The sequence below is a fragment of the Pygocentrus nattereri genome, chromosome 11 (assembly GCF_015220715.1).
Source record: "Pygocentrus nattereri isolate fPygNat1 chromosome 11, fPygNat1.pri, whole genome shotgun sequence".
NCBI classification, from domain to species: domain Eukaryota; kingdom Metazoa; phylum Chordata; class Actinopteri; order Characiformes; family Serrasalmidae; genus Pygocentrus; species Pygocentrus nattereri.
In genome coordinates, this window is record NC_051221.1 from 37,410,132 (window position 1) to 37,481,656 (window position 71,525).

The window sequence follows — 71,525 nt, forward strand, 5'->3', positions numbered from 1 at the left end:
GCCCTACAATGGACTGGTGATCTGTCCAAGGAGTTTCCTGCATCCTGCCCAATGACCACTGGGATAGGCTCCAGATACCCCTGCGACCCAGAAGGATAAGTGCTTTAGAAGGTGTATGTGTGTTTGTCACAGACTTTGTGAAGTATTGCCTCTGTGTTGTCCAGTGCATACCAAGTGGTATGCACAGAAAAACTCTTTGCAACCTCATACATACTAACAGAACAGTGACGGAAGCTAATATTTTCCAACAACAGTGACTGAACGTGTCATGCCATGTGATTAACGTTGCAACCAGATGTTTTGGAGGACTACTGAGTTGACTACAGTGCTTTTGAATGTGAATTACAGTGACTAGCTAGCTAGCTAAATAATTATTAGTACATGCAAATCTGACCATTTAATTAAAACAAATGATTCACTGAACATTAGCCTACTTATAATCTCAAACAGTAGGTGAAGTTCGGCTGAAACTACTGGTTGGGGACAGTTTTATTTAATTTTCTTTTCATGAAGCCTAATTTTGATATTTGTTTATGTACATAAGGTTTATGTACCAAAAACATACCTTAATTCATTTTTACATGACCATTGGCCAACCACTAACCTTAGAAGTAGAATAGGCCTTTATATATGTAAATAAACTGTTCTGATTGGCTGTCCTGTATCGTGCCTCATTTAAAAAGCAGTCCAGGCTGAAACACTCCTTATAACTTTAGCGTGAATGGGCGGAGCCAAACTGCTCTAGGCTGAATAGACCGATATAGGTGAATGTGTTTTTTTCGTGACATCAAAGAAACAGTGAATTCAAAGCATTTTACTTTGTGTATGCACTGTTTGGCCAGAGGAGTGAAATTATATTTTCAAGCTTTAACAACATCTATATAATACATCAAATGCTTTTAAAAAAGAGATGAAAGTTCTGTTTTCCAGTTTCTATATGATCATTTCGAAAGGCCTCAAACTTTTGACAAGCAGTCTCTGCCTGCACTCTATCCGTGTCTGCGCAATCTCTCTCGTCAGCATCCTGAATATCTATTTGAGATTACTTAAATAAAATATACGGCCTTCGCTTGCGCAGATCATCGCTTGCTGACTGACATATCTGACTCCTCCAGTGCTGGCTTTAATACCCCGCTGGCTGATGATCCTCTGGGCCGCTCCTCTTGGGACGGAGGCGTAAGTGGCTGTTTAAATAAACCCTTTCATTTATCCTGAAGGCAGCAGGGTTTGAATCTAATGTGTTCGTTTGTGGCAGTGTATACTCATTACTCGTTAGGATGCAATATGAAACACCACAGTAGTTCTGACACAGCTTCAGCCTGCAAAACCAGATCCTACTGTTCATCACAGAGCTCATTATGGGCAGGAAGAAACCCCAGTGTCTGTATCGCCCTCTCTCTCCATCCTTTGCTCTGGGATTTTCCACTCTGTCATTCAGCATGCTGTGTGTGACTGTATTTCTGATCAGTATTCCCCTCTCCCTCTGGGTTCCCTGTGTGGCTTCCCTGTAAGGTGGACAGAAATATCTCCTCTCCAGAGAGACAGAACTATCCTCCTGTGACAAGCCCCACTTCTATCCATATGGAATGGACAGCGTTCTTGTTGAGCTGGACGTGCTTGGTTGTTCTTCTTTTAAGGTCTGTTACATCCAGAGCCAAAGCAATGTCTTAATCCAACAGCAAACCCCACCTGAGCAGCATATTGTATCTGCCTGCCTTCTTCCTCTCAGTGCTCACTGTTAACACATCAAATAACAAAGCAATCCCACAGGCTCAAGGCTTTGTTATGTAACAAGTGAGTGATGGGAAGTAACCATGAACTGACACATAAGTTGTGTTTTGCATTCTAAAATGTGTCTAAGGCTGCGTTCCATTCCATAGGGTCCCTGAGCAGTACCGCTACATTCCCTGCACACTTGAGCACTGGAACTACAGTTCATGAATACCTTTAACTGGAACGTCCTGCAGCATCATAATCAAACACAGAGCTAAAAGAGACCAGCAATGACTGATGGGTACATTTTCCTACAGTTTTCTGTAAAGTGATAAATGGTTCCCTTCCCAGTGGAACATTTTAATTCCCTGTGGCTTAGGATCCCTGCTTTGTAGGGATCTTATATCAGTAGCATCTTTTATCTCATATCTCCTTTCTTAGATGCTGACTTGTGTTGTTCTCAGCCTGCAATTTTTCAAAGTATGACTGCAATGAACATTTATCACTCAAATAGTAATAACGCAGCAGTAATTTTACAATAACTCTGACTGACTAATGCCCATAGAGTCAAGTTAAGTGTAGACTGTCATGATTCATTATCCAGATTGATGTGTCTGGGTGTGGGTGGGTTGTGCATAGCAGGAGTTATATTGATTTGAGACGTCTAGATTCTGGAGCTACAGGAACATCCTTCAACTGAGCGAGTAGTGAGTGAAGTCACACTACCTTACACAAAATATAAACTTTATTTCAGACTGAACAGCTGTTCTTTGGTAATTGCATTAAGCTTTGCACATAGCCTTAATAAGTCACACAGTTGTTGTCAGTCAAGTTGCCCATGTAGCAATGCTGGACAAAATGGGAAGGTTCAAGTAAAAGAGCCAACAAAGTTTCTTCTAAAAAGAAAACACAAATGAAGCAGCGAGAGAGGAAAACAGAAATGGTTTTAAAGGAGGTTTAAAGGGAAAAAAGATTGATTTGGAGGCACCCACTTAAAAATGATGGTCCTTCAAGGGTTCTTTAGTAAAGAAAATGGTTCTACATAGAACCGTACACACTTAAAGAACCCTGTGCATGATTAAAGGGTCCTTTGCATCATGAAAGGGTTCTTCAGATTGATGGAGCATGTGCCGTAGATGGTTCCACACAGAACCCCTTCAAGGTTCTTTATAGCACCAAAAAGAGTTCTGCTATTGTTACTATGTCAAGCTTGTTATAATAGAAGAACGCTTTTCAGAAAGGTTCTATATAGAACGTATACATTTTACAACAATCCGAAGAGCCATTTCATGATGCAAAGAGCCCTTTAATCATGCAAAGGGTGAATATCTGTCATTTTTAAGTGTGAAGAGAAGTCAAGGGCACCCCATGTTGTGCTAATCTCTACTTTTGTTTAAAGATGCTTAAAGACAAAGGTACTATCAGTGGACCCCCCTATATTGTACATAGTTGCATAAGTAAGAACTATAAAGCACATATGAAGAATGAAGTCATTATGAAGTCTTGCCCAGTACATATTAAAAAAAGATGCAAAATTTTTAAAAATGCTTTAGTGTTGATTTAAAGAACCACCCGCTCAAAAGTTCTTTATAAAAGCAGTGGTGGTTCTTTTACAGCAGGAAACCTAATTTTCAGCGGTTAAGGTTTGTAAATCTTTATAATGGAAGAGATATTCTGATTCATGAACACTTCTACAGATGCACGGAAAGTTTTAACAATTTTATTGTTCTATATAATGAAAGAGTCATTTATGAGCACTTTGGTCATACACAATACAGGTGTCCACACATAACAAGACATTTTTCAAGTATTTTTTCCAGAAAATGTCACAGAAACGTGTCGACATGACACCATGGCCCTGATTCATGTCTGTAAGCTATAAACAGGCCATACTAGTTGTTCTTTGCTTTTTGTAGTACTACTGGAATAAGACCACCGAAGGTAGCTGTGACAGGATGTGGCATGTGCAGTCAGTCAGAAGAAAGCGCCACAGGCCTCCTAATGCATTGTGGGATGCTGAACAGCGGTGGTGCAGCTAAAGCCATGTCTTTTTTTGTGAGCAGGAGACGTTTTTGTTCCTCAATGTGAATTGTTGTTCACTAAGCCCGGATGCTGCTGCTTTTGTGTTAAAACCCACGAGGGGAGGAAATCCATTAGTGACGAAAGAACTGTGGGAGAACAGCAGATTGATAATAGTGTCTGCTGTGTCTCCTTAAACTACTTAGCCACATTTGCTTACTTATAGATTTATTATACTATATACTTATAGATTATAGATTTATTTAAACCCTCTTTGAATTAGTTTTGCTTGAGGAAGTCGTGTAGTTTGTGTTCCAGCAGCATCTGTGGTTTTAATTCAGAAGCTGCTGTATTTATGAAGTTTGACAGTATTCATTCCTGAGTGAAATATGCTGAACTTGGAGTTTAGGAATAGCAGTCCTGTTAAAATAATGTAATAACAATGTTCTGTAATGTAATAGAAAAACCTGCCAATACAGTGCAGCTCTGTGTAATACTGATATGTATGTCTGGGCTTTGACATTTCAATGCAGGCTGTCTGTGGTACTTCATACAGATATCTTATACAGCCAAATCCATTTCAAATTACATTATGGTTCATCCAATATGAATAATGTTTCATTTGGGCTGCCTTGGCTCATGTTGAATAAATGTCATTCAGCTTTGTTTTTAAAGCACCTGAAGTCTTGACAACCCTGGCAATGGGTGATTAACCGGTCCCAGAGGAGGCAACCTCTGTGAGACAGGGTCAGTGGAGGCAGGCCTCTTGGCTCTCGTTGGCTGTGGGAACATCTGCTTGCTCTCTGCTGCCACATGAAATGAGACTTTAAATAGCATTCGACCCATCCTGGGTGAGATCACATCACTGGCACACAACCATGAGAACCACCACAGCTGGAGGTGGGAGAGCTCAGTGAAAAACTGCACTGATTATGGTTTGTGATTTGATTGTGATTTATAGTCTCTTTAACTGAAGTGTTCCATCCATTACATAAAATGTAAAGATTTTATTTTGGACCATTTCTATTGATCCCATGTAAAGCTGGATGTATATAAAGCTGTATATATAATACATATGTTATATACAGTATATAAAGTCTTATGCAAAGGTTCGATCACTCCTGGTCAAATGACATGTTCTGTAGGTTTTCTAAGTGATAATACTAAGTTAACACATCCATCACAGAGAAAACTTTTCATGTTGATTTTAGTTCTAAATTTCCTTTTTATAATATGTTAAATTGAGCAAATAAGCATTTATTGGGCAATAAAAAAGTGCATAAGTGTGTGTGTATATATATATATATATATATATATATATATATATACATATATATATATAAGAACAACATTTACAGTCTACAGACACATTCATAGCCAGAATACATATTTTTATTAGGCAGAGAAAATACACTTCAGAGAAAAGAAAAAAAACCACTAAAAATAAACTCTTTCGTACATCAATTTTCCTTCCTCCAAAGCATACAAAGAACCGCAATACGTCAGAGGCGGACACAAAAGCAGAGCGAATCTAAGCGTGAATGACCTCCGATGAGAGATCCAAAGCGGCACTGCAAGTGACAGAGGCCAGATGATTTAGCAGATTGAGCATTGTGTGCTGTCCTCTCGGTTACTCAAACATTCAAAATGGATCAAGGGCAAGTGCTGTGTGGGCAGCACGCGAGAGACGCAGGCGGCCTTTCAGTTTGACATGTTCTCTCCATTGCAGTGGTGTGGAGATGCAAAAAACCAAATCAGCCAATGTGAAATCTTAGTGTTAGTCACAGTAGATCTGAACCACAAGAAGCTGCACCAGGCAGATTTCTGACTGAAACTAAGACAGAGCAGGTGCTCAGGAGTAAATGGAAACCCAGCGAGGCCTTGTTTCAGAGATAAACCTCTGGTGCTATGTTCTCACTTCTAAAGGTGAGGTGAGCAAAGGCAGGAAGGGCTGGAATTTGGTAGCATTGAATAGGAATTTGGCTTGAGAAGTGGTGAACCAGCTTTATTCCTACCTGCATGTGCTGAACACAAACGGTTAGAAAACACATAAACGTCCAGAAGATGCTAGCAACACATTTCAAACATCAAATCAAAATGCCCCTCTTAGATGCACATTAATTCATCAATGATTTAAAAAAACAGGGATATACATCTACAAAATCTGGCATCTGGAATGTTTTGATCCGTCTGATATACATATGGAGTCGGAACAGAAGCCCAGTCTAGCATTAGGTGCCAATGATGGTCTTCTCTGCATTTTCCTGTCGGTAGAAGACTTGAAGACAGAGCTTTACTTTCAGCTTTACTCACAATTTTGTTCAGTGTTTTGACATTTTCCCTCAAATTATGATTAAGCCGTTCACCAAGGGGGGCCAATTAAAGGTTTTTACTTTGGTGGTAGCTTGAAAGCATGAACTCCTTTGCACAAGCTTCATAGGTCAGACATTAAACACATTTCTAATTCTGAGGCTCTTTATAGAGCTATTTAACTATATTGTAATTTAATACACCAAATCACAAAGATTTGTGTGCAATTTTGATTTATTTAAGATTTAAGTACTAATGTACTGTGTTGGCTGTATCATTAGGATTACATTTGGTCTGATTATAAGAAATAAAACAATTTCAAACATATTAGACAGGACAACACATAACCTGTCCCTTATAGCATCACATTTGTTCCACTTCTTCAGTAAAGGAGAAAAGAAAGATTTGCAAAATTATGTAAATGACACAGAAAACAACACAAGAAGATGGGTGGAGGAGAAAAGGGGGAGGAAAAAGAGCGGAGGCTGAGTGGAAAGGACAGAAAGTTGTTCTGGCCAAGTGACAACACTGAGTGATGCTGTAGTCCAAACACACTCAGAGGCAGATTCCCTCCCACAAATACTTCCTTTTTACTTCCACTTACCCCCCAGTTGGCTGGGGGTTTGGTCATGATAAAGAGGAAGGTCAAAGGTCACAGGTTCTTGTTGTCATCATGGTGATGGCACTGGCTGCAGGTAGGTGTCTCCAAGAAGGGAAGCTCCTCCCCGGTGCTGTGGAGGCGGAGCACTCTAGCATTCAGGTCAATGCAACACTGTGGACAACAAAGAGCAGCGTCTTACTTCATATGGTTCTTATTAATGTGTTATTTCCCTTAAAAAAGGTTGGCATTATCCCTATGTATTTTCAGCTTACATTAACAGAGGGTAGAGCAGCCTAAAGCCGTCCTCTGGAGAACATTGTGTTACTTCAGTGAAATAATGATTCAAGTAGGAGAAAAATAGCAAACAAAAACAACCTAGGAATAGGATTGTAAAGTATCAGGTCCAAAAAATGTGAGATCGAGTGGAACTGCAGTTGAAATTTTCAGCCCTTATAGCATCTATGAGCATCTATGAGAAACTGTTGAAATACATTTCCAAGGTGCTTCTCTGACACAGTTTCCCAGCCCTGGTCCAGAGGTGTAGTGTATGTGTTACCGGTTGGCCTAGTGGTAGAAGCAGTGGGCCTGCCTCAAAATGGCTGTGGGTTCAATTCCTGAGACTGAATAATGAAGCAGTTACACCGACGGAAACTCCTGTCCTGCCTGTATTTGTATTTTTGCTGCTCTTGCTAGCTGATTAAACACTACAATGTGTAGGCCAGAAGGGGCTCTAGGACCAAACACTTGTCTAAAATACAGCAATAAGGCCCAGAAGTGATCAAACTGAGCAACAGAAAATCAGTCACTGAGCTAAAATATGTCCTTTTTTTCTGCATAAATCTAAAACTAAAACATAAAACAAAAAATCCAACCATCAATCCATTTTTCTGTGCATGGATTTGACTGAGTGTTATGTAAATTGTAGCCATACTTAATTACAGTATGGTTCCAACAAATTTTGAATGCTGCTGTTGCGTGAGGAAAACTCCGCTCTCCTACTCTTTTACATGCTATAGACATATGCTATAATACTGTAAGTATAAATGTGAGTGACAAAGTGTCAGAAGTGTATATACTTTCTAGCACTCTTCGAGTTTCAGAGCCTCTTCTATGCAAGGAACTGTTTCCTCTGAGACGAGTGACAATTGTAATACTAATGCTTGTTCTCCAATCAGCCCCATCCCCCACTCCCCTTTTTTAAGAACATGTCTATTTTTGGGCTACTTTGAACACTTTGTAACCGTGCTGAAAATAAAAAGAAATTCCCAATTGAATCATTCAGACAGAGGCACATAATGGGACAAAAATTGTAGCTGATGTCCCTCAGGCCCTACTACCATCAGCACTGTCTTGAAAATGAGACAAGAAGTTTCTGCCTTAGTGATTTCAGTGTGGTATGTATGTAATGTAGTACGTAGTAATGATCAAGCTTAAAGCAAAGTAAATGTAATTTACACACATGTGTATATCTCTCTATTAAAAATAAACAAAAATATCAGCAATTCATGCTTCAAGGGGGCTGTTGCTACTGATTTTAGCTACATGGCATACTTTTGTACTTATCTATAGATAACAGTGTTATTCAGTGTCCTGAAGTCTATGAGATCACTTGACATGGTTTGGGGAAAGTTTCTGATGACTTAGTCCATGGTCCTAGCCCCGAAAAAGACGGAATGCCCACTCCAGGTAAGGGGAAAGGACTTGCCCCCGGTGGAGAAGTTTAAGTTACTCAAGGTCTTGCTCACGAGTGATGGGAAGAGGGATGGTGAGATTGGCTGCAGGCTGGGACAGGTGGCAGCAGCAATGCAGTCACTGTACTGGACTGTGGTGGCAACAAGGGAGCTGAGCCATAAGGCTCTGTTTACCAGTCGGTCTACGTCCCGATCCTGTAGCTGTAGGTAATGACTGAAAGAATGAGATCGCGGATACAAGCTGCAGAAATAAGCTTTCTTCGCAGGGTGGCGTGCTACACTCTATTTGATAGGGAGAGGAGCTCGGTCATCTGGGAGGAGCTTGGAGTCGAGCCATTACTCCTCCAAATTGAGAGGAGCCAATTGAGGTGTTTTGGACATCTGATCAGAATGACCCCTGGACATCTCTCAGGGGTTTACCAGGCACAGCCTACTGGGACGAGACCCTGAGGATGCCCTAGGACCCACTGAAGAGACTATATCTCCAAGTTGGCCTGGGAGTGGCTCATGGTCCCCTGGAACGAGCTGGAGGAAGTTGCAGGGGATAGGGTTTTCTGGGATTCTCTGTTCTCCCAACTGCTACCGCGATGTTGATAATGATGATGATGATGACTTAGGTATGACATTTGAACAATAATAGTTGATGGGTCCATCACTTCTTAGCTACATTAGCCCCATAGCAAGAAGCAAACTTTAAACAGCTAACATGTTTTCAGTGGCTACATTGTATGCATATATTGTATAAATTTGTTTTTTGGCCAAAATATTACATTAACATTCCTCCCCAAGCAGTGCTCAGATCTGTGTAAGCGAGAAATGTGCACTGTGCTTACTTATCAGAGGACATAATCAGTCAATCTGTGGGTTTTGCAGAGGAAACATCAGGATTAAAGTTTGCTTCAGTTAAGAACTGAATTACTCTACCTTATCTTAGTTTTTCCATTGGCCAAGACCCCAGACAGGCAAACCAGACTTTAGAGTGGTGCTTTGATGTCTATAATCAAATCACAGTTTGGGTGGATTAAGCCTGATGGGTAACTGAGTGTGGAGGCTAGTTTTCCATTATGCAATTGAAGAGCAATGTAGATACCACAGTGTTTGAAAACCAAAGCCTTCAAAGGCTACCCACTTTTAGCCTGTGGCTCATAATGCTCATGGGAGATGTGGCTACTGAACACCAGAAAAGAGCAGAGAAAACGACAAAAGACTTACTTTGAGTTCCAGCAGGGTGTGTAGGCCCAGGCGTAGCTCAAACGTCTCATCATCTGTGAACGGAGAATGAAAGAGACTGAGAGACAGAGCATATTCAACCCTTACAGGAGTATCCTCAGCCTCTGTCTTATTAGTGGGCTGCACAGCAGTGCTGGATCCTAAATGAGTTCATTAGCTGGGTCTGTATTGCATCTGTATGCAAAGCACATCGCTGTGGCTACACGTGCCCCCATGTTAGGGGCTAATAGCTCCCTCCACAGCCTGATACACTTTGTCTTGGCTGCTTCGTGCCTGGAGGAAAATGTCAGCAGCGGGCTCAGACCACTCACAGCCCTCATGGGCTCTCTGGAGCTTATGTAACAGAAGATTTCATCCAAAGACCATCCATGAAGATATGCAATACATAGACTGAGCAGATACTGCACAGCCTGAGAAGCAGTCATGTAAGACATGATGTAGCACATTTCTTGGGAACCCCTTTCCATTTACTACAGTTCTGCCTGTTCTAGAATAGTGGTCTGCTCAACAGGCCCAACCTTAATCTTGTCCTTGTCTGGTGAGCAAAGAGCTTTTTATGATTAATTGCTTATAATCTATAAGTTTTATTTGGTTCAGAGTTCCACAGATGTTTCTAAATTTCTGCATAAATCAGCCTTTCAGAGTGGGATGATGTAAAATGGATTACTGTAGAGAAACCCACCATCTCAGACTTCTTTACAGTGGTGGTGATAGGAACCAGGGGTCATGGTGTCTATAATGCACATGTAGCCATTTTATTTACTATTCAGAATGATCAGTAAACCTACAAATGTCTTCTTAGTTTTATTGATAATAATAAAATACAGGTTATTCTGAACCAAAAGGTTTCTTTGAGTACTATTTTGCCTTACAAAGCCCTGCATTTACCTCTCTGCCCAAAATCTTACCTCAGAACTATGGTAAACAATGTTCCAGGCTTCAGGCATCGCATTTGTAACAATTGTGTTTAATCGTTTTCTGTAAGGGAGTTTTTAGAGACATTAAATGCTTTAGCTGTCTAGTTCCTATCACCACCACTGTGAGCAACATTCTACAGAACGAGGCATTTCACATCAAACCACTCTGAATGCCTTTGTTTAGATTTTAACCATCTACTTAAACAGAAGTTCTGAACAATTGGTGGAATTCCCCTTCAGTATTTCATGTTTAGTGTTTGTATTGTTCTGACAGTATGTCTTAGATTTTTATTGCCATGCATTTTCAGAGTCATTACCACATTTTTATGAGCTTTTTTTTTTTTTTTACTAATATTTGCAACTAGTAGTTGTCACTATAACTAACTAGGCTAACTTAGCTACTGTTTTCTGGCTAATTCTAAAGATTCAGCCTCAAGAATCTCAAGTACACAAATACTGTTACATCATTATGGCAAATCCAGTTACAGTTTTGGTTCCATACTTAATGCATTAACTGAATGGTTGCTAATTTTATCTAAAAAGGTAACAAAAAATATATAAATTAATTCATCAGATTCTGCAAACATTACGAACACATTACAAGTACTTAAATCTGTATATGTCGTTACTACTGTTCAGGAATGCTATACTGATTTCCCGTTTATCCATTAACCTTTACAGAAGACAGTCAGAAGTACTGGTGCAGATTTTAAAACAGACTCTGTCTTGATGGGGTGCTGAAGTCTTACCTATGACCTGAGCAGAACACTGCATCCTTTCTTTACCAAACTGCAGCGGCAAATATGTCACGGTATTAACCATGGAATCACTGAGAGGCTTAGTCTCTGGACTGGCTTTCAGTCTACAACACAAATACAAACACAAATGCAATTAACAAACAACAGAGATGAAATACTGGTGTATTGCATCAGAGCCTTAAGATCTTAACTTTAACTCTGTGTGTATACTTACAGCCCTACAATTATCCTCATAAGTACCCACAAAAGACTAAAGGCATTTTTTCCACCAGTCTTTGTAGTACGTGACAGTATATGATCCCACATTTTGGAATCATGTCCACTGCCAAGTGACCATACCCTACCATATCACACCTTAGCACCCACACAGAATTTGAAAGGGTAAGCGTTTAGAATTGAGCTAGAAATAGCAGGAATGGACTGGCCATCAGGAGGACTGGAACAAATGTGCGTGGGCCACTGAGAGATTGAGAATCTGACCTACCCACTCCCACAAACTGACATCACACAGGTTGTAGATGTGCCAGAGGTGTCATGTTGCCCTCCTCCACCCAACTTTACTGTTGACACTATGCATTCTTTTAGGTAGTGTTCTCCTGGCATCCACTAAACCCAGATTCATCCACCAGACTGCCAGGTACAGAAGCGTGATATATCACTCCAAAGTGCTCCAAAGTCCGGTGGGGAGCACCATATAAAATTAACGAAGGCTGCTCAGGACAAAAAGCATGAATCAAGAAAATTCTTATCTAGACACGATAGCAGCTCAATGCATTCTTATTGTGTAGCTATGCACCAATTACACAAATGTCGCCACCTCCAGAGCAAAAATGGTAACAACTGGGAAAGTTAAACTGTGAAAAGTAGCTTGAAAAGAACTCCAAGAAGCATAAGGGGAGATGAGGGAACTTGCTTAAAAACAGAAAGCTATCTAAACAAGTGAAAATAAGTGTGTGCAATTAGTTTGGACATCAGAGCGAGGAACCACAGTGTCAAAGTGCAGAAGGGATGAGCTAGTCAGTTTATGCTTGTACACTCAGGCTGCACCAATGTTAATGTACGATCACACACTGGCTTATTAACTAGCTAGTTGACCCAGCAGTGAGTGCAGTTCTCAGCCAAGCTACAGTATTTTTGATATGTCCATGTTTATGTATTTTAAAGAGATAAACTGTGTTTTTTGTTGTTCGAAAAGATGCATCCCCTTACTGCAACTAAGATAGCAAGCTTAGTCTTGACCAAGGGGATGGGAGGGTCAGGTTGAGGAAGAGGTCTCTGTGGTTGTGGTTGTAGTAAACTGGTCCAGGCCAGCCGTGGTGCAGATCACTGATTGATCAAATGCAAACATTATAGTATCATCACACATCGTCTCTTGAGTCAGATAACCACTACTTTAAAAAAAATCACTAGTTAGCCAGACTCACCGTCTGTGACTCTCACATAAATCACTCGCAATCATCTGACCACCACACAACCTCCAGAGAACCCTACATGCTTTCAAATTTACCATTACACAGTGTTACAGTATCGGTTGAGTTAGTGTAAGTTGAGTTAATGTCCTCCCAAGTATTCTAACAAGAGGGTATGTTTGTGTAGTTCTGACTCACCCCAGTCTTCTGCAGCATGTGCTGGAGATGTGGTTGTACTGACAGCCTGTGTTGATGGACACCTTCACCTCAGCATCACCGCACTACAACACAAACTCCCACAGATCACAAACAGCCATCTTGCACTCTCACACAATGCTAATCACACCCATATAAGAAGTGGAGGCTTCACACATAAAACAAGAGTGGCAATTAATAATAGTAATTACGGACTTTGCTGTTGTATAGACCCTGACCTGCTAACTGATTCCTGCACATCTGAAAGTATAATACTTACTGCCCTCTAACACCTACAAGCACAGTAAACAAAATAAACACACTTGGGACTAACAGAACATACCAGAAGGATGCCATTAGGTAATTGCAGATGTTGTTTTAATAAAAGTGGATTCTGGCTGTCTGTATTCATTAACACTTTATTTGAAGACTAGCCACTTCAAGACTAGGACTTCATAACACATGCACAGGCATTGGCTGACTCTTAAAAAACAATACTTGAATATTTAAGAACAGCTAATTACAGTATCCAGAAGATGACATGAGGTCTTTGATGAAGTAAATAACTTAACCTAGTAAATAAATAAATAAACTAAAGGGACTGATGTTTGATCTGTTTATAACACTGTTATGAAGAACGTCTAAGACAGTGGACTAGTTAAGAACACCATATACTATAGCAGTTCTATAATAAGGTAAGAGTATGTTTGGAAATTATCGTGGGCATTTGTGGCCGACTAGAACAGGTGTTCTTAATTAGAGCTTTACATCAAATATTCAAATATCACTGGGTAAAGATGCTTCATAACAGTGTTATAAAAAGCCACTGCATCATGACAAACCATGACATAAAGTTTAGAAATAAGATCAAAGCATGTAGAGGTGAATGAAAGGGTTGTGTTAAATCGCAAATGGTTCAAACTACATTATCTTATCTTCACTGTGACATATGTTTTAATCTGGCACAGTGAGGAGCAGAAACCACCACCCTGGTCCTTTATAATATATTGATTCAGCCAGTACCTGATACAGTGTGTAGGTCATTATTTGACAACCCCTAACTAATGGTGCACAGTTATAATGGGCTGTACAGGAAGACCCCTGGCTACAGAAGGCACTCTCAATGACCATTACATTGCTGAGACTTTATTTTTAGTCTCACCCTTTGGCCTCATGTTCCAGCAGGCCCAATAGGATTTAACTGACCATGTTTCCTATATGATGATTCAACGGTTTTTAGCTTTGTTTGTTGTGAATATGTGACAGAATGGTTAGACATTGGTAGAATCTGCAAGATTGCCATCTTTTAACTGAATCTTAACTAAACAGTTAAGATTCAGAGGCATTCAGACAGTACTGCTGACCGGACGCAAGTGTGTCCAGTCAGCAGTACTGTCTGAAATCCTCTAGAGAACTTCAGGAGAACTATGGGAGAATTATTTATTGCTTCTTGTGGTAAGAGTAAACAACAGTTGTGTGAGAGGATTTGAGATAAGGCCACCTTGCTTGAGCTCTACCGCACAATGTGGCAGCAAAGCTCTACTAGTTTAGACACACTGTCTGTCCATGCTATTTCTGGGCAGTGTCTTTGACACTAACAGACTATATGTTAACCCCTTAGATGGCCAGGGCCCACCGGCAGGCCCAAAGTTTTATTACTCCCTTCTGTAACCTAAAAACAGCTTAGCCAGTTTCCACTGAAGTCCCTGTAGTTACTGACTAATAAGCCTTGTATATAATAATCCTGGGATTTTAAAGGTTTAAATGCCCATAACATGTAACATCACAGAAATATGGAAACGTAACAATTCAGATCTTTATTGCTGGCATGCTTGAATGCCTGTGTGCTGATTTTTGTTGATTTGTGAAGAGAAATCTGAACCTGTGTGAGAAACACTTTAGTCAGAGAATTCCATTATAGCCTACACAAAGCATTTACGTGAATACTGCCATTTCAGCTAAAATCGCAAAGTGTACGGCATTATATAGCAATGTTTAGATGTAGAAATGTATTAACTAGCTTAAGTTCAATGATTAGGTTTAACCTATAAATTTCCGCAAAATAAAAAACACGGCTGTAATTTTGAGTTCATTTCTATTTAATATAGGCATCATGCATGCAAGTATTGGTTGGAAATGTGTTTCTTTTTCTGTGGTATTAATGTTGATGAATCCAAGCTAGCTCTCAAACCTTTTACAACTTCATGAGCTGGACTCAAGGCCTATCGTCAGATTAACCAGTAATGTAATTAGGAATTGACAGTGAAATCAACCAGTCACATTTTGTGGGACCAATTTCCTCAGGACCAATTTCTTCATGTCACTCTATACCTACATACATCACTGATTGTGAGTTTTAGGTGTAGCTAGGTGTAGTCCAAGTCCATTTCAGCCAAAAATATTTCATATGAATTGGCTAAACACTAACACACTAGTAGAATCCTATAGGAGTGCTAGCAGAAATTGGCATCATCTTAGAGATGTTTTTGCTCATTTTTTATATTTATGGTCCAAACAGCAACAATCAGGCTTTGGGTCATTATAAACATTGTCTTCTGAACAGTTTGCTATCTTGAGTGGTTTTTCTTTTGTAAGATTCCTGCCATGCTTTTGCATGGTGTAGTTTTACACTTGGCTATAGTGGCAACTACCACCTGCAAAATGTCCCAAAATGTCTCAGAGACATTTCAATTTGACATAAAATGATAAACAGATAAGATAAAAAGTCAGCACATTTTCCTTGACTTTGCTTAAAAACAGAAACAAAAAATCATTTCACCTCCCAATCAGATATTTTGGTCATAATTTCGAGCCACTGTGGCCATGTGAAAAATGTGGATATGTCTAGTGTGTAAATAAAGGATTTCTGTGCTGTAAAGAAAACTCTGTAACACAGAGTCCTGGGACACACACTATGCACATGTTTGTACTTTCCCTGATCTAACACACCTGATTCAGTACTAACTGTTTAGAAAGTTCTTCTTGTGCTGGTTCAGATGGGTCAGAGTAGGGACGACAGAAAAACATGAATTCAGAATATGGAGGCCCCAGGACTGACTTTGGGAACCAAAGTCTATGGCAAATAGGCATCTAAAAATCTTCACAAATGGCACCCAACATTTTCCTCAGTTCAATTTCTGGAACACAGCACTCTAACTGTAAACGTCATGTGTGCATATTGTAAAAACTTAGAATTTGCTCAAATGCTGCCCCTAATCACTTTTAGTTGCATAACTTGTACTAGGCTAATAAATGCAATCTATTCAAACAAATGGAATTAGGGCAGCTCAAATGATGGAAAGCTATCATTTTCCAGAAACCATTTGAGTTAACTGAATTACTGTGTTTTTCCATGTGGCTGAGTGGTCTCCACTTCTGCCGTGGCCAGAAAGTAGAGTTAAGTATCTTCACTATGTGAGCCCACGGTTTCTATAAAGGGTGATAAGTGTCTAAAAGCAATGTCGCACCCCCACCATAAGCTTCCTGCAGCTCAAAGCAAGCAGGCGTCCCCTCTACAGACGTTACAGTCACTGAGTTTCCTACCACTTTAAAAGCAGTTTCCGCTGCTTGTTATAACGTTGTTCCAAATATATGCTTGAGTGCTGTGACGTCTGCCCCCAGTTATTCTTCCAGCTTCATTGGTTGGGTCTTTTGTCTTGCAGCCCCCCTGAAGAAGTTTCCAATTCGTTCACCGTTTGTTTCTCTGTTTCTTTAGTTTTATCTGGCTTCTTTGGTCAATGTAGTGCTAGTCTAGAGTGTAGGCTTCTTTCTTTTTTGGGTCAGACATCACATCCTCACCCAAGAGCATAAGCCTTTCAATTTGAGCCATAAACGTCAGAACTCTGTCAAAACCGAGATAGAAGGCAAAACACATTTCCATGATGATGTTAATTTCTGCCAGCATCCCTTTGTGGTCCTAGTAGCTTGTTAGCGCTAAGCTAACAGCAATTCGCAGCAATATTTGTTGGCCGTTCTAGATTAAACACAGACTTTTAAAGCTTCTTAAAAACATATTATGTTTCCACTTGAAGCTTGTGACAGACGAAGATTAGCAATTTCAGAGTGACTCTGAAGAGTGAGGCTGCTTTTCCATTTCTAACAACATATTAATAAGGCTGTCTCTCATATTCACGACTAGCGACGTGTCTAAGACTTCCGGAAGGCCTAGGGTGGCCTTTTTTCTCACCTTATTCATCCTGTCTATTGGAAATCAAAACATGATTTTTCTTTTGATTGATTACTTTGTAATTATGCTGATGGTTAATCTAACATTTTACGACTTATTTTCAGTTGTTGATGTCCTGAACAGTAGGAGAACTCGCTTAGCTATAATCTACCCAGATACCACAAAGAAAAAAAATTCAAGATTGGCCAATTTTCCACTCAGTGTTTGAAGAATTTAACTCTTTTGTTTTCATCCATAACAAACAAGAGTAGTGCTGTAATATTAATACAAGCATGATTCTATTGGACAAAAACCAACAGACATGCATGCATGAGTTCCCAGAATTCATTAGACCTCCTCTGAAAGCCTAGATGGCCGTGAAGTTGCCCTCTAATATTTTAGGAGTTTAGAATCTGGAACTGAGCTCTCATAATGGCAGCTTTGCATAAAGTACCCTTATGCATGATTACACTGCCCTGAACAGAGTAGACAATCTTTCCAGAAGAAGAAACATTAATGTGTTGCTGTGAATCGCTTTGGTAAAAGCTGTCCCACATAGTCATCACCTCATCACTGCTCCATTTAAATGCAAATGAATGTTTCCCCTCTCTCAGTGCGCCTACTGTGAGGAGAATCCTCAACATATAAGAGATCTAGAACGTTCAGCCAACCAAATGTATGTAGTGATGTACCAGGCAAAGAATCCCACCGCATCACACCTTGTAATTTCATTAGCTTGGACACTGATCGTGGCTCTGAATGCTCCTAAACTGGAGTTGAACTCTCAGCTGACTTGAGGAGGCTATGAGGAAATGAGCAGCTCTGTGCTCACTCCCACCCCTTGGGCTTAATCGGCTTTAATTGAAGCTCTATTTTTACTCCGCTCAATCACAGCATCAATACTGAGCCACTGAGTCGAGGGGCATGAGGCTGAAAGACAGGCTTTTTGAATAGAACTCATTCACACTAACGTGCACATCGGTGATGGATGTTTTGCCGCTTAAACCCACCATGTATGGATAATGATATACTGCGCATCAAAAGTTTGGGGACAGCTTATTTTCTCTCATTTAAGTAAAACAAAATATCTGCAAAGGTATTGCTACCGTACACAGCTATTTCATCCTTTGGATGTATTCTGCAACACTCAGCTTCATGTTTATCAAATTACCTTCTGTATCATTAGTGGAATTTGCCCCAAATAATGACTATGGTTTTCTTTTCTAAACTGTTGTTAAAAGAAAACATTGAACGTGGCACAGTGTTGGTTCAAACAGCTAAAAGCTAAGCTGGACATTGAAGGTCGTCACATCATTTTCAAAACTTAAAATCTCCTATCTTCAAGTGTTCTAATATCCTGTCTTATTTATTAGGCTCAAATGGTACCTGATTTGATAATTCCTTTGTACCATAATGAGGTTTGCTGCATCAAACCACTCTGAATGACTTTGTTTACGTCTTAGTGATTGAATTATGATTACATTTTTGGGAAAAAAAAGTAGAATTCCTCTTTTTACCTTCCAACACTAATCTACCGTGGGAAGATCCAGGCTTCATTTCCTCAATTTCTCATAAGTTGTGTATTAGTTTCACAGCAGCTATTAAATCATTTACAGTAGTTACTGAGTAATGAGCATTAGGATTACTAAGTGAATAAAAACCTGCTGAAGAAAATCCCAGAAACCAGTAAAAATGTCACTTGGTTCCTGGAGGTGTCCAGTAGCCATTAATGATATTGTAGCATTCACCACTATTGGAAGAAACACAGTTTTCAGACCGGTCATGGTGCTTCATCATCCAGCTGTCTTTGGCCACACCTACACATTTCATAGGCTCAGCTTTTCTCTAATATTGCACTCGCTATGCCTCAGCTCACACATACTTGTCTCTCTCACTCTCAACTCGTACACATTCATAAACACACAGACCCTGGCTGGTACTTAGCCCTGCCCTCCACAGCAAAAAAAACAGCACAATAAAGGCTAGAGAACACATAACTATCATGCAAAAGCATTTCATGAACACACAGCTGTATTCTGTGCTTTCATGATGGGTTGATATCGTGGTGTAAAGGGTTCTGATGATTCAAAGGGTGTTTGAAACTGATTACAGATCCATCTGATTGTTTCCTAATGATATCTGAAGGTGTTCTGTAGGAAACTACTGGTCTCTAATTGTAACCATTGAGCCAGTTCTCATTAGAAAGCAAAACCTCAAGTTTGCATCCTAATGGTTCTAATGATATGTTTTCAGCAGGGAGGCATGGATTGTAAGAGGTTAATTTTTGCCATTATAATGAACTGACAAAGAGATCACACCAATATCTTTTAGAAACGTTTTTTGAAAGGCTAGGTGTCCCCAAACTTTTGACAGGCAGTGCATAAAGGAGCTTATGATTATCATACAATTGGGACAGCCCTGCTTGGTTTCCAGTTGTCTGGCATGGGAAGAGACTCTTGGATGTCAGCTTGTACTGTCCAAATGGATTTGTCATTAGGACCCTGTTACTTGATAATGAACTACTCAGTGAGTGTAGGTGCAGGTCAATCATTCTGCAAATTAAAGTCCACCAGTTTTGTTGTTCACTTGCGAAAGACTCTCTCAGTACAGCCTTTGTGGGCGTCAGCAGATTTGGCCATCTTAGGGATACAGACCTTTAAAACCCCATATGAAAAGACTGCATATCTCCAAGACGGTGAATGGAGACGCATGAGTCATAGGGAAATATCATAGGGCCTTGAATGTGATTGTGTCATCACATCATCTTATTATCAGCTCCATTATGAGCGTGTTTTATGTCTGAAAAGAGCGGAGAAAGCAGAGAGTGGGCTGAAATGAGTTTGCAAAGGAGAAATGAGTTTTGCAGCACTGGTGTGACTGAAAGGGTCATCATGCATTTCATACCTTACACTGCACCAGCAGGGCTGACAGGGTGGGTGCTCTCTCTCGCTCCTCTGTTCTAGCCTGCCCTCTTGCCTTCACTGTTTCCGTTTCTCCTTGTTTCTGCTTGAGCTCTGCCTTTCCACCAGCATCACTACTGTCTCCATCCTCCTCCTCCTCCTCCTCCTCCTCTTCCTCTTCCTCAGACCTCAGGCTCCTCTCACTCTCCTCTGGTGATTCCCTCTCCTCAGTGGAGTCATCCACTGTGCTCTCGCTCCTCTCCTCAGTCTCGCCTCCCTCTTTGCTGTCGGCAAGGGGCGAGCGGACGCGGGCCATGACATCTCGGGATTCCCCACGCAGCCGTGGGATGTTGCCCTCCAGGAGGCGCCGCTGCACAATGCTGTGTGGTTGCTAAAAAAGGGAGAAAAGACAGAAAGATGATGTGATGCTGTATTGGTATTACTAGAAGCACTGGTCACTTGTATGCAAAAGTTTGAAAATCCCTCAAATTACACAAAGTAAGAATAAGTTAAACTCTTACTTTGGCCAGAGTTTTATTACACACTTCTATAAACTAAGAACAGCTGAACTAGTTTGAAGTCCCTGTAGTTGCTGAATAATACGCCTTAGTGTGTAATAAGCCTTTGATATTAAGGGGTTAACATATCCTCTACAGAGAATACACTTAATATTAAATTAAAATTAAATAGTAAATGTGCCATAACCTTTACACAGGCCACATTTTCTGTATTTTTTTTTTGCAATATATTAAATTCAGTAAATAAACAGTATTTGAGGCAAAGCCTAGTGTTTCTAAAATGGTAAATTTACAGCAGATGGACAAAAAAATACATTAATTTTGAGTGGGTGTTAATGACACAGTACTTTTTGGACCCGTTCTGTTGGTCCATTCATCATTAAATAGTAACACAATGTATAGAGCAGCTGTTATTTTCAAATTATATCAAAAATGGAGATGCACGTTTTTGTCCCAGCAGCGATGATGTCCACAACTGTGATCTCTGTGGAGGATGTGTTAACATGTTTTAACAAATCAATACAACATAACTTGACTGGGGTGCCCAAACCTTTGCACACAATTGTAGAGGACAAATCTGAAAAGCCCTAATAGTTGAATGAAACCTCCTTTCCTGTTTCCTCATTTTGCCTGATTTGTGTCCAAGGATTGACCCAGTGATGTAAACTGTGGGATGGGCTACTCGCACTGGGGTCCGTAGTACGGGTGGGAGGGTTGGGAGTGGTTAGTGGTCGGTGTCAACTCTCTAAAATCTTTATTAGGACCTTTATAGAGATAATGGCACAATTGTACATCCATGACTCACAGAAAGATCCAATTTCTTAACGATACATATTACCAGTTAGCTTCCATCAACACTACACAGAGAGAACTGACGTCTATTTATCGCTCTCTCATTCATAGCATAACTTATCCATGATAATTGTTTTCACATGGATCCTTTACAACTTGTGTCATGATATATTCATTATTTTTCATTTTAAAACTTTATAAGGTCAAAATGATTCTATTCAAATAAAATACCGCCATATGTTTTTTATCAATATGTGTATGGAAAAAGGTTAACAGACTATCATCCTTGTAAAAAAGGACTTATAAAGTTCCAGATCCAAAAAACAGGGTTAAACAATAGAAAGATTTCAGATGGCACGAGAAACACAGGTTAGGCACAGGCAAATTGGGGCACACAGCCTTCTTTAGCGTGTTCATAGCATTCTAGCCATCAACCCGTTAAATAGTGCTACTGATTACAAAAGCATTTGCTGTCATTGAGATGAACCACAAGTACCTATAAGACCCATCATCAACCGTCTCCAATATAAGCCCAAGCAAACCAAACAACCAAAACAAACAAATAGATAAACAAACAAACAAACAAATAAATAAATCAACAGAAACATAACATGTATGTTCCAACAGCAGTGGTATATTACTGACTCATGTACAACACTGTTCATGCATTTTACAATGCAAAATTAGCTCCAGACCAATTTTTCTTCCTGTTTTTTTTTTTCAGTATGTGAACCCTTTAAAATCTAAGGGCCCATACATGGCTAACTACATAACTTTCACATTATTATATTAGTACTTCCTGAATATTTCTTCATGCAATTCAAGTTAAATAGACACATTAATAAGTCAACATGAAGCAAAAGGTTCAATGAGTCAATGAGAAACTATATCTGAACCTTTTAAGGCTTCCATTTCTTGAAGCTATGTTTGTCTCTTTAATGGTGGGTAAAAGCTATAGTATGGAAAGTTTATAAGAGAAAGAATTACAGAAGCTTGATGTCTATCATAAGTTGTAGAGGGTAAACTTTGTTCGTATTACGTCAGTCGGTGTGGTCCGGCTTTTAGGACGCAGATAGATTACTCCTGCGCATACTCAATCATTCTCTGATCTTTTAGATATAGCCTGCATCTCTTGCTACTGGAGAGCTACAGGAGGCGCCTTATCTCTCCAGCAGAGTGGTGTTGCAGGCAATTATCCTCTACCTAAATCTCCTGCTCTCCTCCTCTAGCTTCGTCAGCATTACAGGCCCCTTCAGCCTCTAAAAATCACAAGAAATACTGCTGCTTTGCTGCTGTTTCTATCTTACATCTGTTCATAGTAACATTACAATAATATATATATATATATATATATATATATATATATACATATATATATATATATATATATATATATATATATATATATGTATATATGTATACCGTATCTGCCTCTCTATATATACATATACATAAAAGAAATGTTGTCCTACGTTTCCATGTCACTACTGAAAAGCAAAGGCTGTGCTCGAAATAGCCTAATACATGCTGCTGGTGTACTGCTGTGTCCAAAAGTAGTACATAGAATGTGAACAACATAAATTTCTCCAATACTCCAAAGATACCCAGATGGCGGATGGCTGGAATATTCCAGTATGTGGCTCAAAATGCAATGTGCCCGTTCCATGAGAACATAAGTACTGACATAACCACCTGAATATTTTTAATAGCTCTGGATTCAGCCTTTGTCCAAATGCTGCTGCACTCACAGCCACACTGAAGCCCTTTTGTCTATTTAATTAAGTTAACTAACTTACTATGAAATGTGTAACTCCAATTCCAAAAAAGTTGGGACACTGTGTAAAATGTAAATAAATGTAAATAAAAACAAAATGCAATCATTTCCAAACCTCATACTCCCATATTTTATTCACAGTAGAACATAGAACACATATCAGAAAGTGAGACATTTTACCATTTCAGGAAAAATATTAAACTCATTAAAACTTGATCGCAACAACACATCTCAAAAACGTTGGGACGGGGCAACAAAAGGCTGGAAAAGTAAGTGATGCTAATAAAAAACAACTGGAGGAGCAATTTGCAACTGACTCCCATGACTGAGTCTAAAAAGAACATTTTAGAGAGGCAGAGTCTCTCAGAAGCAAAGAGGGCAGAGGTTCACCAATCAATGAAAAACTGCATCTAAATATTGTTGAACAATTTCAGAAGAATATTTCTAAATATAAAATTGCAAAGACTTTGGATATTCCACCATCCACAGTATATAATATCAATAAATGATTCAGAGAATCTGGAGAAAATCCTGTACACAAGGGACAAAGCCAACGATCAATATTGGATGCTTCTGATCTTCAGGCCCTTCAGGCACTGAAAACAGGCATGATTCTGTACTGGAAATGACTGCGTGGGCTCACGAACACTTCCAGAAATCACCATCTATGAACACACTTCTCCGTGCAATCCACAAATGCAAGTTAAAGCTGTATCATGCAAAGACGAAACCATATGTCAACAGGATCCAGAAATGTCACCAACTTCTCTGGGCCAAATCACATTTAAGATATGGAGAATTGCATCCTCCAGACTAAAGACCTCCCAGCTTGTAACTAGCACACAGTTCAAATGCCAGCATTCATGATGGTATGGGGGAGAATTGGTGCACATGGCACAGGTTTCTTGCACATCTGTGAAAAGCTGCACATACAGCTTTTGGCAACATATGCTCCCATCCACACAGTGTATCTTTCAGGGAAGGCCTTGAATATTTCAGCAAGACAATGATAAACCACATACTGCATCCCTCACAACAGCTTGGCTTTGCAGAAGAAGAGTCCGGGCGCTAAACTGACCTCCCTGCAGTCCAGACCTTTCACCAACAGTAAACGATTGGCGCATCATGAAACTTAAACTCCAGTAAAGAATATGTTGACTGTTCAGCAACTAGAATTCTACATCAGACAAGAATGGGACAACATTCCTCTCCCAAAACTCCAGCAATTGTTCTCTTTAATTCCCAGATATTTACAGATTGTTGTTACAAGAAGAGGCGATGCTACACAATGTTAAACATGGCCCTGTCCCAACTTTTTTGAAATGCGTTGCTGCCATCAAGTTCTAAATGAGTTAATATTTTTCCTGAAATGGTACAATGCCTCACTTTCAACGTCTGATATGTGTTTTATGTTCTACTGTGAATAAAATGTGGGTCTATTAGATTTGCAAATCATTGCATCTGCTTTTATTTACATTTATTTACATTTTACAGAGCATCCCAACTTTTTTGGGACTTTGGGGTTGTACATAATGTAGTTAAAACATAACTCTGTTGGTCTCAATCAAAAGATCCGCTCAGTATCAGCTTTTCACATTGTTTATTATTCAGTCAGACTAGCTGATTTTACCAACTACTAATGTAATGTAAATGAAATGACCTGTGAACAGATTAAAAAAGGGGTGTTAGGAAACCACACAGGTCTGACATTTTTACAGTTTATTCCTGGCTTTGGAAATGGGTAAAATCAACTTCCTGTTCTCTGTCATGGTATGGGGTGTATTTTAAAAGTCATACAGGCCCACAGGCCCTGAAAAGTGGCTAGCAACAGTTGCTAAGCGGTCATTGGAGGGCAGAGGGCAGGTCTTGAGATGTCCTGACTGGCTCAGTGCCGGATGTTTACATTTACACTTACAGCATTTAGCAGATGCTCTTATCCAGAGCGACTTACAAGAAGTGCTTTGTCTGTCTAGAGAAAGTATCTTTACTAGTTACCAATAGGTTAGAGAGAAAGACAGTCCTGAGCTCAGATATGGCTAGAAACAAATGTCAATGTAGATACAAAGAGAAAAGGAACAGAGTTGAGCACAGAACTGCAATACAATGCAATGCAATACAATAAAATACCAGTAAACTACAATACCCAGTGCATTCAACAATAAAGTAAACTACAATACCCAGTGCCTTCAACAATAAAGTAAACTAAAATACACAGTGCAATACAATAAAGTAAACTACAATACCCAGTGCATTCAACAATAAAGTAAACTACAATTCCCAGTGCCTTCAACAATAAAGTAAACTACAATACACAGTGCAATACAATAAATTGTAATATAGAAGTGCAGCACAATATATTGCAAACAATACTTAATTCAATGCTCATTTAGGTGCTGTGTGAAGAGATGTGTCTTCAGTCTACGTTTGAAGACAACAAGAGACTCTACTGTTCGGACAGCCAGTGGGACTTCATTCCACCACCTGGGCGCCAGTACAGAGAACATTCTCGACGCTTGTCTTCCACACGCCTTGAAGGATGGCGGGTCAAGCCGAGCTGTACTCGAAGTTCGAAGGGCTCGTGGCACAGTTCAAGATTTCACCATTGCCATCAAGTCGGTAGGGGCTGGTTCATTTTTGGCTTTGTAGGCCAGAATTAGGGTTTTAAATCTGATGCGTGCAGCTACAGGAAAGCCAGTGAGGGGAGCGCAGCAGTGGGCTGACGTGGCTGAACTTGGGGAGGTTGAAGACGAGCCGTGCTGCCATGATGTTGGCAGTCTAGTCGCACCCCTGCCATGTAGTATGACACACAGCTTGTGTTGTTTATTGAATACTGTACTGTACATTACTGATGAAGAGCAGTGTGCAGTATTGAGTATATACCAATGCACAGCGTAAGACAGTTTTAGTCCACTGGCGGAGCCTTATTTTAGCCACACCCCTGCCTTTTAGAGCATGAAGTTAGACTGCATCCCTCTCCCTCATGGCCACCTGGTGAGCAGTTAGATCTTATAGTTTTGAGGTAAACGTGTCACAAAGTCTGAAATTCATTGTGAAATGTTATGAACTGTTACTAGCAAAACATATATTTTCTACAGTTAAGTAACCTTTTTTGTTTTAATGAAAACTATTGATTTTAAATGCGTTCTTTTGTTCAAGGCTGTGTTTGTTATTCATGTATAGGCAAGCGTTAAGCTTAAAATCAGCTAAAAATGTCACTACTGAAAAATTTGATCAATTTTCCGTAGTGCTTTGATTGTTTTGTTAGTGACAATACTGAATGTTCAGTCATGTGCTTTAATAAAATGAACAAAATTAAGGTATAGATTTTTTCAAAGCAAAAGACTTTTTGTCTTATGTCCAAGTCAGTTAAAGTGTGTTTTCAACTCTGACTTTAAATCAGTACAATAATCCATGCACAGTCAGGTCCATATATATTTGGACATTGATGATGTTGTAATGTTAGCTGTCTATCACAGCACACTGGACTTGATTTGAATAATGAATATAAGCCCAAAGTGCAGACTTTCAGCTTTTTTTTAAGGGGATCAGTTGTAATTAGACAAACTAACATAACTGTAAAATAAATTGGTTGCAAACCTTTTAGACTTAAATAAATTGCATAAATCGGACTTGCAGATCCTATGCAGTCAATGACAGCTTGAAACCCATAGACATCAGCGGATGCCAGGTTTCTTCTCTGGTGATGCTTTGCCAGCCCTCAATTGCAGTTCCTGCTAAGTTCTTGGGGCATTTTACTTTGTTTTGTAAGTGAAATTCATGCTTGGTTGGATTGAGGTAAGACAGTTAACTTGGCTTTTTTGTCTATTTTTTCTTTTTGAGAGATTAGATATAAGATAATCCACTTGTGTAGGGAAGATGAAGGTCAAAGCAAAATAGGAGAACAGACTACAGTCCGAAGCATTATTTAAAGACACAGAGCGTAGAATATGGGACTCCTCCACACAAAACCTGGTAGACCACCAAAAACTGTCACCTTCAGATAAACAGTACTTAAAGCTTTCAACTTTAAAAGAGAGGAGAAAGTCAAGCTCCACTGTTGCTTCCGAATGTGAAAAAATCTACACCTGTTTTTGTCCATCCTTCTACTGTGAGAACAACTCAACACCATGAGTCTGAAAGGATGTGTAGCTGTGAAGAAGCCCATACTGAGAAAAGGAAACAGTTGAAAAAGAGGGACATTTGCACCAGAAACTGTACTTCTAAGATATCAAATGACGTTTTATGGCCTCATAATTGCCAATTTGTGTTACTTGGATTGTGAAAGGCAGAGAATGTAACCGACTTCTAAGACAGAACTTCAGAGGTGTGGAAAAGTCTTTATGTATATATAAAAATACACAAAGATTTTTTGAACATGTCTTGTGCTTTCAATGTACATATTGACATAATGTTTGTTATAAAACTTTACTTCCAGAGCGGGTATTTTCTTCCAGGGACTGTATTTATACGAGTAGATTTTTTATACTGACTTCCACTGCGAGCGGAACAAGAAATTTCTTTGTTGTGGTGGATTTCTCTACAGACCCTGAAATGAATTCCGTAGGCACGTAGTAGCATGTCACTGATGTGATGCATAGAGGATAGACCCAAAACCACTTCGGACACTCTTAAATATTCGTTCTTTCTCTCTCTGGTTGTGTTGAACTCTAGTGAGGGAGAAATGCACCTTGCACATACAAAGAAACCAGTGCAATTTTTGGTAAGTTACATAAATGAAATCTAGTCTAATTCAAGCATACAAATTAAAAAGGGAGTCCTGCTGAGTTCAGTACTGAAAACTATGTCCATACTCAATCAAACACAGCAGCATGATTCTTATTGCCTATTCTAATCTTCATGTAGATTCTTGTAGTCCATTTTACAAAATCAATCAGAGTTAGATCTGAGCCTCAGTATTAGACTGACACTGAACCACTAGAGATCTGCCCCATATGTTTGAAGTCAGAGAGAAAACATGCACAGAAAAGCTCATTTGCCCTCTGCAGTGATAAAATGACCCTCAAAGGTATCCTGACATCCAACGTGGCACTCTGCCAAAAATTTAAATCAGCAACCACTGTGCTAGACTGGAGAGACACAAATGACGACCACCTGTGTCCTGTGTTATATATAGAGACATATCATGTTTTGTGCCATCTGCCATCTGTTGATAGTGAAGCAGATGCTGTAAAATCATGTATCGAGGCCATATGATCATGACTCACAGCTGGGGCTGAACAGCTGCACTCAAAGATGAGCTGCCAAGCTGCCACAGATGGGAACTAAACAGCTGTTTCTTCAGTATGTAATAAAACAGCTTTAAGTTATCATTTGGTCATTTTAGTTCTGTGTGCTTTCTCAATATCAATTTTGCAGTTATGTTTCAGAATTTTTAAATATGGTAACTAAAAAGTGTTGCTTTGAATTCTCTTGATTGAAATGTGTATATCAACTTTACACAAAATACATCACATCAACACAGCTCTTGTATATAAAATGAATGGCACGTATGAACCAAATAACTTTTTCCTCAGTGCAGATTGTAATCCTCAGGTCATCCTCAGTTTCACGCATATCCTATGTAATAAAGGGCCCATTACGAAAAAATGTCTTTTTTAGTAGGAATTTGAAATGCAACCGTATGTACTGTTAAACTTTCAAACGCTTATTGTTCACTCTGTAGTTTATATAGTACATATACACAAACTCATTTTCAGAAACAGCCCATATTGAATTGATCATGGATGTCATGTCACAACCTTGAGTACATTTCCACATGTCTGCTTATTTTGACTAGAGTAGTGTGGCCCATGCATTCATTCTGAAATCGAAAAGTTAGTGATGTTGGTGCAGACTGTCTATAGCGAGGTTATAAAAGATATAGAGAGGTTTTGGAGATTTTTAAATGTGATGCTGTTTCTTGCAAATATGCCATTGCAGCCATCTAGACATGCAAAAGTGGTAGAAGTTTAACCCTTAAACCCACAGGCCCAAAGTTATATTGGGCACTTCTATCACATTTGAATAGTTCAGCCAGTTTACACTGAAGTCCCAGTAGTTACTGAATAATAAGCCTTAGTATATAATGAGCCTGGGTTTCTAATGGGTTAAAATACAGTGATGGAAGTGAATATAAACAAAACAGAGAACACACATTTTGCGCACTTTTTATTGCACCCTTTCTATTTATTTGCTGAGTTTAACCTATTGAGGAAAAAATAAGCTGCTTTTGGAACAAAACCTCAGATCTCCATTTTTTGTCATTTTTGTCAGTTTTTGACATAATTTGAAAATAGTCCCATATATTGTATTTTTACACGATGAATGGACCAAATTCCACGATGAATGGGCCAAAAGATAAAAGACTTGACTTACATTAAAAGCAGAGTATGTGTTTACCTTCTCCCATATAGATACCATATTGGAGATCTGTATATATATATATATATATATATATATATATATATATATATATATATATATATATATATATATATATATGTAGACAGATAGATATAGATAATTTTGGGATGTGACCTCTTGTGGATCAGCCAAAGCGTTCTCAGAGCATGTGCTTTCCAGGCCGGCAGCACATATGCAGTGCACGTATGGCCTTTCAGAGTCAGAGAGAGCAAACACAGAAGAGGTGGTGGGGGCACATGTGGAGGCTGAAATACTGCATGTCATGCCACTGTCTGTGCTTTGCTAGCTTTGAACAATCACATCGCTCTGCAGTGCCGCACACTGATTTGAAATGCATGGGCAGCACTGTAAGCCCCTGCCAATTAAGCATGTTTTGAATATGAGCAAAGCTGGAGGGAATGAGGGATGGACAGGAAGAACGTGGGCTTCCACAGCCTCCTGTTGTTCGTCAGTGTCAAGGTAATACTTTAATCTTATGCGCTGCCATGGCTGGTCAGCTGGCTGTCGTACTACACACAGGTACAAAAAGCAGCAGCATGTTTTCTGCTTTGATCGATATCTGCACCTCTACATCACGTTTTATATACACAGGTCACCTCGCTATGCATGACTTACTAACAAACTGTATTCATGCCCCACCACCAGCACAGGACAGCTGGGGCTACACATAAGGGGAATTTAAAGGTCCCATCTTTGACATTTTTCTTATGTTTTATATCTTTCCTTTAAAGTCTAGTTTTGATGTTTATGTCGAAAAAATAGTCACTGTTTATTTCTACATAACCATACCCTGCCTTTGTCTTATTAAACAGGCTTTTTTCATGAATATGCCTTCACTGTAATGTGTAAGTGACCTCTGCTCTGATTGCCTGCTCTGTGTTGTTTCAAAAACCAGTCCAGGCAGAAATGTACAGGATAAACTGTTGAGACTGAAATCTTCAGTGATGTCATAAAAACATATATTCTCATATTCTATGTTTCTGTTGTATTTTACTATTTTTCTCAGAAATAAAGAAGCTGCCCCAGATCATTATTCCTCCTTCACCAAACTTTACTGTTGGCACTGTACATTCTGGTAGGTATTGGTCTCCTGACAGATTCATCCAGACTGCCAGGTAGTGAAGCAGTTTTCATCACTCCAAAGAACGTTTCCAATCCAGTCCAGTGGTGACATGCTTCACACCACTCCAGCCAATACTTAGCATTGCGCATAGTTATCTCAGGCTTGTAGCCACTGACAAGCCATCCTGACACACAGTTTTGTGCTAATATTGGTTTCAGAGGTACTCAGGAATTATTATTAAGTGATGCAACAGAGTGATGCAGCCCCGGTCTGTGAGTTTGTGTTATACTGCTTTGGGGACGAGCTGTTGTTGCTCCTAGATGCTTCCATTTAACAATAACAGCACTTACAGTTGACTGGGGCAGATCTAGCAGGGCAGGAATTTCATGAACTGACTTGTGGCAATGGAGGCATCCTATGGCAGTGCCGCATTTAAAATCACTGCGCTCTTCAGTGCAGCCCTTTCTTTACATTACATTACATTACATTACATTTACATTTAGCAGACGCTTTTATCCAAAGCGACTTACAAATAATGTGGTACATAGAACAAACATAGTCAGGCCTTAAAGGAGGCCAAAGGGTAATAGCGGGGTAGAGAAGGGAAGGAGGGCAAGAAGGAGATGAGGTTGGTAGTGGTTAGATTTGCAAGAGGCGATTAGAGTAAGTGCTCCCTGAAGAGCTCTGTCTTCAGGAGTTTCTTAAAAATAGCGAGGGACGCCGCTGCTCTGACAGTGGAAGGTAGCTTGTTCCACCATTGGGGAATCAAGTATGAGAACAGTCTCGATTGCTTTGTGTGAATGTTTGGCAAAGCTAAGCGATGTTCATTGGAGGATCGCAGCGGCCGGGCGGTGCTGTAAGCCTTTAGGAGCGAGTGCAGGTAGGAAGGAGCCTGCTCTGTTAACACCTTGTAGGCAATCGTAAGAGTTTTAAATTTGATACGAGCAGCAACCGGTAACCAGTGGAGCTCAATGAGCAGTGGGGTGACATGCGCCCGCTTTGGTTGGTTAAAGACCAGACGCGCTGCACCATTCTACTGCATATTATATACATATTAGTAATGGGTTTGTCTGGAATACTTAAACTGAATACTTATGATATATTAAAGCATATAGTTTTACTTATACCCATCCTGCATATGACATATGACCATTTGCTTATAATGAATGTGTAGTTAATAATGAATGCATACAAGATGCACAGCATGTGGCAGGAAGCAAAGGCCTGTGAAATCACACAGAGACTGTAAAGAGAAGCGACCTGTAGCTGTCCATGGGGGTTCAAAGCTGTTATACATACCATGTAAATATTTAACACCCTTTCACTGCTATTGTACATACTGTAGTTGTGAACTTTGTGGACTGGCTAATGATTTGCAGTGCAATTAGTGTTATGCCTTTCATATCCTGCTGCAGATATGGGAAAGGTCGGCCTTTGTTTGCTTTTTCGAATTGGCTGGTTTTCTCAAATCCCATCACGTTAATCAAACTGAATCTGTAATAGGCATTTCAGTTTTTAATAACCAACAGAGTTCTTTGTGTCTGGGTGTGTACAAGAGTGCAAGGAAACACACAAAGAGATCATTAAAACCCAACAACTGTCTCCCTGTGAATTAGTTTTGAAAAAATATGTTAATAAAAAAGGCAGTAGAAGAGTTTCATTGTTGGCAGCTGATTATTTTCTTTCTGCTTCCCACTTCATCTGCACTTCCGAGGAGCTGCCGTCTGCCTGTGGCTGTCTGATGTGAGTTACATTCATGAAATTTGTTATAGCAACACAACTGCTGCTCATTTAACTTTAGCAAGAATTGTGTTGATGTAATGTGTTACATTCACATGGCACTGATATACACATTTGAATTCAACGTAAAGCTTTTTAGTGCAGCCAATAGGAAAAGAGTCCAAAGAGTGAACAGTTGTATGCAAAAGTTTGGGACCCTGGTCAAATGATAAATAAGGGAAAATATGTTACACATCCTCTACAAAGAACACACTTCTGCACGCTCACTCACTCATCATCTAACCCGCTTGTCCTCCTGGGTTGCTGGGGTTGCTGGAGCTAATTGCAGGACAGGAACTTCTGCACATTTAAAAACCAAAAAAGTTATGGCTCATTTTATATTTTATACACACATATTTCCAATATGTCAAATTCAGCTAATATGCAAATTTATTTTATTTATTTAAATGTGTTCTCTGTAGACAACGAGTGACTTTATTTTCACTCAGAAAATTAATAGAATCTGTAATGAGACCAAATGTGTTCACGTTTTGCAACAGCACAATGTGGTAATTCAAAGAGAAAGAGAACTTAATTACCCAGGATTCACTTCACTGTTGTTTGTGCCTGGAAAGGAAGAGGAGAGCAGATGGAGACACACAGCAAGGGCTCTCTCTCTCTCTCTCTCTCTCTCTCTCGCACACGCTCCCTGAAGATCCATGATCATTGCCTCAGGCCTGCTATCAAATCTTATTACTTTAATAAAAGATGAAGAAGGTTGTTGTGTATAAATGTTGTTTGTGGTGCTCCTGTCAGATCAAAACCTCATAACGTTTTTCCTGCCATTTCATGATGAATCCATCCACTGAAATGGGCCTCAATTACTGGGAATAAAATTGTTGTTACATCTCATTTTATTAAAATCTTAAAATCATTTTTCTTCTCAGCTTGAACTGCTTAAAACGTGCAACATAGGGTTCCTTGGGCGATGCCATACAAGAACCACTAAAACATTTACAGCTCTCCAAAGAACCATCCATCAGGTTTTAGAGAACTGAAGCTAATTCTTCTATGGCATCACACAAATAAAGCCTTTTTAGCAGTAATCTGTCATTTTTAGTGCCAGACTGATGGTGTTGGCTCAGATGTCTTATGAAATCACCAGCGTTAATATGAGTTTTCTCCTTCCGAGTTCAGCTTAATTAAATTTAATAGTGATGGTGTTTAAAATTTAAAGATGAGAAAATGCAGATAGCACATCTTCAGAAGCCTGAAAATATGAGCAAACTGAATTAGAGATTAAGTCGCTCTCTAATAGGACTGCAGTGATCCATTAGCAGAAGTGCTGATTTGTAAGTGGCCATTTGAGGCCCATGCAATGGGACACTTCAGTAAATTCACAAATTGTCTTTGGATCTATTGAAGCTTTCTCGCTCTCTCCTCACAGTGGCAATTTTGGAATTCCTTTTTTAAAATGTGGACTGGCCACTCAGATAAGAGCCTCATGAATTATTCACTGCTGTGTCACTGCTCATTTGCATTGCGCTATGAATAGGAAATGTGTTGATGGCAGAGCCGAGGGGATGGTAATTGGCCCTTCCTGCTCTGAATAAAAGAATCTCTGTCCCAATCAATCAACATGAATACACAGTGTTCTGGCAAAGAGCATGTTTGGCTTACATGAGGGGAGGGAGTGTCAATCACACAGAGCGGTGGTAAAAATCCGCATAAAACAATGTTCAGTATGGAGCAATATTCCCAGCCTGACCACACAGAGCGGCAGTGCTGATCTGGGACTAGGCCCAGTTTCCAACATAATGCTCTTAGTCTATAGGCCAATTTTCTAGGCTTGAATTAAAGTTGGCTTAGATGTCTAGTCTATGTAGATATTGATTACCTCAGAATGTCAGCAAACTGTATTGATTTGAAAAATCTAATGTTAGAAAAATCTAATGTTAGTCGCTGTCATATGAAAACTTTACAACAATATTTTTTCTTTTCCTTTCTCTCTTTTTTTAAACACTATTTAAAAACTGTAGCTGCCGTTAGACTCAGAAGGAACATGTGAGAATATTAAAACATTTGCGTGGTATTTAAATTGATCTCGACATCTAGCAGGTTTTAACAACAACAAAAAAAAGCTGGAAAACGGTTCTGTGGTCCGATCATCATTTACACACATCACATTATCACAAACACACTATCCCCACTGTGAAGCAAGGTGGAAGTGTTTGTATGCAGGAGACCCTGAAAGGAATGTGAGGGTTGAGGGTAGAGTGAGTGCAGCAAATTACAGGGAAATCCTGGAGGGAAACCTAGTGTAGTCTGCAAGAAACTTCAGCCTTGGGAGGAGATTTGTCTTCCAGCATGGCAAAAACCCCAAGCATGCCATCTAAGCTACACAGGAATGGCATAAAACTACACTGTTAAAGTCCTGGAATGGCTGAGTCAGAGTTCAGACCTCAATCTAACAGAGAATTTGTGGCTGGACTTGAAAGCAAATTGTTCACTCATGATCCCCATGTAACCTCCTGATGAGCACATATATTGACATCCCTCCGTCCAACACTCCCAGCATGCTACACCACTGAAAGCACGAGTGAGAGGAAATGAGTAAAATGGGCTCTACATGTGTAGGTATTATTTGTCAGGGTCAGCTGAACGAATGCACAGGTGGACAAATGGAGTCACATACAGATGGATGAAGAAACAGATGAATTAACAAATATACAGATGGATGACTGAATAAATGAATGAAAGAATGAATGGATGGATGAACAGACGAATGAATGATGAACGGATAACAGACAGACAGACAGACAGATGACCTAGCTCAATAGCTAAGCTGTGCTTTCTAGGCTATGTTTCACTTTGTTGTTAGCATTAATTGGAAAGTTGCCTTAATTTTTCACTGACACCCTAATATGACTGTCACACTGTGTCTTATTTTCCAAATTATTGACCTGTTGTTGAACATAATGATTCACACTGCTCATAATGAGACTCAATATCCTCATGTCATTATCAGTGATGTACAGTTTGTGCACGCGCGTGCGTGCATGTGTGTGTGTGTGTGTGTGCGTGGGTGTGGGTGTGTGTGTGTGGGTGTGCGTGGGTGTGCGTGCGTGGGTGTGGGTGTATGTGTGGGTGTCCTCCTGCGTGTGGATCCTGATGTGAACTGTGTACTGCACCACACTGTTCCAGCTGACTAGCTCCAAACAGCCTAAGGGCTGTCCATCTCTCTCTCTCTCTCTCTCTCTCTCTCTCTCTCTCTCTCTCTCTCTCTCTCTCTCTCTCTCTCTTTCTCTCTCTCTCTCTCTCTCTCTCTCTCTCTCTTTCTCTCTCTCTCTCTCTCTCTCTTTCTCTCTCTCTCTCTCTCTCTCTCTCTCTCTCTCTCTCTCTCTCTTTCTCTCTCTCTCTCTCTCTCTCTCTCTCTCTCTCTCTCTCTCTCTCTCTCTTTCTCTCTCTCTCTCTCTCTCTCTCTCTCTCTTTCTCTCTCTCTCTCTCTCTCTCTTTCTCTCTCTCTCTCTCTCTCTCTCTCTCTCTTTCTCTCTCTTTCTCTCTCTTTCTCTCTCTCTCTCTCTCTCTTTCTATTTTTCTTTCTCTCTCTATCCCTCTCTCTCTCTCTCCCTGGGAGACTGTAGACTAAAAGCTAATTATCAGACTGCAACAGGCTCGTCTCCCTGGTTGAGGACCATGTGACCCATTCTAATGCTTCTTCTGCCCTCCTGATCTCCCTGCCACAGTGCAGACTTCCTGTCACTCACAGCATGCTAAACAAACTGCTCTCTCTCTCTCTCTCTCTCTCTCTCTCTCTCTCTCGTCCGTTTTTATGTCTATTCTCAAATGCCTAATGTCGCATTGTCTTTTTTTCTCTCTTTCCCTCTCTCTTCTGTAGTTGATGTTCCAACACTGCCCTCCATTCATTTTGGAATAGTATAGGCTAGCTTTTATGATTGAAGACAATAGAAATATCATTGCTTTTTCGTGGTATATGTTCAGCCCACTGGCTCAATTTAGCAATACCATCCACTCTTCTTTAATTTATTTTTTATTTTAATTGGTCATATGGCATAAAATCTCATATTTTACTAAATAAAGATCACCATCAGTGTAGTCAAGGGGCTCCAAGTGACTTTTGTATAAAAACACCTACTTGAAAGTCCAATTTGAGTCAGTATCCTAACCTACACCAAGAGAAAAGAATACTCTGTAACAAGATGATTGGAAAGCACACGTGACAAGAGATGGATACAAGAACGGTTTCAAGTCACTGAGTAACCCATAAGAGGACAGTCAGCTCAAACTTTAAGAATTGGAAAGAGTATGGCACAGCTGTTAGACTACCAAGAGCAGGCAATTCACAAAAAGAGCTGGTGTGCAAGAAAGAGACTAGTGAGGGAGACCACCAATTCCCAGTGGCTGAGATTGGAGAGACTGTGCATACAACAACTGTTGCCTGTATGTTTTACCTGTTGCAGATTTATGGGACAGCACCAAAAAGAAAGCCATTGTTAAATAAAGCTCACATGAGCTCTCTGCCACAATTTACTAGAAAGCACATGATCATCATAAACACAAGTCACATCATCATAAACACACCATCCCCACTGTGAAGCATGGTGGTGGCAGCATCACACAGGAGGCCCTGAAAGGCTTGTGAGGGACAAGGGTAGAATGAATGCAACAAGTTACAAGGAAATCCTGGAGGAAAACCTAACATAGTCTGCAAGACATTTGAGCTTTGGGAGAAGATTTGTCTTCCAGCATGACAATAATCCCAAGCATACACATTGTCAGCAGTGGCTTAAAAGCAACAATGTTAATGTCCAGGAGCGGCTGCATCAGAGTCCAGGACTCATTCCAATAGAGAAATTGAGGCTGGACTTGGCTGGAGTGAACTTGTGGTGTTCACCCATGATTCCACACAACCTGACAGAGCCTTAGCAGTTTCGTAAAGAGGCATAGAGAAAAATGAAAATGTCCAAATGTACAAAGCTGATCCCTATCCAGACAGACACAAAGCTGTGATTGCTCACAATTTGTAATGTTTTAAAATCACTTTGCATAGATCTGTTTTCACATTGACACTGGCCTGTTCTGTTAATCAAACTCAAATTAATTCCAGTGTGATTCAATATTCTGTGATAATAAAACACTGAGGTGAAATATTGTTATAGGTACTGTTTCTCTATAAAAGAAGAGCCAGTAATTTGGAAAAATCTAATAAATTAAATTTCTTCTTCTGTGGAAATATAAATTACTGGTGTATATTATCAGCAGTGTCCAGGCTTGTAATGGAGAGAAACTTTGGTAGAAACTAGACGAATGACCAGCTGTAGATAAATCAATGCCATCTGGAAGCTGATAAAATCTACAGTAATGTGTCAGGCGCTGGAGCAAGCTCATTTATCTACAGTGACAGTGGAAGATGGCTTTGCCACAATGACATTAAAAGTTTCAGAGGCTTGATACATTCACATCTGTTTTATGTGAAATTTATGGGAAGGGAATTGTCTCCAACTGTCCATTTCTCAGCCAGCTTCGCTGCTTGTTTTCCACACTCAGGTAATATTTTTAGCCCCTTTCTCTCTCCTGGTGGTGTACGTAGCAGTGGGGGACTAAGGGGTAGGGAGGGAGAGGGAGAAATAGAGACAAAAACAGGCTCCCAGCAGCTCATCAGCCAGCTCTAATTAGCCCTAGTGCTGGGGGCTAATGCACTTCATAGGTTCTGCCAACGGCAGGCAAGATCAATGCAACCACACTGTGCTCAAACCTAGAAACATAAGCCCATTCCCTCAGGACTTTGCTGAGCCTTTATAGATGGTCGTAGTCCACTTGAATTTCACTTAGATAAACAAACTAAAAAGCAATGTTAAAAGCACTGTCCATACTTCATAACCATAGCCAAAGAATCTTCTTTGAACTAAGAATAAAAATTTTAAAAAGTGCATGTTCAGGCAATAAACTGACCTCAGCTGTGAGTCTGACCCTACCAGTGGCACATGTCTGTGCTCTTGAATTCTTCAGGGACTTTATGTGATCTGCTATACAGCACTAAAATAATAGAATAATTATTTCTGCTGTGCTTTCTATGTGAGGACCAAGTTTTGGCTGGCCTTACACAGTGAAACATCCATACAACTTTAGTTGCTTGAAACCTACATGAAACTAAGTTACACTTGAGTTGCATAATGTAAAGCACCCTGGGCCATGACAACAAATGGGAGCTTAACTACTCGGCTAATTGGAACAGCTGTTAAATGGCTGCTTATGCCACCATTTATTCTTCTTTAGCCTGATTTTAGCATGATACATGTTAGATTTTTAATTTTCTACTCTCTTAATGTCCCCTAATTTTACACAGAGCTTGGTTTCTACTGGGATCCAAATGATAAGAAATATAGAAAAGGAGACTAAGATGTAAGTGCAACAGCAAAGCTGCTTAAAAAAAATTTAAGCTTCACACAAATAATAGATTTAAAAGTCAAATATATAGCAAAGTACTATAGACAGAAGCATGTCAGTGGCAGCGTCAGTGGCAGCTGGAAAAGTTAATGTTCGAAAGTAAATATAAATACATATAAAGTGCAAAAAACCTTTTTGAGGACTTTATACTGTTAGAACAATATGATATACCAAAAAATACATCTGCTAAATAGTGGACTAATAAAATGCATTGCGTGCAACTTTGATTGTTGGAAGTGCTTCTTGTAACGGCAGAGTTGCATGGGATTATGCTGCATGCAACACACAAACCTGCAACTACTTGCATGAAAGCTTCAACATGTAAAGGCAGCCTTACTGTTAAGGAGGCTGTCACTGTTCTTTCTATATAGTATCTAATACGTTACACTTATACTTTAGTGGAGAATATGTAAACATTGTTAATAAAAATGTGGCACGGTGGCGTGGTGGGTAGCGCTGTCGCCTCACAGCAAGGAGGGCCTGGGTTCGATTCCCTGGCCGGGCAACCAGGGTCCTCTCTGTGTGGAGTTTGCATGTTCTCCCTGTGTCTGTGTGGGTTTCCTCTGGGTTCTCTGGTTTTCCTCCCACAGTCCAAAGAATGCAGTCAGGCCAATTGGACATGCTACATTGCCCCTAGGTGTGAGTGTCTGTTTGTCTGCCCTGCGATGGACTGGCAACCTGTCCAGGGTGTATCCTGCCTTCCGCCCGAAGACTGCTGGGATAGGCTCCAGCACCTCCCCGCGACCCTGACAGAGAAGCGGCTTAGAAAATGGATGGATGGATGTTAATAAAAATGTAAATATATAAATAAAACTATGTAACTCTTTAGTTCACTTGTATTAATAAACTAATTATGCTTGTTGTACTTTAGTAGGTTTCTGTAAGTGCTGCAGTAACTCATTGTTAGGTTTTGACTGAAAAGAAAAGGGTTAAATTCTTGAAATGCAAACAAAAAATGACCCAATCAGGATATTTTTTCTGTGGTAAGCTGAAATAGCCATGTGAGCTTTTCCATTGGTTAGGACTTCAGGAGCCGAACTGAAGGCCTAACGTCAGATTATCTACTAATGTAGTAAGGAACTGACAGTGGAACCAACCTGTCACATTTTGATTTCCACTGAGTGGGACCAATTTTACATGGAAAAACAGGCATTCTGTCAATCCTAGATTATCCTGACTACAAGTATGAGTTTCAGTGAGATGTTAGAAACAGAAAAGAGTGGCAGCTGTAGTCCAAGTACCTTTACTGAAGAGTCACTGTAAAACTGCCACAAAGGAAAGTTTATGTTAACTCCTTAAGCCCAGTGGAACAAAAGTGGTTATTTCTGCTGCTTAATCTGCTCTCCTCCAGAGAAATCATGTGACTTGCATTTATTTTGACTTGTAAGATGTGGAACTCTGTTTGTAAGGCTTAAAGGTTAATGTCTGCTATAAGCTTGAAGCTTTGCAAGACTTAAATATCCACATTTAATCTTGAATGGCAAAAAATGTTAATTTGATCACTGCTCGCTTGGCTCTAATATAATATTTGATTCCCCAGCCCCTTTTGTGCTAGCAGAAAATAAAATTCTCATAGAGCTGCCTGAGTTTTGACATTTATGGCCTGAACTGAAGGCCTAGCTCTAATAGTCATGATTCACAGCTCTTTGTAGTGCATGAAACTACACAAACATCAAATGAACTGCAGGGAATAATGAAAATAAAACACAAGAGAGCTGTAGAACATGAGGCCTTCTTTCACATTTCACACACTTTTATGTGAAGACGAGCAAAAAATATGGAAAACAAATTATTTATATTTCTCAATACCTTTGCTAGGACTCTCAAATGCTAGGAAAGTCTGCCAATATCTTTCTGAGATCTTTCTGAGAGATGCTCTCTATTACTAGTTTGGCACCTGCACTGGAAGCCACGTTGAACTGTGCTAGAACACACTTTGTGTGAAGTAGTTCACATGATCTCCACTCCTCACCATCTTGTGTTTGAGTGGTATGTTGAATTAGCTCTCCTCATGCTTACTGCCCAGGTCTATGAGCATCGGGTCAGCAAGAGGGGGAGAGAGAGAGATGGGGATGGACAGCAAAAGCAAGAGCAGAGTGCCTCAGGACTGGAGAGGAGAGCAAAAAAAAAACGAATCTGCCTCTTACATAACTGGAACTGCTTCACGTGACCTGCTGCGTTAATGGAAGCAGTAAAGCAGAATGCATTGGAAGCCCTGAATGCATTTGAAGCCACTGTATCTGTGTACTCCTCCTGCATGGGAGCCTACGTACACACAATACAGTGGCCCTCACACTTCAGCTCACACACAGAGTCATTTGTCAACGATTTAGATGACAGAAACTGATGAGAACCCGTGGCTGTACCACACTGTGTGTCTGTTCCTCCTTGACTTGCATGTTAGAAAGTGTGTGTGTGTGCGTGATGTTTGAGTCTGGGAGTAATTGGTTATGACAGAGAGAGAGAGAGAGAAAGACAGTGAGAGATGGTGGGGGATAACAATGGCTGGCACTTTGTCTTCAAGGCTGTTCCTGTGTTGCTAAATAACCAGCGCAGATTCTTTTACCTCCACATTTCTCAGTTGGAATAAAAGGACGTTGCTCTCCTGGTGTAAATTGGTGTAAAATGGTTGCTTTTTTATTTATTCCTTAACAAAATTGCTCTTGTCGCTATTACTTTCAACTATTTGACTGCTTTAACTTTTGACCGTTTCACAGTAGACATTAAATGCAGTTTCTACCCTTTAAGGTGAACGATGCAGATTTTTTTCAACACTGTTGATGGGATAAATTATGATGGAAAGGTTTATGATTAGTAAGCAAGCAAGTCAACATTTATAAATGCTTTTAATTTTGTTTAAATGTACACTATTGTTTATATTAAGTATCCTGCAGCTCTATTTGTTTTACCTTGAAACAATCATCTATGTAGAAAGGTGTGAACAGACCAGTGAAGCCAAGCTGGATTTTTCTATGGCAAAAATTGATACTGCCATGCTTTGTTATGTTTCATCCTACATACATTTTAATGGATCATCTGAATTCTGGTTTCTTTAAAGAGCCAAAATATGAATATCGCTACTAGCAAACTAATATTGCTGTGCACTAAGTTGACGTTGTAAGATTTACACAACAACCTCCAAACAAATCAGTACGTTTTGTCAAGTTTGATGGTCAAGTTGCTTTGGAGGTAGTAGAGAGACTTTAGGAGCAGCTGCTGTTATTATATTGTCCCACCACTAGCCATGAGAAGAGGATCTCAGGAGGTGCCGTTCTCATGACAGGAAAGACATTTATTGTCAGTAAGTTGTTGATAAAGAAGTTGTTGATAAAATTTGTGAGATTCTAAGCTGGACTGTGGGGTAGATGAAGTGAGTCTATGTGACTAATACAAATGGAAAACTTATGGTTAGAGATGCCCTGATTGATATCTAGGCTGTGTCAGCTAGCGCAATGTTTCCTGTGTCTTCTTTGATGTCACCCCAATGTAATAATGTGGGTAGTAGACTTATTTTCATGTGACATCATTTTAGTGTGTAGGAGCAGTAGCTAATAGCATGGATGTGGCAACATACATATTTTGACTCCCAAACAACTTCATAATTCATGGGGTCCAGTGACATTCAGTGGAAAAATGTATGAAGGACAAAACCTCAGGTTTGGAACCTTTATGTGTACCATAGGTGTGATTTTCAAACATCCTATGTTTATTGTCTTCTCTAGACCAGGGAATGCCAATATGGGCATGGCACTGACAGAGATCTATTGTTTATTGCTTGCTAACAGCTCAATGCTCAGCATTTCACACACAAAAAAATGCCCTAGTTTATATTAACTGGTAATAACAATTACAAGGAAACAAAAGGTTTTATTTGATCATATTAATATCAGATATGATTTCCATTCCACCAACAGAACAGCCACTACGGGCCCTGCAGAAAGAGGCAACACGGTTAACTCCACTGTCTACTCAGCTACTAGTGATACCAGTAACAGGATTAACATGAGAGGTGAATAAACTACTGGCTTAGTTAGCATCTACCTAAAGACATGAGAGAGGGGATGTGTGCATGGCATGGATGTGCATTTATTCAGATTGTGTTGTAAGCAACACAGACCAGCTTCAGCTCTTCCCTTCTGAGTACTGAGGGCCAATATAAATATACACTATAATCTCACACACACCCCAAGCCCTGACAGCTCACACTGCCAACACACACACACACTGATTCTAGAGGCTTCTTGGAATGCGTTTCTGGACGTTGGCCATCTCATCAAAACAGTAGCAAAAGATGACAGCAGGGCAATTATAAGAGCATTGTGACAATAATGCGCAGTAATGAGAGAAAGGGAGAGAGAGAGAGAGATTGCTGAGGAGAAGATGAAACCAAGAGTGTGGAGAAGCATCCCAACAAGGATGTGTATATGTGTGATTGTAATGTACAGTAGTATAGTGGTAGATCTGGGGCAGCTATGAACTCCTCATTGTACCCATTTACATTTACATTTACGGCATTTGGCTGACGCTCTTATCCAGAGTGACTTACAATTTGATCATTTTACATAGGTAGGCCAAGGCAGTGTTAGGAGTCTTGCCCAAGGACTCTTATTGGTATAGTGTAGGGTGTTTGCCTAGGTGGGGATTGAACCCCAGTCTGCAGTGTGGAAAGCAGAGGTGTTAACCACTACACTATCCAACCCAAACTTTCTTAACTGTAAACTATTAATATACAGCTATTTGGATAATGCTGTCACTCAATATTCTCAAAGCTTTCAGGCTTTCAGTTTTCATCTCATTGTTATACTTCACATACCTATTTGACCATATGCCTGCCGTCAATGTTAAACTGAAAGAAGGTAGTTTGAATTTGTGAATGCTCAACAGTGCTGTATTATGTATATGTAGATTTATGCAATGTCATGTCTTCTTAACTATGCTGCAACCACACTACCCTGGGAAAAGACAACACAAATGTACTACCTTTTATACTACTAATCAAATGATCTCACCACACCCTGTGACTCTATCAGCTCCCACTTCTCCTGTTTACCTTTTCATATCCATTCATTCTCACCACATGCTTTGAAATAACGGACTCTGACGGTACTCACCAAGTCTTTGGAAGTGCCCAGCCTCTTGAGGCCATCAAGGGGCAGCAGGTCGGCCGAGTCCTTGTGTGTAAACTGCGTGGCCTGCTTCAGCCGCCTCTGCTGATGCAGGATGGCTTTGTCCCTCAGGCCCACCTCGCTCTTCTTGGATTCACTCATGGTCCACTCTTGATCACAGCAGTCTTCCACTTAACAGGACTATAGTCGAAGAGCCTCCTTTAGCAGTAAGCAGAGTGGCAAGGAGCAACTACACTGTGACCCTGGAGCTCAGCGAGGCTTGCACAAACTCTCATTCAGACATGTATCCCAGAGTGTTCCAGTAAAGAATGTGCTCTTCTTCTCAAAGAGAGAGAAAAAATGAACAATATATCCCTGGATTGGAGGTTTTCTATAAGAAAAATAACAATTTCATGAAACTTCTGTGGTCCCAAAATACACAGTCTCAGTTTGTAGAAGGATGCTCCTGATTAAGTGGATCCGCTCTCCGTGGTGCTGGAATGTGTGGTCAGTCATGTGCCGTGGTCAGCGTGGAGGTCATATTGTATGCTGCTCAGGTAGGCTCATCTGAGGCTAAGCTTCAACTCAGTGCTCTTCTCTCTGGCTCTCACGAACGCTCACTGTCCTTGTAGCGCTGCGTAGAAGCAAGCTGTACGTTCTGCTCCCTCCCTCTGCCCCTCTCTCTCTCTCTCTCTCTCTCTCTCTCTCACACACACACACACACACACACACACACACACACACTCACGTACACACTCCCCTCATGTCTGTTTCCCTCCACCCTCCACTCTCTCGATCTGTTTCCCTCCAATCCCCCCCACTCTCTCACCCTCTCACGTCCTCATTCTCTCTTTTACTCTAAACCGCTACTTCCCCTTTATCTCTTGCCTTCCCTCTCGATAGGTATCATTCATTTGCACAGAATACTAAACACTCATGAGAAATGCATGCCCTTCCACTGACGTCCTCTATCTATCTACGACCTATACACGCACATGCACACACACACACACACACACACACACACAGATTTGTTTTTATACAGTGTCAGGACACACGTTCTAGATGTATTACATATAGGTCTACAGAAAAGGTAAGTAAAGACATTTATTATGTCTTATATGTCTTATATCTTATATGTAACTACCTACCTGTAATGTCCTATGTATATTATATACATGTAAGTATATATATTTAATAATAAATCTTCCATGTGTATACTATGTATATAAGTATCTATAGGTAGTAATATGTTACATTTATATCATGGCAACAGCATAGAATAACATGCAGGAAACATTGTGGTTTAAAGACATAAATGCGAGAAAAGTGAGAAACACCACTCAGCACTAGCTGACACGGCCGGTATAGCAGGCCGGTCACCTCTAGCCATACATTGTCTGTTTATGGTAGTCACACAAACTACCCCATAGTTCAGCTCATGTCACAAACAACATGTGTGCACATCTTATTTACTATAAATGTCTCTCCTATATCAAGCTCTTCTACTAAGAGCTATATTAGGTCCAAATATTTTTATTTCCAAAAAAATTTATTTTTGTTTTTTCTTCAGTTTCTACCACTAGCTGGGACTCTTTCCATCACACAATCCCATCAAGCATTTTCTCCTCTTGGGCTTTCTGATATAGACAAATGTGGCTTTGCTGGGCTTCAAACTCACAGTCTCCTGATGTTGGGATGAATGGATAGACAGCTGCACTGCATGTGATTCAAGATTCTTTATTGTCATTAGTACTGGCACAGGGTACAATGAAATTGGGTAATTTCGGGTTTCAAACAAAAATGTCTCAAATGAGTTCCCAAGAGAAGAAAACGTCTGATAGGATCATGTGATGAAAAGATTCTGAGCTAGTGCGGAAATCGTGTTTAAAAATCTAATTCTGTACTGTTTACCTAACTGGGATGCAAAACCAAAAAATTGGAGTCAACTAAGAATTTAAAGTTGTTTTAACTCTAGTGTCCTCAAGTTCAGTTAACTTGTAAAAAACTGTGTAGTTACTTCATTATTTTAAGTTGAGCTCACTTTCATACGTTTGTCCAGTTGTGATTAAATTTTAATGCACTGCAAAAGGTTGTTAGCATTTTCAGATTATAAACAAATGCCTGTATGTGTTATATTTAAAAATATGAAAGCATCTATATGTAATAGAAATTTTCTAACCCTAACTAAAAAGCAAGATAAAAAACCAAACACACACAGCAGCAGCATCATTAATCCCTTAAATGGCCAGCACCCGCCAGCAGGCCCAAAGTTTTATTACACACTTCCACAATCTAAGAATAGCTCAATCCATTTGCATTGAAGTCCCTGCCGTTACTGAATAGTGAACTTTAGTATGTTATAAGCCGGAGATTTAAAAGGGTTAATGTGACTTGGTTATATCAACTGGGTCTGTGAAAGGCCTTTTGGAAGCTGAGTGTGATGATGAGTAAAGAAACTAACCCATCGCTATACATGTTCCAAAACGTGTTAAACCCCACTGGCAAGAGAGGGATTTACACATAACCATGCTATATACTGCTTAATTCCTCCTTAATTAGAGAAAATAAAAATGCATTTTTTGACAAAGTGTATTACACATCACTTGTTATTCTTTTCAAACCTTTTTATATGCAAAATGATTACAAATGAATATGCAGCATATAATAATTAGTCACGGTAGAGAGTCACATGCGTTAAGCCAGCCCTTCATATTTATTATGTTTATGTGATAATATGAATATGAGCAAAAAACTAAAGCAGAGAGATGAGCATCTATCATTCCTCCCACCTGGGCCCCCTGTAGAGCCAGCTGAACATGGCTAACTCTGCCATGCTAAACACAAATCCATCTGTTCCCTTACACTGCAGTCTGTTAGTATTTGGACAGTGACATGTTTGTTTTGTCTTCAACACAATAGATCTGAAATGCAGCAATGGCTATGGAAGTAGTCAAAGTATGAATTGTCAGGTTTATTTAGAGCATTAGTGCCCAATCCTGGTCCTGGAGATCCACCTCCCTGCAGCATTTAGCTCCAAACTTAATACACACCTGATCCAGGTAATGAAGGATTTCTGGGGCATCTGAATATTAGAACCAGATATGTTGGATCTGAACTTTGTAGGACCAGGACCAACAATGTAGCAGCCATGGACATTTTTACATAGTCCTCATTGTCATAGAGGACCAAATGTATTTAAACAAAGCATGTTTTGCATTTACTTGTATACCCCTTGGCTAAATTTAACCCAAAGACACTAAGAGATGTTGGACATGTATCTGGTGATGTTCTGCCAGGCCTGCTTGACAGCCATATTTAGTTCCTGCTAGTTTTGGACTGCAGGCTTCGGTCTTCAGTAAATGAAATTCATACTCGGTTCAGCTTCAGGTTGAGTAATTCACATGTACACATCTGCTCATCCAGTGTTTCCTCTGAAATCAAGGCTGTTAATAAGCAGTTCGTCCCTTTGTTGCAGTAACAGCCTCTGGTCTTCTGGGAGAACTTTACTCTGGATGTTGGAACATTGCTGTGAGGATTTGACTGCATTCAGCCATAAGAGCATTAGTGAGGTCAAGTACTGATGTATGATGATTAGATCTGGATCACAAAGCCCACTCTAGCTCATCCCAAAGGTACTGGATGGAGCTCCATCAATTCAGAGAATGCATTACTCCATACACTGCTGCACAGTGCTGAGGGGCTTTAGACTCCTCTAGCCGACATTTGGCACAGGGCATGGATCATGTGTGGCTGCTCCAGAGCATCCCATTCTATCAGCAGGAGATGTTACATGCAACTGAACCGCTGTGTCAGCAATGAGTAGTTGTATTTAGTAATATGTTTGGACAGCATATCTTGACCTTTACTCATTTCGCATTGAATGACTTTTATAATGAAGTTATAGCGCCACTAAGTGGCCAGATTACACTGTGAGAGGAAAAGCAAAGACCAGATTTGCTGCTTTAGAAAAAGAAAGACATTCATGTAAGACTTTATGTGATTTATGTTGAATAATATCCTTAGGATGAACAATATCAATTTCTGTTCTTTCTCAACCCTGCAGAAACAGTATCTCAGTGGTGGAAGAAGAAATGAAGTTCATTATCTGAGTAAAAGAAGCAGCAGTCAAGAATAAAGTAACAACTAGCAGTTTTATAACCCACAAACCGGCCATGATGGGTCCACAGAGAGCACAAAACTGCTAGAATTTGGGACAAAAAAAACAATATAGTATATAAAAAAATATGCTATATGTATATATACTATAAAAAAATATATTATATGTACATGGATAGTTGCCTGTTTTATCATCCATATTAGCAGCGAGATGATGTTTCCTATAAACCTGTTTTCATCAATGACAGCAACTTTTCTGTGTAAGCATTCCATCCTGTTGCCTAGCTGTCTATTCAGTGAGGCAGCCCACCAACAGAAAAGTGATGGGAAACACTTAGGGAATATAATCCCCCAACTCTCAAGGTCAGCTTGTGTTGGACTCTGTTCATGAATAAAACATTCCCACAATTGAAAATCTTTCCTTCTATTTTTGTATTTCTTCGACTAATGTGTAGGCCTGGTTAACTTAAAGCTCTCAAAAGACCTGGCTTCCAAAATCAGATATTTGTGTAAAAAGCAGACCTAAGGTTATTTTTATATGCATTTATTTCAGAAAATGAGCTTAGATCATACAAATATTGTGTGGTTTTGCACATGTTAATGCCCCAAAGTGTTTTAAAATGACAGCATAAGACTAAAACTAGTCCACTCCATCACACTTTCACACTTATCCTGTAGAACAGAAAGCTCTGTTAGAACGATGTTGATGTCATAATAGAAACCCTGACTTTTAGAATTATTTTCAAATCTTGTTGCCATGGATACAGTACGAAACAGACCCAGGGCACATTGTATCTGTTTAAATCAAGCTATACTGCAGTAAAACATGTCTGGGTTTCCACTTTTCACTGAGAGATATTTACTGACGCTCATCTACTCCACTGTGTCAGATCATCCTCACGCAGCGTCAGGTCAGTCTCCATATGTTAAGCATGCATGCTTAATGGAAATAACATCTTTGGAATGTATAGTATGTACTGTAATTACCTAGCTAGGTTAATAGGGTAACTTCTTAGGTCCATTGATATATGCACCAATCTAATTTCCTTTTTGTTTAAAAAAGAGTTTTGCGGATATGTTAGTATCCAAAATTTGCTTCTTTAGTTCTGCACTGGAGCCACAAGGCTAATGTCTGAACATTTGCAGGCCCAAAGCAACATCCAACTGGGTGCCCTTGCTCCTTCCAGATGCATTCTTCTGTATACAAGAATTTTGATTAGGAAAAAAAACTGTACGTAAGTCATACTCAGGCATTAATCAACTATATTAAAACTGTAGAAACTAAAACAATGAAATGAAAGCTTAGTTGGTGGTTACTGTGTTAGCTTGTGGATAAACTTTGATCTGGACAAAAAAAAGGCACAGCTTTTGCGTCAGATATTGTGCTTTTATCATGCTGAATGCTCTAATATAATAAAAAATAGACATTTATATATCATCACTGTCCAACCATGTATCTCCATTTTTGTCGATTTCTATTTTTCTACATCATTTCAACACACCAGCTGTGCTTTATGTTGTGTGAAAATTTTGTGATGAATGGACCAATAGAAATGCTCTAAAATCTCTTGGAATAAAATCTCTGTACCTTAACTTACATTGAAAGGTAAGAGTGCTTTTGTCTTCTCCTGTAAAGTTACTAGTTTGGAAATATCTTGTTTTCCTTTAGATAACAGTGATGATAAATAATGTATTGAGTCACATCCTGAATATCCTCTATGATTCATTACATAGATTCATTACCTAGTGATTAAGTGGCGTGTGCATCCTTTCTGCTTTCTTGGTTTATTGCAGGCAAAGTCATCAGTGATGTCTTCATAGTCTTTTTTTCATCAAAATCATAATTGACATAAATGATATGAAACCAAACATATCAATCATCTTGACCTCTGGGCCCTAAGCTATTGCTATTACTACTTATGGCAAGAGGCAGTCCTGCTTGTTAGCTATCTTAGGGGTTCAGGGTAAGGAGAAAATAGTGTGTATTAGATTTTTTGCCAAACTATCCCTTTAACTCCTTACCACAAAGTTGTATTCAGGTGTAGTAAACATTAATGACTCATTTTATTGCTTGTTTTCCACATTTCAGTGACAGATCTTTGTTATGACACACACACTGCAGTAGTGCTTGTGTCAAACACAGGAGACAGGCCATTGTCATCATGCAATCTGGAGTGTCTGGCACTGAGCATCCCTGAGCTCAACCATCGCATCATGGGCTACAGACATGCTCCCATGCTCCTTTATCCAATCCTAGTATGGGTGGAGATCCTCCACTGGGACTGCAGTAACCCTCTGAGAAGCAGAGTCCAGCTACCCTCTGGCTCACAGACTCAGTCCAGGCCACAAACAGCCCATCAGTCACAAACAGCTGCACCTGCTGCTAAACTCACACAGCACCCCCTGCTGGCTCCATCTGAAAGTCACAGCTGTCTCACTGCAGACTGGCTGATGTGTGACTGCTCCTTTACTACTGCCTCGAGCCCCGAAGAGTGGACCACAGTAACCTACAGGGACCAAGACTTCATCAGGTCCTTCTGCCCTGTCTACTATACAGACGATGATGTAGACATCAGAGGCCGCTGCAGTGTCTCAGATTACACAGCTTACGGTCAGCTGGTCTTTTCTGTCCACATTGACTTTCTATGTGAGGACAGGCTGGCAGTCAGTGAGCCTAGCTCTGATAGCAAGCAAGAGTGTTAGACCAGAGACTGCTTGGTGGCACAGTCAAAGGAAGAAATGGCTAAATACACTCAATTCCAGGACAATTAGCTGAACCAAAAGCTAAGCTCCCATGTAACAACATTCCCAAGTCTGTCTACCTATAAAGCGATGGTTGACTGTAAAAATAAAAAATGTACATTATTTTACCCCAAAATACACCTGTTTGGTGTCTGAAGTTTGCTTAGTTTTGCACTGGAGCCACAAAGCCAAAGCCATTTTTAGGCCACATAGACTTCCATTACATGTTAGCTCCATTAGCTCATAGCTCCGGCGTAAAAATAGCCAAATTTAATACATTTTAGACATCAAACAAGCCTTAGCCTACTGTCAGCTTTTGGGGTAAGAACTGTGTAATTTTTTTTTAAATAAATTGTTCATTTTAGACAAAGGGCTCTCTGTTTGGATGGATTAGCAAGCGGACTAGTTTACCCTTTGTTAAGCTACAAGGTTCACACAGAACCTCCAGAACTAATTTGGCCCAAACATAGAGACGTATAGAGCCATACCTTTGAGAATGCTTTGATATAAACTGCTCTTTTTAAAGCAAAAAAGCAAAATGTGACTGAGATATTGAGCTATTAAGGGTGTCTTCTTCTAAGTCTGAATCTCAAGTGGTTCCCTACTCCCTGCAGAGTGTAGTGAGTTTTGAAGGAATTGCTTCTACATTCAAATAATCTATTATATTATATTCACTTATATTCAGCTCTAAGCTTGACAACTCCCAATCTAACATTTAGTGCATAATTTGAATGTAGAATATTTTCGCCATGTGTAGTGCAGAATATATATAGAGAGAAAATTTGTCATTTTCCATATGAAATTACTGGAAGTATATAATATCATTGTGCAAGGGATTCCGCTTACTTCTATTGTTTTTAAACAAACACAGCATTTTCATTTGGTTTATACATATTTAATAGTGTTTAACATGTACACTTATAAGGCATACAAGACTTTACAGTCAGGGTTTCCTTTAAGATGAACCAAAAGGCAGCTACATGACACATTTTGTAGTGTGTGACCTGACATGCGCCCACAAAACAGTCACCAAAATCACAATCACCAAATCAAAATGTCACCAAAACTCCGATTTCAGTCGCTCGGTTTATGAACCATAAGTTCTCACCTAAACACAGCATTCCTATCCTCATCCACTAGCACAACAAAATGTTTTTGAGTGAAGCCATTTCTGCGAATAACTTACACAACTGAATGCCTGTAATTACTGATAGAAAAACTGTTTAAGAACAGTAAATGGTGTTGATTGAAATTGTTCTCAATTGAACACACTAACAGAAAAACAGTCAAATAAAGAGGCAATACATTCCCTTCTCCTGATGATTTTATTGAACTTAAAATCATGACTGTTTTCAAGGCATCTGTGGCAATATTCAGTACTGTCACACATTCAGACTGGAAACTGCTCAAAACGAAGCAAAATTAAAAAAGAAACCTGAATGAATCAAAGGTCAACGTAAAGTACTGCATTCAGGAGGGCCACCACCTTAACTCTCGGAAACAGACGTCTCTTCAGAACATTTGCACATTTTGGTCCTTTTGCTAGAAGCCCTCCACATCACCATTCAGTCAAAATAAGATCACAGCTGTTTTGGTCAAGTGCTTTTGTATATGTACTAGGCCTGAAAATTCAAGGCCTAAAATGGTAAGGTACTCATGAAGCTTGAGCAGTAGTTAAGACTATTAATGCTTTCTGATCAGACTCTTAGTGTTCTATCACAACCAGGGCCGTGTAAAACCACAGCCTTTTGCTGCCAATCATCAGTCAGTAGTGCATTTATATATTCTGTATAGGGAATACAGACAGTAAGTACATGCATTGGCATTAGTAGTTTTCGTGCAAGATGGGAAAATCTGTTGCAACAGTGCACTTGCTCCCATATAAAGTGTTTTATGTATATCTCAGCATAAGCTCTGTGCTTAAATTCAAGTGTGCCTCAACAACAAGCTGTTATCCCGACCCTAATTGAGGTACAGTGGATTGTTTGTTTGTTATTAGTGCAAACAACATTCATTGACCTCAATTTTGAGCAACCTTTCATCAGCCCTTCTCTTGTAGCATGCATCTCTGCAGTAACCCCCTCACTGACCCTGAATGCGATTGCTTCTGACCCCATTTATCTCCGCCGCTAATTTACCACCATACTCTAAGATTGCCGCATGTACTGGCCAGGGCATACACGGCATCCCTCAGGAGGCTACTTAAGATGGCTTGCGCATGGTGCTTTCTGGCTCACAGGATGTTAGGCAGGTAGAGCGAGCACAGCAGCATGTTCTGGCCCAGTCCGGGGAAGCGACGAAAGGCCTCCCAGGCGTCAGAGAAGATGTTGTACTTGAGGAAGACGCGGTGCTCCAGGCTTGTGGGCAGACTCATGTCACGACTCATGATGTAAATGCCATCATTGTGGAGAGTGCAGGTGAGGTTCAGGCCCGACTTGGACGTGTTCTCCTTCAACTGCAGCCACTCTCCTGTCCGCACATTATACGACTGCACCGTCAGCATGTCCTCCGTCTGACTGGCTCGCCGCTGGCCTCCGGCCACACACTCCAGCTCATGCGTATAGCCACCTACCAAGTAGATGGTCTCCTCCACTGACAGCATCTGCTGCTTCCGCACGTGGGCTGAGCAGGTGCGGAACACTGACCACGTGTCTGAGGTGGGGCAGTAGCGCAGAACATCAGTGTTCCTGTCTGCCAGAGAAAAAGGAAAGGAAGGTTCAGATCTGTGTCTGTGCCCAGAGTTTGAGCTGCAACTTGATGATGAATCCATCCACAATAGTGTGATTAATCAACTAATTGAGCCTTTATGCCTTCTGTCGTTCCTCTCACTATGCCCCCATAACAATGCTGCTATCACTTAAAGGGTTTCCTGACTTGAAACTAGCATTGATTTTGTTATTTGATGCATTTTGTCATTTTTAGGGAGCGGCCATGTGCTGGAGGTTAAGCAACCAGCCTTGTGACTGGAAGATTGTCCGTTTTAACCCCTGAGCTGACAATATGTGCTGAAGGGTGCTGTGTAATAGGGCTGCAGGTGTGCTCACTGCCCCCTAGTGTGTGTGTGCATTCACAAGTGTGTATGCGGGTGTTTCACTGCACAAATAGGAGGTGAATTTCCTCATTATGGAACTAATAAGGGTCACTTAACTTCATTCTGTAGTGCAGCAATGCATCCCTCAGCCTTAACAGAATTAATGACTTTGTATCCTTTTTGTGTTTTCATCCCTCATTGTTTTCTCACTACAATACCCAGCATGCACTGCACATAAGCATTGGAGTGCTTGCTTCTCCTCCTCCCACCTTCAAGATACCTGTGATCTACTCTGACTCTGACTTTAAGCTCCTGTGTGTATGTGTCCTCTCTCTAAAAGGTTGCATACGCACCTCTGGCTGTGTAGCCACCCATGACGTAGATCATGCCCTGGCACTCGCAGGCAGAGAACTCAGCCAGAGGGTTCGGCATGGAGGAAACACACGTCCACCAATCCTGCTCAGGACTGTAGCACTCCACTGTACCTAAGCAATGACCGCCCACTGCATACAGCTTCCCACTCACTGCCACCAGCTTAAAGTTGGCCCTGAGCACAAACACGACACACAACTGGTCAGAAAGACAAACGCCCGTTTAAAGGACACCATACTTGATCTATGCGTATACAGATACCTCTTCTGGTTCAAAGGCGCTATATGATTCCATTCATTTTTGCAGGGATTGAAGCAATGTGCTGCAGAGATTTCTTGGCTTGTCATTCGGTACCCACCGACGATGAAAAGGTAGTTATCCAGCACCGCAGAGCCGTACCCTCTGACGCTGACCATGTCTGGGGGCAGGTTGTTGGCGAGCGGCTTCCAGCGCTGCTCTAGTTCCCCGTACCTCAGCATGGACCATGGTTCGTCCTGGTCAGCAAGGTCCAAGCAGGTGCCCTTAAAGTCTCCAATGGCCACCAGAGTGGCAGTGCCCCTCATGCGCATTTCTTTGACCTGCTCCTTCAAAGAAGCAGGCAGGACCTGAAACTCTGGCCTGCGCAGCATGGGATGGTAGTGACAGCTCATGTACTTGAGGCATGCTGTCCGTAGGTCGTGCGTTCCATAGACCTCCGAGAGCTTGAAGAGTTCAATGCAGTTGTCTTGGCGGATTTCGGACAGGAGAAGTTTCAAGATGGGCGTCACCTGCAGGAAAGAGGCCGTCTCGATCAGGTCCTCCAGCGTCTCATTGACAACCTGAACTTTAGATGTGTTGATGAACTCCAGGACCAGCTCCAGGCCTGGCACACTCAGCCCCTGCAGCTGCACAGAGTCTTCACCGGCCTCCCTCATCCCAGAGCTGTACAAGGCACGGAAGTAATCGCTCTTCTCAATCAGCTTGCTCTTACTCACGTTATACGTCCTGTCCTCCATAACGATCTCGATAATCTGCTCTGGTGCCGACATGGTCACGTTGTTTCTGGCATGCGGAAGGAAAGCAAAGAAGAGTGCACTTGGTGACCAAGCTGAGGTTTACATCAACTCTGCCGACAAGTCAGGCATTAGCACAAAGTGTTGGAAATGGACTCTAAAGACCGAATAGCGAGGATGGTCTCCACATTCAGATCACAATACACTGATCTACTCTGACTTTACAACACAGCCTCCTCCTGTGCGAGTCCCCTCTCTGAACAGGCCGTGCACGCATGCTCTCCTTCTTTCTGGCTTGTGAAGGGAAATCAGAGTGCTCTCCTTGGTGGGTTTACATTTCTACGGAAGCTCTGCAGCAGAAGCTCCGCAGAGGCTCCTGAGGCTTGACCACTTCCAAAGCCTATATATGGGAATGTTCTGGCCCGGCGGGTGTTCAGGGCCGACTCTGCTCCCAAACTCCTCTCATGCTAAGCCGTAGGAGGGATAAATAAGCCCAGCAGGCATGAGGACGGGTCGCGTTGCTCCATGTGGGCTCTGAGAGAGCTGGTGCTGCGTTTGTTTCAGCTATCCTGAAAATCCACGTCCCGTTTCTCGGACTGAGTCGTCAGGAGCGCATCCACTGTGCAGAAACACAAACAGCGCCATGCAACACTGCAGCTACGGAAAGCGAGAAGGTTTAGGAAGGGTGGGAATTTGCGCTTTCACGCCGTGTAGATTATTGATCCTGGACTTTATTTGACCCTTGTCGCTTTCCGCTGTTTCGGTGCAGTGTGTGCGTGTTCCTGTGGCTGTGACGGATCTGAGGAGGGACTGAGAGCTGAGCCTAAGGCGGCTGAGCGTCCTCTTCTTTAATGCGCTTCAGAGAACGACTCCGCTCTGCCCGCTCACACGGTCTGAAAGAATCGTGCCGGTAGCCTTATGTTCACACAGCACACCGTGTGTATATTTACACATAAACTATCATGTTTCCGGCCGCTTTTCAAACCTTGTTTTTTCGTGTGATTTTATTACTTCCTGTTTTGGTTTGTCGCAGCTCGCACGTCACGCTCGCACCCTGGGTAAACCGCTTGCCGTCGCGTTTTGCGCATACACTTTTTAAAATTTTTAAATAATGTTTAATTTGTGTACTTTGCCAATAACGTATAAGATTTTGACTGTTAAAATCCATCCTTTTTAAAAAAAAATTAAACAATGTTTAATTTGTGTACGTTGCCAGTAACGTGCAAGATTCCGCCGGTTAAAATCCAACCTTTTTTATTTTTTAAAATGTTTAATTTGTGTACTTTGCCAATAACGTATAAGATTTTGACGGTTAAAATCCATACTTTTTTTTTTAAAACAATGTTTAATTTGTGTACTTTGCCAATAACGTATAAGATTCTGACGGTTAAAATCCAACTTTTTTTTATTTTTTAAATAATGTTTAATTTGTTTACTTTTCCAATAATGTATACGATTTTGACGGTTAAAATCCAAAGGTTTTTTTTTTTTTTACATGCTTTTATTTCACGTATTTGAGGGAGGACATGCAGGAGCCACACCATCACAAGCCCAATAATCAACGAGTAATTATCGCTTGTTTGGCTTTTATGTGCAATACAACATCTACACAAAAGTCTGTAGTTAATGTGGCGTTTACGATGCGAAACTGCGAGCGACGCGTCTCAAACGCCGCACTACAGAAACACGCGGAGCAGCGCAGTGTGCAAAGTAGGTGCGCAAGACTGACTCGGTGGTTGCGCCCGTGTGTTTCTTTCGGGTAGAAACGTGTGTTCTAGTGGTACGTTCAGCTAATCGTTCGCAGTTTTTTACGCTTCGTTTAATTATTTACACTGCCTTATTTCCATATAACACACCTTAATAAATTCCTTCTCAGTGAGCGGCCACGCTGGTACACTCTGATTCCTGCCGGACCGGCGGACAGAACCGTCCTGCTCCTGTGTTGTTGTTGGGGTTTATTTTGTCAGCGGACGCTGAAGCTTTTCAAACCCAGCGAGGAGAAGGAGGAGGAGTAGAAGGAGAAGGAGAAGAAGAAGAGCTTCAGTCCGCAGCTTTACTGAGCCCGCAGGTCTATCACAGCCTGGCCGTGTGTGTGGATGATGGAGGAGAAGCCGCTGAGAGTGTAAGAGTCTGTTTACTGTGTTTACAGAGAGTCGTGCGAGCCCTACTATGTGCTGAGAGGCTGGAAGGGAAACGCCACCAAATTTTCAGCACAGCTCAGATAGTGCGATGTAAACAGAGTTACTGGGATTGGTAACTGTGATGTTAAATCGTTCGTTGTCAAATAATTACTGACTTTTTTCAGAACCAGCGACAACGATATCTACAGCACGAATATAGCCGTTTGATGTACTGACCAAAAGCACCAGTGACCCCGCACGTGTATTCTGAGTTTTTATATGCAATGATTGTGATGTTAAAACAGTCATAAATCCAAAATAAAGTTCCCTTTGGGGACTGTTTTGGCTTGCATGCATGTCCATCTGCATATGTGAATATCTCCATCATGAATAACCGAAACACTGTACAGATACAACTGGCTAAATAAAACAACACTAAGGATGCACTGAAATGGGAATGTTGGACTGATGCTGATATTTTTTGTGTACCCATTGATGTCTATACTCATGCCAGTGCATGAACATTGATAAAATGATGAAATTGGGATGAATTTGGGATTAGCGTTACAGAAAAAATGTATTTTTTATTTTTATTAGGTTAACAATGCAGTAAAATAAATAAAAACATAAAATAAACATACAACCATGCACCCCTACAAATAATGAATCAAGCTTGGATTCCTAATATTTTCTGGAACACTGTTCCCGTGTCTTTCCTAAATGTGGCTAGAACATACTAGCTGAATGCTTTTTTTTCTTTGAGTTATTTCGAGACTTTTTTTTATTGTTGTTGTTTAAAAGTTATATTTGCAGTTATGTGTTTTTTTTTTTTTTTTGTTGTTCTATAATAGTCCTGGTTTGTCTTCCTTTAGGCTCTCTTGTGGGGACGTTGAAGGTAGAATCACTGCGTTGTTCAACCGGGTGAACACAATCCAGAAAAAGAGCGGGCAGTTTGATGTAAGTAACTTTTTCTGTTAATGTCTTTTCCATAATCTTTGGGAAACAAAGAGCCGACACACATTATATCATTTCTGAAATTGCAGTTATTATTATGCGTTGGTGAATTCTTTGGTACGTCTCCTGAGGCTGAAGCTGAGTGGGAAGCATACAAGTCTGGTGCTAAGAAAGGTATTTATCTCATTGTCTGTAAAAACTAGTTAACATTGTTACAGAGAAGCTAAAGGTTTTATGCTGGTTTTTGTTTTCATTGTTGTTCATTACTCACGCTTAAGCTCCCATCCACACATACGTTCTGGGGGCCACCAGCCAAGAGACCGTGAAGTACTTCCCCAGCTCTGATGGTTGTGAATTGGCTGAAAACATCGTCTGTTTAGGTAGGAAGCTTCTGAATTATTATCTGTCCAAAGAAAATACTTTATCTCGAAACTGCTAACTTTGCAGGAGAAGGCAAAACATTCTTAGCTTTTAATGTGAGTTGATCTAAAGAGCTTTTATTCCAAGTGACTTTTGGACCACTTCTAATGGTACAACCGTAATTAAATGTTTACGCAGTTTAAAGGACAGCTGTTGTGTTTTAATGGTGGGGGAGTGAGAGCAGGCAAAAGCCTAGTGACCGTGACAATGTTTGCCTGTTTGCCGGCTCACGTACAGGACTTTTTGGATTGCAGGCCGAAGGGGTATTTTCACAGGAGCTTCAGGCCTCCAGATTGCATATGTCAGTGGCAGAGAAGCTCAGCAGGAGCCAGCGCCTGCACACTGCTTCACTGCAAAAGATCTCACATCCCTGCTTACTCCTCTGGTGTCCAGCTCGAAGTTCAAAGGAGTTGACATCCTCCTGACCTCTCAGTGGCCTCGAGGAGTGTGGCAGTATGGGAACAACCCGGTTAGTACTTTCTAGTTTAAACCCATTATTTCCTGAGGGTGTTTTAGGTGGTCAGTATTTTTAGCCTATTTAACTTAATGTTTTTTTTCTTTTAGGAAATTGACACAAAGTTCTGTGGAGTTTCCTCCGTCGCAAATCTTGCAGAAAAGCTGAAGCCTCGCTACCACTTTGCCGCATTGGAAGGGGTTCACTATGAGCGGCTGCCATACAGGTCTTTTCCTGCATACAGATGACCACACTATGACCACACATTTTTTTTCTGTATTGGTTGAATAATTTTTTGACAAATGTCTTTTTCATTGTACAGAAACCATGTGGTTCTTCAAGAGAACGCACAACATGTCAGTAGATTTATCGCCCTGGCAACAGTTAACAACCCTGCTAAGAAAAAGGTAGGCTGTTTACATTATCCCATCCCCTCTGCACTTTCATATTTCATAGTTTTAAGTGAAGAAACATAAAGACTGAAATGCTCTGTGTTCTGCTGGTGTTCTCTCTTAGTATTTGTATGCATTTAACATTGTCCCGATGAAATGTATGGACGCCGTGGAGCTGGTCAAACAGCCTCAGGATGTCACAGAGAACCCTTACAGAAAACCACTGAAAGAGGGAAAGAAGTATAAACCTCCTCCCTCTGCAGTTGATGAGGTGCGTGCATGCTTGGTTTTTAATTATTTATTTGATTGCAGCCTTTTTGCTTGGTATTTCTCATTAAGAGCTACATTTTCTACTTTTTTTTAAAATAAGGTATTGCTGTAGTATGTAAACATTGTTAAAATGTATGAAATGACTCCCCAGTCCATACACTCTATATATTGTGCCTAATCTACAAAAACAGCCTGTTTTGATATCATAAGAATCAAATTTTTAACTCCTCTCAACTTGTTTAGCTCTGCCGATTCACACTGAAGTATTAAGGGGTGTTTCAGCCTGAACTGAGAAGAACAGAACACAAGTTATTTACATAAATCATTTTTAAACACGGCAAAAAATGTTATCTTAGCAAGTGAAATTTTTAATTTAGTCAAAATATCTAATATTACTCATTTTGAGAGTATTGTAAGCTTATTATAAGGTTTTCTTACTCAATTGTAGACATTTTTATTTAACTGATTTTAGTAAGTTAAAGTATTTCACCACACTGGCACATAATTTTGCTTGATTCAGGCATCTTTAAGAAAGATATCACCATGCCTTGAGAGAAATTGACCCTCAATAAAATCCCGTAAAACGAGTAAAATGTGTCTAGAAATGATTTGCATGACTATAATGAGCTTAACACAGTGTCACAATGAGAAACATGAGATCTTGAACAAATGTACGGTCATTTAATTGGCCAATATGTATATAATTTTGCAGTGAATGCACAGTAATAAAAACAGCCTGTTTAATTGAGGGCTAAAGTGTGAGTGGAAATTGGACATTAGAAGTGGACTTCAAGGGAGAAAAATTAAATACAAGATAAATGTCCTTTGTCCATGGCATTTTGTTCCACATACTGTTTCTTGAGATGTTTGTCTTTGACCTGTTGTGGATTAAAGGCATTAACGGTGAACCTCTGTTGAGCAGGAGGAACCTGTGTCTCAGTTCTTCTTTGATCTGGGCCAGAAGAAGCAGCAGCATCACCGGCACCAGCAAAATCAGGGTGCAGGTCGGAAGCGGCAGTCGGAGGGTGACGGATCCAGCCAGCCCAAACAACCTCGCAAACCCCGTGAGTCTAACCAGCCTGCTGTCAGTCATTGCTCCTATGTACTTAGTCCATTAACACAAGACAGAATTCAGTGAAAAACTCCTGCCCTGCACATTTATTTATTTTTTTCTGCTATCATAATTACCTGATCAGTTGGTCAGGTGTTTGAGCAGGCAAAAAAAAACGAATTTTGCAAAGCAGGGAAATTCCTGATCTAGGGTAGAATGTTGGTCCATCAAGTCTTGGACTTGTTTTAGCAGTTTATTACTGTTTTTGTGCGACAAGCTAATAGTTAGAATGAGATGTTGTAGGTTTGATTTTAATAGAGTCAGATGTGCACCATTTATTTATTTATTTATTTATTTATTTATTTGATTGATTGATTGATTGTTTGTTTTTGTCTAATTTCTAATTCTTTACAGCCAAATTAGCCAATGGCTGATTTTTATTAGCCTTTTTTTTTCTAAAGAAACTGTCTGGGATTAATCAACATATGGAACTCACTATTGCATTTCCAGTACTTTCGTTTAACCAAAGTTGCAGTACATCTTGTCATGATCCCTGATCATAACCAGTTTTTCTTTTGTTTAATGTTACAGGCATAATTTCACTCTGCATATTATAACGCTCTCCTCTTGCACTTAGCTCAGCCTACTGGACCCTGTTGGTTCTGTTTAGCCAGCCCTGAGGTGGAGAAGCACCTGGTCATCAGTATTGGGACACATGTGAGTTCCATTTATACATAAATATACACTCCAGAAATATAACATTGCCGTACTTCACAAAGTTTTTATGGTATACGATTTGTCACAATATATCTGAAAAGCTGAAAGAGAATGATTACTGGCGACATCTATAAGATGCTTAGAAAAGCATACTGTGACACTTTGTGGCAATAATGATAAATATTGTCACATTGCCTGGCCGTACGTCAAGCACAACGCACAGCTTAACGAAAGACCTGTGTGCTTCTGTATGTCTATACGTCTAGAATTAGCAGGATTGTCTTGCTTCCACAGTGTTACATGGCTATGGCTAAAGGCTGCCTCACCCCAGACCATGTGTTGCTGTTGCCCATTGGACACTACCAATCTGTGGTGGATCTGCCGTCTGATGTGGTGGAAGAGCTGGAGAATTACAAAAGTGCCATCAGGAAATTCCATAAGAGCTGCGGCCGGCGCTGCATTCTGTTCGAGAGGAACTACCGCAGCCAGCACCTTCAGTTACAGGTGACTGGGCTGCTGTCCCCTTGCTGCAATACTATATTCACCACAATTCATTAGAAAGATATTCTTATTCTGTAGTTCACTCGAATTCACTGTAATACTTTTTTCTAAAGAATGTGATGCAGTACCTCTACTGTCCACTTAGCAATGAAGAATGATAGGGCAAGCAGTCTGTATATGGCACAACATCATAAAAAGAAGCCTGTTTGGCTTCATCACCTGTGGTTGCTGCCCAAACGGGCGGACCTGTTGAGACCCAAGGTCAGTCCAGCAGCACCACATACATTAAGGTTTTTGAGCCTGGCAAACCACATGCACCAGGATGGAGATCTGAAAGGCTCCAGTTCTTCCTCATTTTCAGTCTCACATACATTATTCAATCATCAGTTTAAGTCTGAGCAGATAAACACTGTCTGTCTTGACGAACAAACAGTCTGAGGGACCTGTTCCCTATGATGACATCACTCATCACATCTGATGCCATGTTTGATCTGATCAGACTGTAGTTAAGCCTTTCATCCTGTATTTATCTGTAGTATTAATATTTGTAAAATATAACTACAGCTGTCAGCTGTGAAAACCCTGTATAACCTTCTGGATGGTAGGTGGTGCCCGTGCCCATGGAGAGGTGCAGTACAGAGGACATTAAGGAGGCCTTCATGGTGCAGGCGCAGGAGCAGCAAATGGAGCTGATGGAGATACCAGAGCACACAGACCTCAAACAGGTACTAATAGCTTCTGCAAATAGGTAGAAACTTCATAAATATTAAATTGCCTAACAACTGTGGAAAACACTTGTGGCTTGAATAATTGTTATCAGGTATGTTCTATCTTCTTGACTGGTCATATAATACCTTTAGAAGGCATAATTCAGTAAAGTTTGTTTATTGGAGCTTGAACTCTTTTGGGAGTTGATCAGCCACTTTACTAGCTGCACTTATTATTTATATGGAAAGTAATCATCAGCTAAAATTGTAATGATTGTGACCGGGTTAAACGTAGACAGTGCTGTGTATCTAAATGCCATAGCTTTCCTGAGCTGTTTATCCACAGATTGAAAATAGGAACCTCATTATCTATATTAGAGTCATAAACCACTTCTTCTCTCTGCTGGAGCCTATCCCAGCGGAAGGCAGGATACACCCTGGACAGGTCGCGAGTCCATCGCAGGGCAGACAGACAGACACAGACAGTCATTCACACCCAGGGGCAATTTAGCATGTCCAATTAGCCTGACAGCATGTCTTTGGACTGTGGGAGGAAACCGGAGAACCCGGAGGAAACCCACGCAGACACGGGGAGAACATGCCAACTCCACACAGAGAGGACTCTGGTCACCCGGCCGGGGAATCGAACCCAAGCCCTCCTTGCTGTGAGGCGACAGCGCTACCCACTGCACCGTGCGCCATAATATTATATCAGTGTCATTATATTATTGTCTTTCTTCTATAAAACACACTGAGAAGTCACCACCTACAGCCAAGTGTCTACAAAACGAGCAACATAGATTTTTATTAAATTAATCCATAGTACTAATAACATTGTGTTCTGCCCAATGTCTCAGGCCACCTTACCCTGAGACTGAGACAAACCGACTCCAACATTGTCACTTTTATGACTAAAATGTGAGAAAATGTGTGTAGCATTAATAATTTGTGGGAATTCTTTCTGTTCCTTTATTCCAGATTGCTCCACCAGGAACTCCTTATTTCTATGTGGAACTGGATACAGGAGAAAAGCTGTTTTATCGCATCAAGAAGAACTTCCCATTACAGTTTGGCAGGTATACAACAATGTTAAAATTGAATTCTGTGAACACAGATTAATTTTGCAAACCATCTTGAGTAAAGATTGTGTGCATGTGTGTCTGGATCTGTGTATCTGTGCAGGGAAGTGCTGGCAAGCGAGGCAGTGTTGAACATCCCAACGCGATCTGATTGGAGAGACTGCAAAAACAGCAGAGAGGAGGAAGAGGCTCTGACGAAACAAGTCCGTTCCGACTTCCAGCCCTTCGACTTCACTCTGGATGACTGAAGAACGTGTCCAAAACAATTACTGTTTCTCAGGCATGGACACACTTTCACTCAGCCCATTTGTTCTTGCTGAATGCATCTGTTTTTCATTCATAGTACAGATTTTCAGATTTTCTTTTTTATGCTTTTAACCAGATGTTGGAGCTCTTTGCTCTCACTATTTTGATTGAACCAGTGACCACCAGACAATGATTGTCCCATGAACAACAACTGGAGGACTTGTTCTGGACTTTTTTTGGTTTTAAATTCATATTTTGGAAGTAACAGTCTGGTAGTAGATATTATATAGTCAAGGTTGTCTTTTTTTATCAAATAATTGTGTATTAAAAATACTTTTTCAGCTGTGGGCTCTTAATTTGTGTTTTTGATAACTATCAGAGTTTGTGCAAAGCACAGTGGGTACAACTACAGGCAGGTTGAGATCTTATGCTGACAGATGTAGAATGTAATGTAATGTGGCCAGTAATACAAGTGCCCTGCTTTCTCAGTAATTGTGCATGAGATTTTGAGTAGCCGACAAGGTTATGTTTGTGACCAGCATGCAGTTTAGTTCATACTGACTAGCAGAAGTGGTGCTTAGCACAATACATGACTAACACCAACTCACTTTCAGAATAGGTAGAGTGAAGGGACCCATCTGAGACTGCAGCTACTCTGGTGGCTTGCTCTCCAAGTTGTAATGACCAGGTTTAGGAGGTTCTACTGCTGCACCTGACTACACATGCAAAGAAGGCTTCATATGTTATTAGTAAGATTCCCCAGTTCAAACTCGGGGGGACCTCAGAAGCCTGGCAGATGATCGACAGACTGCACTGATTTCAGAATAAATATAAGAATTAAACCGCAGTGCCTCTTTTGACGTTAGGGGGGGGGGGACGCAGACACCATTATGACACATTCATTCATATGACATATTAATCTCTGTTCTGTTTCTTTTTTTGAGGGTAATTCCACTGATTTTTCACATTTCAGCTTTGTTTAGTTGTTGAGATGCAAGTCATTCAATGTCGTTTGAAAAGACTTGGCCACTTCACGGTGGTGTCAGTAGATACCAGGGGTTGTGATGTCTATAGCGCAAACGTAGTAATGCGATACATAACCCGTATGTATGTATGTGTGTATACATTTTTTTTTTGGTGTGGGTGTGTGTGTGTGTGTATGTATGTATATGGATATGTATGTGTGTATGTATATATATAATTTTTAATATACACACATATATATCTTGGTAAAATAGTAGTAAATCTGAAAATGTGTTTTTCTTGGGTACTAATTTGCTTTACGTCAGCCTGCATATACCATTCGCCATGAGGGTATTTTGATAATGTTTTATGGCAAAATCATATCTCAAAGTGATTTTTAAAAAATTAAATACTATCTGCCAATTATACAGTATGGAGCCCTGCTGGTGACATCCTGTATAAATAAAAATAAAATGTAAAAAAAAAAACAAAAAAAAAAAACACCTTATTAACGCGTGGGAACGAGATCCTAATGTGTGGCCACGACTTAGTAAGGCGTGGGAACGAGATCACGGCTTCCCGAGTTGTGGCCGCGCGCGTTAGGATCTCGTGCTGACGCTTTACTAAGGCGTGGCCACGACTTCATGATCTCGTTCCCACGCCTTATTTTTATTTATACAGGACGTCACCCGCGGGGCTGCGTAGTGCAGCGCAGCAGGAATTGTAAAAATTCGGTGTGACTGCCCGGAGAAGTCAATCCCAGCGGGTCAGTGGAGGACTTTTACTGCGGCGATCGGCTTTCCGCAGACGGAAGTGCCACAGGTCACGCTGAAGTCACGTGAAGAGGTGTTGATGCTGGACGCTGAGCAGGTTTAAACCGAACGGGTCTGTAAAGGTTCTGGTCTGAGCTGTGATTAACATGGATGAGGACGGGTTGCCGATTGTGGGCTCGGGGGTGGATCTGACCAAGGTGAGTTGTTAGTTTCGGTTCAGACCGGCTGCCGCTGCTGTCGGTGCTGAGAGCTTGTTTACTGTAGATGTAGCTCGTGTACAGAAGACGAGAAGAGAATCGCTTCTGGCTCAGAGCTGTAATGTGCATGTTCTCTGTTAGGTTCCTGCCATCCAGCAAAGAAGAGTCGTCGCTTTCCTAAACCAGTTCATTGTCCACACGGTTCGGTTCCTCAACCGCTTTTCCACTGTTTGTGAGGAGGTGGGTTCACGTTGACGTTACTGCTGGTTTACGAGGTTTTACAGCGGTGGGCTTTACATTCTTCATAAAGCTGAACCGTAATTGTTGGTTTAATTAGCATATTTGTGTATTGATTGTTATTTTAGGAAAGCATTTGGAGTTAAGAGTACTGTCACAGACATAACCCGTATGATGTGCATCATTCTTGAAGGGGAGCTCCACCGACTTTTATCTTTTACATACGTAAACGGTTCAGTTGTGGACAGTCAGAGCGGTTTCGTGTTGAAAGGTTTTGTTCTAGAGAAACTTACTGAGTCAGAAATGTTCACAGCGGTGGTGATAGGAACCAGACGTCCATCCATCCATCCATCCATTTTCTAAGGGTGCTGGAGCTATAGACACACACGGGCAATTTAGGGCAACACAGGGGGCATGTCCAATTGGCCTTACTGCATGTCTTTGGACTGTGGAAGGAAACCCACGCAGACACGGGGAGTCCCCTGGTCACCCGGCCGGGGAATCGAACCCAGGCCCTCCTCGCTGTGAGGCGACAGTTCTCCACACCACGCCAGGAACCAGGCGTCTGAAGAGTTTAAAGCTTCTGAAGGCTCCCTCTCAATGGCTCACTGGCTTACAATGTATTCTAATACATTCATAACAGAGGAATGTGTGAAGGGTGGTGTAAGGCAATATAGTCCCCAAATAAAAACCAATTTTCCATCATCAAAAATACATATAAAAACTCAGAAGACATATGTAGGTTCACTGGTGGTTTTGAATGTTAAATAAAAAGGCTATATTTGTGTTGAAGACATTGCAAGCCCTGTTTCCTATCACCATCACTGTAAAGGAATCTGTATCTACCATTTCACACCAAACCACTCTGAATGACTGTTTACATTTCAAAGATTGAAATATTCTGAAATTTTGAAAAAGAAATGGTGGAATTCTCCTTTAACTCCCTGGTGAAAAACGTCTGCCAGGGAGTTTGAAGCAGGTGGGTGTAGTAGTACTGTGGCACATCTAGACCAGGAGTGAAGAACAAGTACACTGCTCTTTAAAATTGAAACTAGGGTCATAGAAATATGAGAGACTAATAGAAAGCAAGGTCATCATAATACCTGCTTTATCTTCTATTGTAGAAACTTGCTACTGTATCATTACGGATCCAGCAGATTGAGACGACTCTCAGCATATTGGAAGCAAAGGTAAATCGGCATTTACATTGTTAAAATCTTTGCGTAGTCTTCGGGAGGTGACTTTGACGTTCAAAGCAGCGTTTCACAGTTCAGAGCCTAAAGTCAACCCTATGCAGAAGGAAAAGAGCTGAGAGACGTTCCTATTGGACAATCCTCAACTCAGAAATCCTGCTTTGTGAAATACTTTCATGGTATCTGGCACAGTGGCAACAAACGCATACAGTTCCTCTTGTGGATTAAGGTATAGGGACAGTTAGCAAGGTTTGCTAACCTACATACACTCAGGATAGCAGCTCTGAACAAACAGCGTGAATTCCTGGTTTGTAAACTGTCTGCCTTTGATTACCACTTGGAGTTTTATTTGTTTGTTTATCACTTTGAAGCTGTCCTCAATCCCAGGCCTGGAGGATGTGACGGTGGATGGAGTGAGTCAGAGGCCTTCTGCTCAGACTAATGGGCCAGCAGTGGGATCCAGTGGTACTGCAGCTCCAACTGGTCCTTCTCCCTCTTCTGAGGTAGACCTTCAAGCAAAGTCCCACTAAAACCCTATATTTAAGGAAATGGGAATATTAATCTTTTTGAAAGAGAGGGGTCAGTGTTTCACAAGCATTGACAGTTTCCTGGCTCAGGACTCCGTCCATTTGACAAATATGGTCCCAAGAAAGTATTATATCAGGGGTCCTCATAATGTTTCCACTAACTGATGAAGTTTTGATAAACAAACAGTCAAATCTAAACTTTGGAATATATATGAAACTCATGTTTTCTTATCATCTGAGACTGTATACCTATCCCGATTGTATTTTTTAAAATCAAAATATCACAAATTAATCTAGTAATTAAAGATGGAAACATATGATTGTGCGTATTTCCAAAAATGTAAGGCTTGACTAGCTTATTTATTAGAGTCTTGGCTTGTGTTCAGACTGACAGCCTAAATCTGATTATTGTCATTGTATCCAGATGTGTGTTTTATGGTCGTTTTCCAAGCCACCTTGTGGATGTGGTTTGAAATCTGATTACAGTCAGATTTTTACTTCAGTCTGGACCCTCTGGTTGCTCAAATTGGAATTCAGAGTGTCTTTTTCATCATTTCCAATGTGACAAACGACAACGATGTGAAGTCCAGAGTGGCTGAATATTATTGCCAAATATTCATGTACATGCCAGAGAATTTTAAAGAGTTTGGATTGCAAGAGATTGCACCTCCATCTCTCCTGCATCTGTGTTTGAATTCCACATCTTGAATTACTGGCACCTACGTCGTTACTACAGAGGTTGTTCAGGTCCGTACACAAAAGTCTGTCTGATTTAAATACTTGCAAATAGCACTGCAGTCATCTCGAAAGATCTGATTTGAGAAACAAATCCGTTTTGCCTGCAGTCTGAACATAGCTGTGTTGTCTTGGACAGATGTTTAAGATGTTAGCGCTGTGTGGAGTCATCGGAGTCATCAGGTGTTAATAAAATAGCTAAATCTTAAGAGATTATAACTTGTAAGGCCTGGTTCAACTTTGTCAGCTTTTCTCAACTTTGTTAAAGTGTTGACTAAACTGACATACATAGCTTTTCTACAGTTAACTCAGATTACATTTAGCCACTAGGCAATCATGAATTCAGAAATTAAGGGAACTTAATTCCTTAACACTGATACCATAGAGCAAAAGTAGTTTATTCTCAAAAGTGCTTTGTTTCTTCCATTCCAGCAAGCAATTTACTGTAAATGGAGCACAAATGAATTCATTCACTTTTGTTAAAGAGTCCAATGAATTAAGACTTTATTGTTGGTACTCATATGTTGACTGTCAGTTTTCCTATTTGCAGGATCCTAGACAAGGGCAGGAGAACCCTCAGGAGCACAAAGGAGAGGCAGTGGCAGAAAATGTGATGACTGTAGCCAAAGATCCACGATATGCCAGATATCTCAAAATGGTGCAAGTGGTACGGTACTGTTCTTTCTCCACCTTGAATTTAGGGCCCTGGGATAAATTGCCTTTTATCATTATTGGGATGTGAGTTTCTGCAGGCAGCGCCAGAGTGATCAGATTAGATGCAACAAGTACTTCTCTGCATTGGGTTTGAACCCTGCTCTCTCACATACTTCCACAGCTAAAAGCTATTATACTGTGATGGTGCTTAAGAGTCAGGAGAACATAATGTGTGCTTGAAGTTGCTCTTCATTAAACTCAGATCCCAGAAAAAGAAGGGGAACCACCTAATCTGATTGGCTGAGCCCCCTTTGAAGCCATTGTACATCCCTGATATACACACACACCCGGCCTCACACATTAACTCAATTCTGTATTCATTTTAAAGTGATTCTGCATGAATTGTGATGTTCTGAAAAACATTTATGCTGCTCATTGAATAAACCAATAAGCCATTAGAGCCCATGCATCAAGGTGATTTTTACCATGGTTCAGAAATGCCAGGCTCAAGTGTTACAGTTGTGTAGTCCTAGTAATGAGGTGAATCGTTGTCTAACAGATTAAACTGACAACTGCTGTTATTTCCACTTCATCTTGTAGGGTGTTCCAGTCATGGCGATAAAAAACAAGATGATCCTTGAGGGTTTGGACCCCAGTCTTTTAGAGTGAGTAGTTTCAGCACCAACTGTTGCTTGTTGCTCTAATGCATGTGCGCCTCTATACATATGCAGATTTGTGACTCTTATTGACTCCGATGTTTTATTTCTTACTCAGTTCGCCAGATGCCGCAGTTCCAGACGGTGGCAAGAAGGTGATGGAAGACCAAGATGATGACAGTTCAGGCAGCGAATCATCTTTCAGCGACTGATCGGTTCTGGTGCTGCAGCAAGTCATGAACTTTACACTGTGATTAACCCTGTTCAGCTCTACACAGTGCAGTACATGCTATGCTGTGGATGGACAAGGAAATGTCAGTTGGACTAAGTATGTGCCACTAATAGCCTATGAGTGGCTCGTATGTGCCTTAGATGTGGCTGAGGCAGATCTGCAGAAGGAGGAGTTACAAAATGGTCAGCATTTGAGTAGGTAGCACCCTTTGGAATGACAACTGGATTAATTGCCTAATGGTTCAAATGCTTTTCTAATTAATGTATGCATTTTACTTACAGTTGTATACTTCATCTCATGTAAACGAAAATGTAGATTAATGATTTGGGGTTTAGCTGAAGGATCAGGGTGACCAGCAGAAATGTATGGTAGTATTCAGAAGTTTAAGTCCGATGTGTTCGTGTTAAATACGAAGTCGGTATAAACACTTTTCGTTGATGTTGATGAGCTGCTTTTGGTGGTTTTCAGATACAGTGCTAGGCAACATCAGAGTCCAACCTTCCTGTCAAAACGGCCATTAAGTAGTTGTTTTTTCAGCGTAAGAACAAAAGCACAAAACATATATTTAACAGAAAATGAAAAAGAAAAGCTGAATAAACACTGAGTATATCAGATCTATCAGTATTTCATTTGTCCACTTTTTTTTTCTAGGGTTAATCTAATGCAACTTTAACTCTCTCATCCTTTGATCTTACAACCAACCGGTTTTAGCTCTGTCCTCCTAATAAAAGGTTCCCAAAGGAATCACTGGCATTATGTTCTATATGATTTAAAGATGTAGAAAAAGTGGGAATTCTAACAACTCTGCAAGAGCTGGACGACCACCAAACCTGTCACCATGGATAAAGCTCCACTTTTGCTCCATGGTGTTTCTGTCCGTCATTACTCTGAAGTCCACACAACACTATGTCTGAAAGGATGTGTAGCTGTTAAAAAGTCTTGTTAAAAATTTGCCCTGGAACCATGTGGAGTAGAGTTTTATGGACTGTTGGGATAAATTTTAATTGAGATTACCAACTTCTAAGACTGAACTTTGGAGTTGTGGAAAATATTCCTTCAGATTTCCTTTAAAAAAAAAAAACAATCTAAAAGTAACTCTTCCCAAAAGAATGAAAGCTGTAGTAAAGACAAGGAGTGCACACCAGGGCTGGGCAGTATGGCAGTATTTAACATTATTGTGATAATGTCACAATTTGCTTTTCTAGGCATATCACAGCCATCATCTGTCCTTAAAAATACTTTCCAACTGTCTTATTAGGGCACAGTATGTTAAAATATACAAATACATGTTGTGACATATCATGCATTGTGAAAACATCTTGAAATATCATGATATTAGAGTTTTTGACACATCACCCAGCTCTTTAGTGGCCACACTAAATACTGAAAATGTTGATATTGTATTTACTTGTTGAGGCTTC

The 71,525-nt window shown here is 40.5% G+C and overlaps 4 protein-coding genes across 5 annotated transcripts in view; 2 read left to right on the forward strand and 2 right to left on the reverse strand.

Annotated features, from left to right (window-relative positions):
• Nucleotides 1-5,102: 5,102 nt before the first annotated feature.
• On the reverse strand, nt 5,103-44,452 carry nrip2 (nuclear receptor interacting protein 2). The gene is made up of 6 exons (XM_017716363.2): nt 43,777-44,452; nt 19,913-20,299; nt 12,847-12,929; nt 11,231-11,343; nt 9,547-9,599; nt 5,103-6,814 (listed from the first exon to the last, which is right to left on the reverse strand). The coding sequence occupies exons 1-6, from the start codon at nt 43,930-43,932 to the stop codon at nt 6,695-6,697; spliced, it is 912 nt and encodes a 303-aa protein (XP_017571852.1). The 5' UTR covers nt 43,933-44,452; the 3' UTR covers nt 5,103-6,694.
• A 7,485-nt stretch (nt 44,453-51,937) lies between these two features.
• Nucleotides 51,938-55,097, reverse strand: klhl42 (kelch-like family, member 42). The gene is made up of 3 exons (XM_017716362.2): nt 54,296-55,097; nt 54,016-54,209; nt 51,938-53,322 (listed from the first exon to the last, which is right to left on the reverse strand). The coding sequence occupies exons 1-3, from the start codon at nt 55,060-55,062 to the stop codon at nt 52,865-52,867; spliced, it is 1,419 nt and encodes a 472-aa protein (XP_017571851.1). The 5' UTR covers nt 55,063-55,097; the 3' UTR covers nt 51,938-52,864.
• Nucleotides 55,098-55,834: 737 nt separating this feature from the next.
• cwf19l1 (CWF19 like cell cycle control factor 1) lies at nt 55,835-64,281 on the forward strand. 2 transcript variants are annotated; one of them, XM_017716360.2, is made up of 15 exons: nt 55,835-55,936; nt 56,903-57,148; nt 58,019-58,103; nt 58,190-58,274; nt 58,379-58,480; nt 58,775-58,989; nt 59,085-59,200; nt 59,297-59,381; nt 59,491-59,637; nt 60,559-60,700; nt 61,325-61,404; nt 61,699-61,908; nt 62,511-62,630; nt 63,591-63,688; nt 63,795-64,281. In XM_017716360.2, exons 2-15 carry the CDS (start codon nt 57,123-57,125, stop codon nt 63,937-63,939), a joined length of 1,656 nt encoding a protein of 551 aa, XP_017571849.1. In that variant the 5' UTR covers nt 55,835-55,936; nt 56,903-57,122; the 3' UTR covers nt 63,940-64,281. The 2 variants fall into 2 exon arrangements, with proteins under 2 accessions (XP_017571849.1, XP_017571848.1); XM_017716359.2 differs by lacking the exon at nt 55,835-55,936 and adding an exon at nt 56,446-56,806.
• A 1,355-nt stretch (nt 64,282-65,636) lies between these two features.
• The window catches only part of washc3 (WASH complex subunit 3), a 6,104-nt gene continuing 215 nt past the window's right edge, over nt 65,637-71,525 (forward strand). Inside the window, exons 1-7 of the mRNA XM_017716358.2 lie at nt 65,637-65,870; nt 66,012-66,110; nt 67,232-67,297; nt 67,672-67,803; nt 69,113-69,229; nt 69,817-69,881; nt 69,991-71,525. The exon at nt 69,991-71,525 is cut by the window's right edge and continues 215 nt beyond it. Of these exons, the coding sequence (XP_017571847.1) occupies nt 65,820-65,870; nt 66,012-66,110; nt 67,232-67,297; nt 67,672-67,803; nt 69,113-69,229; nt 69,817-69,881; nt 69,991-70,084 (624 nt within the window). The 5' untranslated portion in view covers nt 65,637-65,819 and the 3' untranslated portion in view covers nt 70,085-71,525. The remainder of the gene's footprint in view (nt 65,871-66,011; nt 66,111-67,231; nt 67,298-67,671; nt 67,804-69,112; nt 69,230-69,816; nt 69,882-69,990) is intronic.

What these genes read in the sequence shown, in the direction of transcription:
- nrip2 (XM_017716363.2), bottom strand. Translation starts at nt 43,932, where the DNA reads ATGAGTGAATCCAAGAAGAGCGAGGTGGGCCTGAGGGACAAAGCCATC. An exon ending in TGGGCACTTCCAAAGACTTG is followed by an intron (nt 20,300 to 43,776) that starts GTGAGTACCGTC and finishes TCCCTTTTTTAG; the next exon opens with CAACCACACAGCATTGTGCA. An exon ending in ACACCCTGCTGGAACTCAAA is followed by an intron (nt 6,815 to 9,546) that starts GTAAGTCTTTTG and finishes TGTTGTCCACAG; the next exon opens with TGTTGCATTGACCTGAATGC.
- klhl42 (XM_017716362.2), bottom strand. Translation starts at nt 55,062, where the DNA reads ATGTCGGCACCAGAGCAGATTATCGAGATCGTTATGGAGGACAGGACG. An exon ending in GCGCCTTTGAACCAGAAGAG is followed by an intron (nt 54,210 to 54,295) that starts GTATCTGTATAC and finishes GTTTGTGCTCAG; the next exon opens with GGCCAACTTTAAGCTGGTGG. An exon ending in GGGTGGCTACACAGCCAGAG is followed by an intron (nt 53,323 to 54,015) that starts GTGCGTATGCAA and finishes TTTCTCTGGCAG; the next exon opens with ACAGGAACACTGATGTTCTG.
- cwf19l1 (XM_017716360.2), top strand. Translation starts at nt 57,123, where the DNA reads ATGATGGAGGAGAAGCCGCTGAGAGT. An exon ending in ACAACCCTGCTAAGAAAAAG is followed by an intron (nt 59,382 to 59,490) that starts GTAGGCTGTTTA and finishes GTTCTCTCTTAG; the next exon opens with TATTTGTATGCATTTAACAT. An exon ending in GCCAGCACCTTCAGTTACAG is followed by an intron (nt 61,909 to 62,510) that starts GTGACTGGGCTG and finishes TCTGGATGGTAG; the next exon opens with GTGGTGCCCGTGCCCATGGA.